Here is a 70,270-nt window from a genome sequence, read left to right as displayed (position 1 = left end):
TAAATATAAAAAATGACAAATCTTTAATGGGATAGACTTACCAATTACGATGAATGCATATTATATGAATTATAAATAATGTATGAATAGAATTAATTGTTATGAGATTATGTTTTAAAAAGATTTTTTTGGATAGCACTAAAAATAAAATGTTTTGTTATTTTTTTTTTCATAATTTCTAAAAAATATATAAAAGTTATATTTTTGGGATTTTTAGTAGATTATGACCTCAGCAAAAGAGCAAAAGTGCTGGAAAAGTTCAGGGGACAGCACAAGAGGGTGGACGCTATCCTCAAGAAAACTGAGGGTTGGATTTGAAAATGGCATCAGCAATTAAGGGACTATAAAAGAGAAGGGAGAAAATCAGGTAGAGAGAGAAACGTTACATATGCAAGAGAGAGAAGGAAAGTGAAAGCTCAAAGTTAGGAAATAGAGAGAAAGTTCAGATATAAACATATTATATATATGCACTGAGAGAGATGGAGAGAGAGTCCAGCAAGCACAAAGCAACACAAACTTTGTCCAAGTCCTAGAGAGAGAAAAGCATCCATATAAAAGATATACGGAGAGAAACAAGAAAAACAAAACAAAAGAAAACATTGCTATTTCTAGTCTTGAGAGAGAGAGAGAGAGAGAGGTGTCGCTGAGTTTGGCTGCAAAAGGCTTGAAAAAGAAGATAAAACAAGGAAAAAGCCCTAACCCTAAAGAAATGTTTCGTTTTGATGCTCTGAGCTGTGATGACCAGCAAGGCTTGATTTTTCATCCTCTTCATCATCGCCAGTGAAAAAAATGCAAGTAAAGTTAGCATTTTTGTGTTAATTTATTTTGAAATCAAGTTCTTTATAATCTGCTTCATGGTGATTAATGTTTTGCTGCATATCTTAAGCTCTTTTACTTCACTGGATTTTTGTACAAGGAGCTGAGAATTAGAGTTTAATTGTGGGCTTGCTACGGCTACGGGTTCTGGTGTTCTTTTTTATTGGGTGTTTGTGAATCTCCTGTGTTTATTTGGCTTTTTGGTAAATTGGGTTTGTGTTGTTTTGGTAAAGAAATTATCATCTTGATGTTCAAATACGTATCTGTATTTGGTGATTGATGTGCGATTGGAAGGAACTTTTATTAGCTAAATTGGTCTGAAGAGGAAGCAGTTTCTGGGTACTCTACAGTTCATCAAATTGTGGAGTATTTGGGACTCGAAAAAGCTTTCAAGGGAAGCTTGTGTTGGCCTTCGGGAATTCTGTGCTGTTGCTTTATTATTTGACTGTTGCACTGGAGCGTTTAGGGGTACCGGGGACGATGTCTTCGTTGAGTAGGGAATTGGTGTTTTTAATCTTACAGTTCTTGGATGAGGAGAAGTTCAAGGAAACAGTTCATAAGTAAGTTTGTTTCACATTTTATTGTTTCAATTCATTAAATGGTTCTGTTTGGAAGCTGAGCAACTCATACTAAACAAATCAGAAGCTGATTTTTGCAAGAAGAGTGCAAAACTCGATGAAGCTCGCCCAAATTTTCTATAAGGGCTAGTTAACGTAGGGGCTGTTTGATTTGGTTTTACTTAAATGGAAAATTCATTGATTTTGAAAGCTAAAATTGGATCATTCATGGCTATTCAAAGCTGGATAAAAGTTGTCCATAATGTTTAGTACATGGTACTTTAGTTTTGGTTTTATCTCCTGAGTTGCAGCTTCCAAATGGGGCATAAGGAAATTGAACTTATGCAGATTGCTAATACAATGCCCTGTTTTTACTTCTCTGTTTGTTATCATTTACTGTATTTTAAGGTTAGAGCAAGAGTCTGGTTTTTTCTTCAATATGAAACATTTCGAGGATCAAGTTCAGGCTGGTGAATGGGATGAGGTTGAGCGTTATTTGTGTGGGTTTACAAAGGTTGAAGACAATCGCTACTCCATGAAGATTTTCTTTGAAATTAGGAAGCAAAAATATCTAGAAGCTCTTGACAGGTGAGTTTGAAAGTTATCTCTTCAAATATCTTACAGGTGGACTCTGGATTTGATGTGAAAATAATTTTCTTCCCTGTGGTTATTTTGGGATTCATTTTGTAAATAGATGACATGATTAATGGTAGTAGTTTTTTAACAATATCAATAGAGAAATGCTGATACTTGCCATTAGTTATGACATTTTGGCACTTGGTTTGTTATGATATGTGCATCCTAAAATGTGCTTTTGTATCTTTGTTCATGTTTTAATTATATTTGTATTCTGGTTCCTGCCATCAGACAGGATCGAGCAAAAGCTGTTGAGATTCTTGTCAAGGACCTTAAGGTTTTTGCATCATTCAATGAAGAACTCTTCAAGGAGATAACTCAGTTGCTTACTCTTGATAATTTTAGGTACCTTACTGCTTTTTAATAGTAATTGTGATTCTTGGATGCTTAAATTGGTTTTGATTGAAATATTTGTATTGTGCTCTTTGATCAGGCAAAATGAGCAACTTTCCAAATATGGAGACACAAAATCAGCTCGAAACATCATGCTCGTGGAACTTAAAAAGCTTATAGAAGCAAACCCACTATTTCGAGACAAGCTTACATTCCCAGGCTTCAAAAGCTCGCGACTAAGAACTTTAATAAACCAGAGGTTATTCTTGCATATTCTTCCATAAGCATCTTGTGAAACTAAATTGGCTATCTGATGCTTATTTCATTCATAACTTTCTGATCTTTAGGCTTAAAAATTTATTGTTCAATTGATATCTTGAAGTTGGTCTTACCTAATCCCTATGGAAGTGTTCTTCAAAGGCACTTTTTTTTTTTTGCAGTCTAAATTGGCAGCATCAGCTTTGCAAGAATCCTCGTCCAAATCCTGATATCAAAACATTATTCACAGATCATTCTTGCGCTCCAACAACTGCTAATGGGGCTCGGCCTCCTCCTCCCACAAACAGTCCCATTGTTGGGCCGATTCCCAAGGCTGGTGCATTTCCTCCAATTGGTGCCCATGGTGTACGTATCTTTACATCTATTCTTCCCTTAGTCACAGTGAGCTTCTCATACAATACATGCAATATCTCCTGCCATGCAGCCATTTCATTCAATTGTTTCCCCATCTCCTGGTGCCATTGCTGGGTGGATGTCAAGCAATAATCCTCCTTTGCCTCACCCTGCTGTGGCAGCAGGGCCTCCTGGTCTTGTGCAGCCTTCTAGTGCAGGTGAAACTATTTGTGCTTATGCCATTTATAGTGCTCTCAGTTCTTTGCTAGTTTGATATGCTTGGTAAAGCCGCAATCATTTTTGGATTTGCACAGCTGCCTTCTTGAAACACCCAAGAACACCCACAGGTATGACTGGGATTGATTATCAATCAGCTGACTCAGAGCATCTGATGAAGCGTATGCGCACTGGCCAATCTGATGAGGTCTGGACATTTTTTTCTTTCAGTTCATTTATTATGCTTGGTTGTGGCTGCTGCAAGTATTGATTGGCCTTCAATGTGGGTTATAATTTTATCTCTGGTTTTTTACTTAGGTGTCCTTTTCTGGTGTAGCACATACTCCCAATATCTATTCGCAGGATGACCTTCCCAAAACTGTTGTGCGGTCCCTTAGTCAAGGATCTAATGTTATGAGCATGGACTTCCATCCGCAGCAACAAACCATATTGCTAGGTTGATACTTGAATATGTGTTGATAAATAGCACTTCAGGAAAAGCTATAAAAATGCTTTTCTTAATATTGATGATGAATTTCTCAACCTTTCTAATTATGTTCATTGCAGTTGGGACAAATGTCGGTGACATTAGCCTTTGGGAAGTTGGCTCCCGGGAGAGGTTGGTACATAAACCGTTCAAAGTGTGGGATCTCTCAGTTGCTTCAATGCCACTGCAGGTATTGTTTTTATCAATTATATCAACTGTTGACCCTTTAACTTTTGTTGAAGTTGACACCCATAGACCCCCAATCCTTATAGTATAATTCAATCTTGGGCCTTTTGGTAACATCACTTGAGGACTTCGTTACTTGGCAAGTGAGAAATCCATTGATAGTGATGGAGTTTGGTATTTGGAATGGTAGTTTATCCCTCTTTTCAAAATGATCGATTGGTATATTGCCAGCAGACAGCATTGTTGAATGATGCCGCGATATCAGTGAATCGATGTGTCTGGGGGCCAGATGGACTTATGCTTGGTATGTATATAAATCTCCTGTTCCCTGATGTGAGTTAATGTATTTATCTTGTTTTATTAACTGTTGTACTTCCAATTGAATATGGCTTCTTCTAGGGGTTGCATTTTCAAAACATATAGTGCAGATTTATACTTACAATCCAACTGGAGAACTGAGACAGCATTTAGAGGTACCTGTAGCACCCCTGGACATTATATCATGAACGGTAGTGATAAGTTATTGTGTAACTAACTGTTCGTCTCATCCTTTAGATTGATGCCCATGTTGGTGGGGTTAATGACATAGCATTTGCTCATCCCAACAAGCAACTGTGCATCGTCACATGTGGTGATGACAAGATGATTAAGGTATTGTCTTTATGTGTGGTTGGTTTACATGAGAAGGAAAAAATTGGGCATCCATGTGATAATCTCCTACTCAACAGGTTTGGGATGCTGTAGCTGGACGCAGACAATATACATTTGAAGGCCATGAAGCTCCTGTATATTCTGTTTGCCCTCATTACAAAGAAAATATCCAGGTAAATCTTTTTATGAAGCTAGTGATTGAGGCTTTATCACTATTTGTTTGACTCTTGTATGTGTTGTGCTCAAGGTGATTTATCTTTATGAATATAAGCAATAGGTGGAATCTCCTGTCCTTTTTGAGTTGCCATATAATATACTCACTTTGTCCACGTGTGCAGTTCATTTTTTCTACAGCAATTGATGGGAAGATTAAAGCTTGGCTATATGATTCTTTGGGATCTAGAGTGGACTATGATGCTCCTGGACTTTGGTGTACCATGATGGCATACAGTGCAGATGGGACTAGGTAAGACTTGTTTGTTATGGAGATGTTTTCCTTTTATTTTATTGTTTTGTTTTTATGCATGTCAGGCTTGCATAATTATTACTGACCTATCCTATGGCAATATCAGCATAGGAACTCTTAATGTTTTCAAGGATCATGATTTTATGTTGTATGGTCTATATTTTTTCCCACTATCCTGCTGTACTTTTTTAATGCATTGGTCATTTGAAATAGTCTACAGCTTTTGGGTAAGGTTTTATAGAATTTTAACTTGGGATGAGGGCTTGAGGAAATCCTCTGGAATGTTTTAAGGGTAACGGAAGAAAGCTGGAGAACTTTGTTAATTGGAAAGCTTTTTAGATTCCTTGCCTAAAAGAGAAAACTCCCAAAGAGATAAGTATGTGTCAAAACACCTCATGTAGATCAAGATAGACCCTTCTTGAGATCCAAATAATGACAGAGGCTTGACCAGTGAATCTCCTTGAGCTTTGCTAGATAAACAAAAAAAAGCCCCTTTTCTTTTCCTCATAAGCGTGCTAATTTCATGGTAGGGAAAAGGTGGAGAGGCTTGAAAGCTTACACATTGGTGTTTCTAAAACAATGCATCAATCCTTATCTTTTAACTTTCACTCTACTTATTTCATCTTACTGTAATAATGTTAAATGCAAATGAATAAGATAAAAAATTCTATTCTCTGCAGGCTTTTTTCATGTGGAACAAGTAAAGAAGGTGAATCTCATCTAGTTGAGTGGAATGAAAGTGAAGGAACTATCAAACGTACATTTTCTGGTTTTAGGAAGCGTTCTTCAGGTGTTGTACAGTTTGACACAACAAGAAGCCGCTTCTTAGCTGCTGGTGATGAATTTCTGATTAAGTTTTGGGAAATGGATAATACCAACATGCTGATAGCAGTTGATGCTGACGGGGGCTTACCTGTTAGTTTCTCTACCTTCTTTTTCATATATGGCATTGAAGCGAAAGTGTAAATGTAAAGCTTTTGTAGCTTTTCATTTGAGTATATTTTTTGCTGCAGGCAAGTCCTAGACTCAGATTCAACAAGGAAGGTTCTTTGCTGGCCGTCACAACTAGTGATAATGGTATCAAAATTTTAGCTAACAGTGATGGATTGCGCCTGATAAGGATGCTGGAGAGCAGGGCTATTGATAAAAACTGTAGCTCATCTGAACCTATCAACTCTAAGGTAATTTTCTGTTCGGGTTTTTATGCATTAACTTTTGATATTCCTGAAACAAGGCTATGTTGCTGAGAAAGAAAAATGTCATTAACAGTAATCCTGATATGTTTAATGTTATTAACAGTACCCCTGATATGTTTACAGAAAATCTAATCCCGCTTAAATATTTAAGACTGAAAATGAACTTGAGTAGCCCAAGGCTACCTTTGGCCTCATCAGGTATCATTATGGTTTATTTGTCTTTGGGTTTCTAAAAACAATAAAAGAGAATTTTTTTGGTTCTGTTTTTCAGAAACCTCTCTCTCTCTCTCTCTCTCTCTCTCTCTCTTTGATAGATGTGCGTGCACATTTTCCAAACAATTTTTGATCGAGTATGTTAACTCTCCATCATCCTTTGTTGATGAAAAGAGATTCTCATCTATCGAGAAAACCCATTATTGTTCTCATCCTGTGCTTTGTGCAATACGTATTTATATATAAATTATTAACAGTTAAATTTCTCAAGCTAATATCTCTCTATCAGTGTTTTACCATGAAATCTTAATGTTCAATGGATCAATTGTAATTCTTTATGGAAGTGTACATGTTCAATGGGTCAAGAAAAGCAATACAATCCAGTGGAAATTTTCAAATTTTATCAAGGTTATAATTCAGGCCAAAAAGAGAGAGAGAGAGAGAGAGAGAGAGAGAGAGAGAAATCAATGTCATAATTGAAGTCTTTTTGCAGACAACAAAGGCTAATCATCACTTATGGAGGAGGGAAATGGTTTAACCTGTCTTGTCAATTGCTAGGATCTTAAATTAAACTAGATTGGGGAGGAGAAAGGTTTAGAATTGGGGTTTGAATGATCTTAAGCTTAGTCTTCTGATGTGTGCCCATGTGATGTTTTCTTTTATCCTTCTATAATATTATATGCTGTAATTCTATAATATTATATGCTGTAATTTCTTTGTACATTTACTTAAATGTTTTGCTGGTGGGTTTCATATGCCAATATATTCTTTACAACCTTCATTGCAGCCGCTGATTGTTAATGCATTTGGGCCTGTGGCAAATGTTTCTTCTGGCATTCCTCCTGTACTGGAACGCTCGGATAGAATCCCACCTGCTGTGTCCATTAGCAGTGTTGTATGTGTTTGGCCTTCTCCAGTCATGTGCTGTTAGTGTCATCTGTGTTTTTAAGCTTATGGTAAGTAATATTGCAGGGTACAATGGACAGCAATAGGCTTGTTGATGTTAAACCACGTATTTCAGACGAATTAGACAAGATTAAGAGCTGGAAAATTCCTGATATTGTTGATCCATCTCAGTTGAAGGCTCTGCGTTTGCCGGACCCCATAGCTACTGGCAAGGTTGGTGGTTCCTCATTTTAACTAGTCACTAATTCCACTTTGTAGACTTGTTTCAAATTGAGGAAAAAAGTGTTTGCAACGATGACGGTATTTCTCTCTCTTCTTTGTATGACTTTTCGGTGTGTGGATTTTTATTGGCTACCCTTTTGGACTCCTTATATGCTGCATTTGGTTGTACGTCTTATTTCATTGTGGAATAAAATTTAATTCTTTTGATCTCCAAACTGTAGGTTTCAATTGTTCTTTGTGTGCATGCACATTTGTTTGAGTTTGTATGTTAGTAATTTTTTATTGACATGACTACAAAGAAAGGTGAATGCGATGGATTAATGGTATGAACTGTTTAGCAAGGGTAGAATAGACCCTAGTTGATATGTTCCCAACAACTGCATACTTCCTGAACATGACACATTTTTGCTTGTCTGGGAAGAGTTACTTTAGAGAAGATTAGAAGCAATTGGAGAATACTTCTAACTAGTTGCAATTCAGTCTTTAAAGGCAGTTATTAACTGTTTCTGCTATCATCTATGGTAAATTACTAATATTGTTGTCCACCATAAAGTACTTAACAATATTGGATATTTGGTTTACATCCAGCATACATAACTGTACACACACACACACACACACAAATGTGCACCTTTATTTGATGTATATATTATGTTTTAGCCTCCCATATATTTGGCAACAGATCTTTGTATGTGTGAGGCACTTATATATAGATATTCCGGGTGTACTGCATAAATACATGTGCATTCTATACTGCTGTCTTTTTATCCTCAGAATTGACGATATTTGGTCAATGATTGTAGGTTGTGCGATTGATTTACACCAACTCTGGCCTAGCTCTGTTGGCCCTTGCCTCCAATGCTGTTCACAAACTTTGGAAATGGCAGCGCAGTGAAAGGAATCAATCTGGAAAGGTACGGTGCTTGTCTTTCAATGTGCAAGTCTCTGCTCTCTTGGTTATTTGTTTCTGATACTCTCAAATCTCAACACTGCATCTTGTAGGCTACTGCATATGTTGCACCGCAGTTGTGGCAACCTCCCAGTGGAACTCTTATGACCAATGACATAAGTGATAATAAACCAGCTGAAGAATCTGCCGCATGCATTGCTTTATCCAAAAATGATTCTTACGTCATGTCTGCATCTGGTGGGAAGGTATCTTTGTTCAACATGATGACATTCAAGGTCAGTATTGGCAACTTCTAATCGTTTCTTGATTTGAAATATGTATTTTTGTTTATGCTAATTGTATCAAACAACATTATGTATTACTGAATCAACTGTTAACTTCTTTTTAGGTCATGACAACATTTATGTCCCCACCTCCTGCTGCCACATTTTTGGCATTCCATCCTCAGGATAATAATATCATTGCCATTGGCATGGAAGATTCTTCAGTTCAAATTTATAATGTCAGAGTTGATGAGGTGAAGCATTTTTCTATTTTTGTGTGTGTGTGTGTGCCTGCTTGTGTGCTTGTATGTTTTTATTCTACTGTAAGCACACACACAATCTCTCTTTCTCTCGAAAATTCCATTTATGCATAAAATTCTTGTTTTATTTTATGGCATTTATTTCTTGCACTTGTTGCTAACTTTAATGCTTTGTCCTGAGCTATTGGTTTCTCAAAATTCACAAATTGTAAGAAAATTTCTGACACCAACATAACTACATATGCCTTAGTTCAGAAAATAAAAATTGTTTATTCACAAGCTGCGAAAATAGCAGATATACATTCTGCATTTTTGAATCTTTATATTTACAAGTAAAGCGGTTGGAATTGTTTGTCACTTTTCTATTGACAGTGAAGAAAATTTGGATGATAAGAGAGAAAGAGAAAGTTCTATTGTTTTTGAAATTAAAAGTTTCACACATGACAATAACTGATGAAATTATTGCAGCATCTAACCCTTAATGCTCTTAAGCTTTGGTGTGATGTGTCTAGTTGTGGAAGCAAACTTGACATTGGATGATGTTTACCTTTTGCAGGTTAAAACAAAGCTTAAGGGCCACCAAAGTCGAATATCAGGACTTGCTTTTTCCCAAAGTTTAAATGTACTGGTGTCTTCTGGGGCTGATGCACAGGTTAGTGATCAAGAAAATAATCTATGGCTAGAGTTTGATGTTATCCTTAGGAGAAAGGCTATGAAAGCTTCTGCTTAAGTAAGAAAGTGATGTGAGAAAGTGGTGTGGTTATGCTTCTGCTAAATCTGGAAAGCTACATGTTATCTTTTGTTGATCCCTTAATCTGGCTGCTTCTTGCACTAATTTGGGCTTGGTGTCGCCATTATAATCTAACTTCTAAAGAGCATCAAGATTTCCTACTTAGTAAGTTAGCTCATGCTTGATAAATCGCCATGGAGTAAATGCTCAAACTCGTCATTTATCCCCGTGTCCAAAGATTGCATTTAGTTTTGCCCTTAAAATGTTCAAATTGCTTTAAGATCTGCGGTGTTCTTTCAAGTGCCATTTCTAAGAATTCCATCTCCCACAGAGAGTTGTTGTGTCTCTTAAAAACCTAATTGTTCATATTAACTTTTGAAGCAAGCTCTTCAAAATCTACTAGGGTGTTTTTAGTTTTAGATCGAGTTGAAAAATAGTTTTTATAGATTTGATATGTGAGTGTGTTGGCCGGTTTTTAAATTGATGTAAAGGTGGATTAATGATCTCAAAGTGTGCTTTGTGTCAGTTGACATGAACTAAAGAAATGTATTCTGACTTCAAAGTCGAGGCAAAATTTTAAGACGTGATGCATGTTTATCACAAAGCCTTGTTAGCTGAGTTGGTCATTTTGTGCAACACATTCAATGGCCGCTTAAAGTAATGGCTCACCTACAAGCGTTGGGGGAATGGTTAAGCAGCTAAGAAACCTTGCTATAAGGTTTTTTTTTTTTTTTTTTTTGTCTTAAAAAAAAAGACGGCGATAGGCCAACACTGCTGAGTTTCATAGTGGTTCTCCGCATTGCAACATTATAATCTAGTTTTTGTTTTTGACATTATTAGTGCTTGAATGGTATTCTATTATTGCAGGATGGTTCTTAATGCCCTCACTGATCCACTTCAATATAGGACTAAAATCTCTTAATTTTTCATTTGCCATGAGATGCCTGCTATTGATGTTGATTGATTGGTCCTGATATGGACTATCTGACTTCTTATAAATAATTATTTTAAAATTCTTCATGGTGCTCAGATAACTCATTTCTCATTGTTACTAAGCTATGTGACTGGAATTTATTGAAATACTGTTGCACTAGAAAGATATGAGATGCATATGATAGACATGTAATGCAAACCAAAACATGGCTTGTCACAGTTTGGGATATTATTGGATTTGAAGCACTGTAATTTGTGTCAAATTACTTATATCTGTTTGTAGCTTTTAGTTGTAAGATAGTGTTGGGAGCATTGATGAATTGAGTTGCAGTTATGTGTGTGGAGCATTGATGGATGGGAGAAAAGGAAATCAAGATTTATACAGGCACCACCAGGTCGCCAATCCCCATTGACAGGCGAAACTAGAGTCCAGTTTCACAATGATCAAACACATCTATTGGTTGTCCATGAAAGTCAAATTGCCATTTATGATAGCAAACTTGAATGCTTGCGATCAGTAAGTTCTCTACCCTAGACTTTGTTTTTTTATTGATAAGACGGACATTCTAAGAGAGAGGATTTACAAAGTGGAAAATAAAGTTTCCTTATATCTAAAACATCATGAAACAAAAGGAGCACCAATTATAAGACAAACAGTAGTGCCACTTGAAGACAATCCTTTGAAAACCCTAGTGCACAAGCCCACAAAGAAACCAAAAACCACTTTGTCCCATAGCTGAATTAGAAGAGAATATCTGATTTTTGAAAATGTTAGCATCCTTTCTATATAAACTTCCTAATGATTGATAATGCCATAAAAGTTTACAATTTGAGCCGGATAGAGTTGTTCCTCTTGCACCTGTCCATGCAGCAAATGCTACTTTTTTAGTGACTGCCGAAATGAAAAGTATTGTAAATCTGAATTGTTTGAGTTTTATAGTACATCTGATTTTTTTGTGGTCAATTTTTTGTTTAGATAAACCCGAATTTGACATAATTAATTTTTGTATTGGAAATCAATTTGATTTTTGACTATCCTGTTGTAGAACCAGTATAGACTCACTTGGGACTTGACTCAATACATGCTGCTCATTTATGTAAAAATTGCAACCAAAAACGTTGGCCTATGAATTGCCCTGTGTCACTGAGTATCACAACTAACATTGTGGAAAATTGGTGATAATGTGCTATTTGCCCTTTTACTGAAAAAATATAAAATTTGGAAGAATGAAATTATTTTCGTTTATTCATTTATATTGTTCAATCTATGATCTTGCAGTGGTATCCGAAGGACACGCTTGCTGCTCCCATTTCAAGTGCGATATATTCGAGTGATGGTTTGCTGGTGTATACTGGGTTTTGTGATGGTGCTGTTGGAGTTTTTGATGCAGATGGGTTGAGGGTGAGGTGCCGAATAGCACCTACTGCTTACATGCCTTCATTTGTGGCAGGGTAAGCTAAAACTTGTCACAAGGAAACTTGGAAACTTTATTTTTTGGCATAAATCTATCCAAAAGTTTTATTCCAATACTGCATTTCACAATAATATCAATATCTTGTAAATGGTAAAATTTGCCATATATTGACAATAACCTTTTTTGCAGCAACAATGCATATCCTTTGGTGATAGCAGCTCATCCATCTGAGCCCAACCAGATTGCACTTGGCATGAGTGATGGTGCAGTGCATGTGGTTGAACCAACTGATGTGGAGCTCAAGTGGGGTGGGCCATCCTCTCAAGATAATGGGCCTCTTCCTTCTAATTCATCAAATCCTTCTCTGAGTGGTCAGCAATCAGAGCTTCCTTCCAGGTGATGGTGGCAAAGATAAGCAGCTGCTACCGGCCTAAGTTGTGCACTTACACAAGTTTTACTGATTATCTTAACTTTTTGCCCTGATCAATTACTTTAAATTATACCTGTTATTCATATTCATTGTAAATCTCTCTCTCTCTCTCTCACACACATTTTGGGGTCATTTTGTTTCATTGGATGTTAGAGGAAATTGTATAATTTTGTTTCACTAAAATGCTGCAAGAGTAGAGGCTAATGTTGCATTGCATCAGCAATCCAAGAAGTTTACTGTACGTATATATACATCTTTTCCTTCGCTGGATAACTTCGATAGATATCGATTACTTCCATTAATAATTTATTTCCATCGAGTTCCTGTTGGCTTATTGTCATGACTGGGGCTTGTACCCTGTCCATCTGATAGACCACCACTACTGAAAGTTCGAATCGAGAACGGCTGTACTTTGTGAGATTGAGGATTTTTAACACTTGATGGTAATCTTAGGCCTAGCCTGTAGGAATCAGGAAGAATACATGAGAGGACTGGATCACCATGAGCGCTACTCTTGCTTTTCCGGTGGCCTACCCTTGACATCCCAGACAAGTACATGTAAAAAGTTTCCAAGAAATGTTCATAGTAGTCATTCAAAACCATTAATTTGTCTAAAATTGAAACTAATGCCTATACTTCCATTTATTTTGGGGAAAATATTTTTTTAAAAAATAATTTTTATAATTTTTACCGTTTAAGGTATTAAAAAATAATTTTTATAATTTTTTAGCATTTCAGACATTTGAAAAATATTAACGAAAAATATTTTTTTAGAAAAAAAAATTGAAGAAAATAATTTTTTAAAAAAAATAAATTTTTAAATTTTAATAATTTTATTTAAATATTCAATTAGTCTAACTACGACTAGAATACGAGATTTTACCGTTCTAAAAAGAGTAGCATTGCTTTTTTTTTTTTCCCTTATAATTCTTGATTTTTTTTTTCTTATTTTAAGGGTTTGTGTGAAAAGTGAGTTCCAACCATAATATGTTGAAGGAGAAACTTCAAGGGTTGCAACTCACTCCAGAATTCTACTTAGGGATGTAGAAATGAAAGGACTAGAACTGCCTCTTTTTTGGGAAAACAAAAGGAGAAAAATCTGTTTATTTCTTTAATGAGACACATGAGATGACTAAACTTCCTCTTTGGCAGTTTTCATTCTATGGGTTGGATCTCTTCTGTTATGGGTTGGTTTTCCAGTATAGGGTTTCTGCTTTCATTATATTTCTGTTTCTTTTCTGGCACAAGCAAATGGATTTAAGCTTTTTCAATTTCATACATATATAAGGAAAAGAAAAGAAAAGAAAAGAAAAGATGAAATTATCAAGATTTTACTAAGCAAGTCCTCTAAAAAAGTTATGTTAAAAGAAAGATAAGCAATTTAGTTTTTGTGTCACAAGCAATTATGCTTCGTCTGCATCGTGCATGTTGCATTTTTAATGTATCAGAAGAAAGAAAAATGAGCAAACAAGAAAAGGTAGCTAGAAAGCATACACGACCACCGCCTTCACCGCCAAGGATGCCTTTAGTTTCCAGCGGAGCTGAGGCAGAACCTTATTCCCGTCATCATCATCCACAACAAGGTTATCATGGAAGTTATGATTTCTCCAACTGCGATCATGATTTTGTGATACCTCAGGATCAAAAGTTACTTGCTGAACTTGTAAATAATATGTTTTCACGTGTTTGGCCATGCCTGAAGTAACGCTTGAAGAGACAGTTGCATGTTTTTTTTTTCTTGGGTCTCCACTGGTCTCTGATAATCAGAAATAAAAGTTGAAGAAGGTTATGAGAATGACCGGAAGGTCATATATACAGGATTAATTAGGAACAAATTTATCTTGCTAGAATTCCATATTATGATGGTTCTTTAATTTATTATTCTTTCATCATAATTGTATTCTTTAAGTTAGCTAGAAGATTGGCCAATAGCCTTACCTTTTTATTTTTTTGGTACAATTGGATTTGAACTTAAGCCCCCATAACTCCAGTTTTTCCATTATGTTGCCATTCTCTGTGGAATCATTTAAAATCTTTCCATGGGCTTAGGGCATAGGTTGCAGTCATTCAAAATCTACCTATTAATAAAGCACATGTTGCCAAATGGAAAACCATTGATAAGGCAATACTGATGTATTCCGTCTTTATTCAATCATAATAAGCAAAATGTTGGGTATTATTACTCATTCAGTCTTTCTCATATCACTCTGGTATGCACACATGTGCTATCTGCAATTTAATGTCAAAGCGTCTCAGTTCTTGTTTTCTGGTTCACCAGCAGCTCTACAATTCTCTGTCAGTGCCTGCAAAGCTGGTCTAGTTCCCACCTGCTGTACATAGAACATGCTTTAGCTTTATCACGATACAACACACTAATTTGACAAGTTCTTAAAAGACTAGCTAAAGAATAAGGACGTATTGGTGTCATTACCTTTGAGACATTTCTAGCCTCCTTGGCAATCTGCAGTTCTTTCAGCATCTTAGTTAGCTTCCTTAGGCTAAAGTCCTCATATTTCTCTTCATTAACAACCTTCTTCACTTTATCTTTGTTAGGCTCTATTTTTCTGCCATTGTTGTCAATGTTCTCTTTGTTGATGTCTGCATAGATGATCTTCTGAATTGTTGTCTGTTTCTTAGTAGAAGATTTCCTTGTTGATTCATTTGGCAGAGGAGACTGAACCTGAATTATGTTGGCTGCAAATGGTGAGGAGATCACCATGCCACATGTGAATTGATCTCTAGAAACAACAGGTTGATAGGGACACATTTGCTTTGAGGAAGTTGGCGACTTGTTTAATGTTTGAATGCATTTGTATGCAGCCGCAGCAAATTCTTGTTCTGGAATCACATGGTCATCAACCAAAGGAAATTCAGCAAATTCTTGTTCTGGAATCACATGGTCAGCAACTTCACTGTCTGAAGAAGCCATAATACAACAGAAAGGGCTTTTCTGGACTATCATGTCAGATTCTTTAGCTTCAATTACATTAACATCATCAATATTATACTCATTTGCCAAGTTATCTGAAGCTTCCTTGCATTTTTCATACCGGAGAATGAACCCAGGGCTTCGAGGTTCCTTTCTGCTCTCTGACTTCTCATGATCACCTTGTGGAAGAAGTGGAGCCTTCTCTTGGATTTTTTCTGTATTGTTATTTTCTTGAACTTCTTCAAGTGATCCATTGCCATCACAATCTTCCTCAGTAGCAGCATCTGGATGCGGATCATTAATGTCATGATGCTCATTCTCCATCAAATTCATTTCAGAGCTTTTGTCCACAGTTTCAGATACCTCAGGGGTCAATGAATCGATGACCTCAACTGAAACTTCATATGGAATATTAACAATTGTTTCCATGAATAAAACAGAATTGTCATCAGACACTTCTACAATCAAAGAATCTTTATTGCCATTCAATTCTTTTTCAATTTCTGGATTCAATGCAGCATTCAAAGTCTCAGAGTTTTCAGTTATCACATCTGGTCCTGAACACAGCACATTAAAATGACTTGTAAATAAAAAAGAACAAGGAATTCTAGAATGTGGTTCTACAAGAACTGGAAAGAGGAAAATAACATACCGTTCTCATCCATGGAATCACAATTCATATCTACTGCCTTTTCTGAGGTTTCCACTAGCAGAAAAAATGATTCTTCTGAACTATTACTATTGTTTTCATCGTCTTTTCCAAATCCTGAATCATTATCCAAATTAGTGCAAGACTCATAACCTACTTCCATTTTCACACTGCAATCAACCACTTCATTATCATTTATCTTTTCATCCTCTTGAAGTTTATTTTCACTTTCACTCTTTAGCAACTGATCTGTGTTCTGGCAAAGAACGACTGAACCCACTTCATGGTTAGTTCTATTTTTGTGGTCATGAAGTTCATTCTTCATTTCACTTCTATTCTCTGGAGGTAAATCCAAGTTTTGGAGGGAAACTACTGAGTTATCCATTTCATGGTCATCAGTCTTGTCCTCTTGAAATTCATGCTTCATTTCACTTTGATTCTCTAGAGAATGCTCCAAGTTCTGCCATGAAAGAACTTCTGAACCACCCCCTTCCTGGTCATTACTCTTGTTGTCCCCTTGAAGCTTCATTCCACTTTCATTCTCTAACGACTCATCTATATTTTGGCATGAAAGAAGTTGGGAATCACATCCTGCGTGCATTAATGTCAGAACTCAGAACCTAAAAACCAAAACACAATAAAATAGATACTTAAAATTATTTCCCTACTACACTTGATAAATGAATTCTAGTGTTGTCAGTTATTTATTTTTTCCACGATTTACCTGGAAACTAATCGTAATCTAGCGGAAAAACGCAAAAGAAAGTTACAATTCTTGGACAATAACACAAACACATACCAGGCACATCATTCTTCTGTTCAACTTCCTTAGTTTTCTCACACAATCCCTCAATCTTCACAGCTTCAACTCTCCTTTTCTCCAAGCTCAACTCTGCCATGCTTTTCTCCAACAATCTCACTGACTGCCTTGTAGCGTACACTGTCTGAACCGATTTCTCATCCTTCTGACCCTCAATTTTCCTCCTAGTTGAAACTGCTGGAGTCTTACTTCGGGAGGTTCGTATTGCTGGAGTCTCTGGCACATCACTTTTCTCTTGACCTACTAGTTTCTCATCCTCCCCAACTTCCATCAATTGGGCATCCATTTTTCGGGTTGCTGAAGCAGCTGGCGCCCTTCTCCTGGTGGTGGTCATTGCTGGAGTCTCCGGTAGGTTAACATTCTTGTTTTCTTGCTCAGGCTCTTCAGCAACCATTCTTCTTGTTGCATGGCGAGTACGAGTCTTGGGTTGTGAACTTTCAGGCTCAACATTAATAGGTTTTCTCCTAGTTGAAGTTCTGCATGCAGTTCGAGGCTCCGCATTTTTAGTTTTCTCCGGTGATTCCTGAGGATCGGATCTGGTGTTGAGTTCATCAAGTCCTTCCACCTGGAAGGAGGGGAATTGAATATATCAGTGTAAATCAATAATTCAAAACTACAAGGCACACCCAAGCGTTCTTTCATGTTCTTCTCAATCTTCTCAATGCTACAGATGGCAATCCAACAAATTTTGAGTAGAATTCTCACAAGAATAAAAGATTTTATGGAAAAACATCATTACACAAAGAATCAAATTTCTAGAAATCACAAATTTTGTTTTTACTTGTTTTACTTTCGTAATTTCTCAGCAACCAGCAGGCTAGATTTATTATATCAATGTATCCAATGACTTCTTCATTGATATATTATAATAATTCAAAAATAACCATTGATAGAATGATAATCAAGATCTAGTAACTCTCAGATTTCTGACATTTTCATGTGTTACCTTATGACTTCTCAGTAATCAACAGAAACATGAAATGAGTACTCAAGGATTAAAAGCAAACATTACCTTCTCAAGAGCTTTGAGAGCATCGGCCATGGCGACATTGGTCATGTTTGCTGGGATCTTGTTCTTCTTGCAGAGAGCTTGGAGCTCTTTCCTTGCAAGACTGTGAAAATCCATTTCCGATCGGAGAATGACAAATATGTAACGAGATGTTTTCTGGTAGTGAAAGACTGCTGCTTTATTTTTCTTGTCGATAGTGGGAGGGAGAAGTAGGGATACATATATGTATATATACGTATCTGGTGATAAAGTTGGAGGTGTTTAGAGACAAACGTTGGAGAAACCCTAGAACCTATGACCGTTGGCGCGTGGATTTGAAATTTGAATTTAGGATGGGGTATTCATTTTCATTGGAGAATTTATGCCCCATATTTTTCCGAGGGTTGGAAAATTTCAGATTTATTTGTTTTGATAAATATTATTTTGATAAATATTATTTTGAATAATATATATATATATATATATATATATATATGCGCGCGTTTGTGTGCCTGTGTTTATTTTTTCATTATTAAGGCTAATAGGGCAAATTTTATGAATTTACCATTTTTTGAAGTGATAATGGGCCCAATGGCCCTAGAAGAATTTCCCCAGACAAAAGAAGAAGTTTAGGCTCCCTTGAAATTCCATTTCTTAATGTTTGCCTTCGTTGTTGAATTTTGCCAATAAATTTGGTTTTTAGTTTTATAATTCATTATCTTTTTTTTTATTCTAATTATTTCTAAATTAATTTGAATAATAAATTTGATAATTTTATGATTAAAATTATAAAATTCATAATTTAGGTTATTGCAAATCGAATTCTATTATTTAAAATGTTATAATGCCACTTCAAATACTTGGGCTTGATTTGAAAGTCCTCCCTTGCCACATTTTTCCGATGTAAATTTATTATTATTATTTTTTTATTTAGCCACAATTTAAATTCTTACAATGACTCTAATACCACTAAATTTTTCACTGAATTAAAATTCATTAAAACATATAATTTTAATCGCTCACACAATAAATATTAAAAATAATTGGAAATTTTTATTTATATACCACAATGCATAACTAAAGACGCAAAAAATGAAAGAAAATGGGAAACCCACTTGCCATCTGCTAGATAAAATGCCACCGAGAAAGTTCATAAATGGTTGTTCTGAATCTGAATTCTTAAAGATGGCTAACAGAGATTGAAATGAGTAAGAAAACAGTGAAGAATAGAAGATGTAGTAATCTAGAACAGGTATTTGTTCAATAAAAAGTACTTGTTCAATCCAAAGAATTATCATCTCTTCCAACAGCTTTCAACAAAGAAAGATGAAATCCAGAATTTTGAGAACGCAGATCAGAGGATAAAATATGCTTTTCACTACATCACATCTGCTAAGCTTAAACATATATGGCAAAACAGTAAGCAAAAATATCAATGGAAAGAAGGATAAGCAAAACATTAAGCAGCCATGATAGGTTACCGGAATAAAAGCACTATAAAAAGCAAATCCCACAGGAACAATAACCTACAATTTAAATTCTTCATTTGTAACATGTAATCTTTTTTGGGAGTTTTGCATTTTGTGCATCATATAGCATATTTGTTACCCCTACACAGAGTACTTATTCTACAGAAGCACAATGGCCAAAGCAGGATGCCATAGCTCTCATCAGTCCACCTAATGATTGATTAAATGAAACTATAAATACAAAATGAAAGTCCACATCGATCCCCACTGTACCGGATTTCTCTATACTTCTCTTTTTTTTATAAAAAAAATAAATAAATAAAAAGAAAACCTAAAAACATGTAAACATGAACTCATATGGAAATAAAAATATACATAAATCTATCCGAATATCAAACTGCCTGCTTCTATCGGTAATAACCAGTGATTACCTTCTTTTCTGTCTAATGAAAGCTTTTCCTTCAGTACCTTGCACACCAATATCTGGCAACACTAAAATCATAACAATCATATGTTGAACATGTTCCCCGTATATAGATCACCCATGGTTACCTGCTTCATTTAATGTTCAATTAAAAGGTAAACGAGTCCTCACACAGGCAATGCCAACAAAGCATAAAGGTTTGGGTGCAGAATACTTTTTGTCAGGAGGAAATTAGCAGCAATTATTGCATCTGCAGTATTAGTTAACAATCCCATATAGTTTGGTACACGCTAACTATGATGGTTGTCTCTCTGCATCCCTTTTTGAGATAACCGCTTTACATGCTGCTTTCAATGGTGGTCTATTGATCTTCTCAAGTAACCTACTGAAGACTAATTTTACAGGTATACAAGCAACTGTGGTTGGCCTAGATGTCTCAGGTTTGATAAGCCCATCCATTTGACTAGTACTGGTATAATGTAAGGGCTTACTTCTGAAATTCTGTTGAACAGCAATTGAAGACAGGGTTCTTGTTTTTTGGTTAGATGATAAGCATGCTTTCTTAGCCAGCTTTCTTGGGAATTTCCTATCCATTGAAGGCCGAGAAATGTGGGGAAGGCTCTTCCGTACCAAGCTTGCCTTGTGACTGAAACTCCCTACACTAGACTTCCTAAATGGCGACCGTCCTTCTTGATCTATGAATGGAGGATCCTCAGCATCGTCAGCACCCAATACTAATGATAAATGAGGGCGTGGGACCCTAAAGTTGGTCCTTCGAGCAGTCCTCCAAGCTGGTGGAAGTGAAGTATTTCCATCATGTTCAACTGCTTCATTGCCATGATAATCACTTGTAGAAATAAGAGTTTCTGATGAACCATCTTCCAGGGCTTCAATTTGTATTGGATGACCTATAATTGCCTGCCCATTTAACTTGCTCATAAGAGAAACAATAGGAACACGTTCTTTTTGATAGCTCGCTTGGACCTTTACATCCACATCAACCAACATGGACCTTGCCCTTCCACCATATGGATGACGTCCAAAAACTATTGGATTGAAGTGTTCTGCCCTGTCCTCCCAATGTCCTATAAAAGCAGGACCATCTTCCCAAGCCATGCCCCTCCTATCAATAATATTATGACCAGTATTATTTCTACCTTTGGATGCATACCTGGATGCATATGAATAATGTCCATTATCCAGGCCAACCATCTGTGTCTGAATATATTTTCTGCCCAAATCACCATCATCAAAACCATATGACCTTTGACCCAAAGTACCCTTTATCCCTTGGTAGGTTCCATGAAAAGGACCATTTAAAAGTTTTCCCTCAGCTCCATCCACAGACTTTTTTGTAAGGTGCCGAATATTTCTTTTCCCTTTCAATTGCCATTTGGACACTGCCTCGTTAGCAAGAAATGGATCATCAGGATAAAGATGGGACATTTCACCAGAAAATGCTAATTCATCAGCGTCCTCACTGCTTGTACTTCCATGTTCTCCTGGTGCTTCAGGTTGTCTCAGGGCATTCCGTTCAGCTTCCGTAGGCATAGAAGTACCTGAACAGACAAGCACAGACGCTAATGAGACCTAAATAAATAAATTTTTGAAAAGAAAAAGATGCATAAAATTAAAATGAACAAGCTAAAACAAAATCCTGCATAACAAATCAAATTTAAAAATGAAAAAACAGCAGTAAAGACCACAAACATTTTCATGAATATAAACACAACAATCTCTGTAATTACTGCACCCCTGCGTCCACAGAATGTGAAAGGACCATATTTTACCCAAAGAAAAAAACGCAACAACTGAGAGGAGGGCCACTAGATCCATAAAATGTGCAAATTAGTAAAATTAAGGTCCTAGCAAACAACAGCAAAGCAATTACATTACTTGTGTTGCAACATCAATGGTACTAAAAAAATCATGTAGAAATCCACAACCACTAATGCTAGCTCATGCTTATCCCACGTCCCAGACCTTAAAAGGGATGGGAGAAAAGGAAGGAAAGGGAAAAGAGAGAGCCTGGAGAAGGAACCTAACCAAATACCAAGAAGAAAAATGAAAAGAAGATAATGAAACAAGTTTCCAGCTCAAAATTACAATAGAATGCCTACTTAAAATGTAAGTGCAGTTGTAGTTTCCATGTTGATCCCGTTCTTTTCCTTAATGTTTCATGTAGCTATTCCCCGCTAAATAACAAATGCGAAAAAATGCTCAAGTTCAAACATAAAAAAACATAAAAAAATTAAGTGACAGAATCTCCACTAATTTCATATTATTTCTAGAGTGAAGAACATTTTATGCATTATGAAAATACGTGCCTTCCCATTTGCATCAAAAGCAATACGCAAAGAGAAAAGTATAGGCACCTTAAATTAATGTAACTACTTAATTCATTACTGAAAAAAAAAAGGAGGGAAAAACGCAGGAGAAGAAGGGTGCTTGGCATAGTAACATTTTACATGGCTAGGAATATTGTTCACTACCAGCTCAAAAATTACATTCAGGAATCCAAAATTAGAAAAAATAACCAGCAAATATAGTGAAGTTCTGAAATAGAACAGACATTATCAGCCATGAAGCAAAACAATTGATATCTCAAACACATGCAGCACTAAAGATAAATAAAGCAATCAATTTGTCACTCAATGGAAAATGATGACAATGACACATATAGGAACAGTAAATACTTGACCTGGAAAAACAGTCATTTTTCCAGCCACATCTGGTTCAGTCTCAGAAGAATCAGACTCAGACTCAAAAGAGTCAGTTTCGGAAGAGTCAGATTCAACATTTTCCATAAAACCAGAAGAAGAGTTCTGTTCGTTCAAGGAACTATCATGAGGATGGCCACCATCATCTTCAAACTGGGAAGACAACATGTTAATCTGGTTTGGAGGAAGTTCTTTATCATCCAAAGAATCACTAGACTCAGCTGGTAAGTGAACATTTCTACTTCTCTTGGCCAGGGAAATAGCCCCTATCTCATCCACTCCTGAAATAAGTAGACACAACACCACAGTCAGATTGCAATAAATGAGTGACTTCCAATTTTGCCCTATTATGCAATATTTGAACAAGAGACTGGCTCCTGTCATGTCTCTTGACCAAAAATTTTCATAGTCAATCCTCATATGACCTCTTTTTGTATAAAGAATGTTTACCATTTGCATGATTTGTTCTTTCCATGTTAGGGGCACCAACAGGATGAGCTTGAAAGTGATTATCTGCCATAGGTATCACAGAACTATCTGAATCAACAGATGATGGAAGCTTTCGCTTTAAAGGAGCAGTTCTGAGCCCAAAATCCCGCAATCCTCTCATCCGTGGTGTTGCTTCAGAATGATCATCTTCTGAGATTAGCAGATTTCCATCCTTGGCTTTCAAGGGATTGCCAATAATCTCATCTTTGATACCCGTATTCAATTTGGCATTTCCAGGTTTTCCACTATTATTTGCCAAACTTTCTGAAGCAATACCAGACTCCTTCTTTGTAGGCCCAGATGATTTACTTCTTTGGTGATCAGCAGCTGCACTTTTTCCTTGTTTTTTCAACAGTTGTTTTTCAAGCTCAAGTGCATGAAGAATTGCATCTTCTCGACGTGCATATTTTTCTCTTTTTTTTATTGGCATGCCCTGGGCTGATTCAGCCCTTTCAATGCAATCATCAAACTCACCACATCGAAATGCCTTAACACGCTTAGATTTTTCTAAATTGTACCAGTCCCTGAAGAAGTACCAGAATTTTTTTTTTCATTACTAAAAGCATGCTTCAAATGAACCAGAATAAGGAAGTAATGTCCATAAAGATGAAAAATAAGTAACTTGAAATAAAAAGTAACATTTTGTTCCAACGTTTTTCAGGGAGAAACATGGGAGAAAATACTCGAACATCAATATATCCAATAGGTGTAGCATATCAAGAGAAGACTTATCTCTCCAACAGATTACTTTTCATTCTTCCCATTTTTTCATCTTACATATAAAAACCATAGGAAAGACCAAAAAAGTGAAGTGCAATCCTTATCACAGGGCATAAAACAGAAATATCACAAAATAAAATATCATGTTTAATACCTCAAGATACTATAAAACGTGAGAAAGAAGAAGAAAAATATAGGCTAAACCAAGAGCCATGAATATAATGTCTTCAAGTCAATATCGCTTGTATGCAGGTAAGAAAGAATTCCATTATCTCTCAATCAAATACACTTGATTAACAGCAAAGGAATTGCTCTTCAAGCCAACTTATTTTTTAGTCCAATTCTAAATCCAGATAAGTAAGCTACAAGTATAAAAAAAATCTCAATTATCTTGTATATTAGAAATGCATAATCCAGTAGGAAAGTGCTCTTGTATGTTATGTTTACCAAAAAAAATAAAAGGAGGAGGGTGTGGGGTGGCGGGGGGGGGAGGTGTGTTGGGGGGTGGGGTGAGGAAAGGGGAGGTAAGAGGGGCAACCAATTCTTACCCAATAAGACTATCGATTTCATGCATTGCACATCACATTTATCTTCTAAATTAATCTTGTATACACATGGTGGAAGACATGACCACAGTGCAAGTAGGTGATTAAGAAACAATACAGTGCAACTAGGTGATTAAGAAAACCATGTCCATTTCTGTAATCAGTGAGGTTATAAGCTTGCTGCAGTGTCTACTTATATTACACTCAATTTCTGCTTTGGGAAAAACCTCAGGTTCAAGGCTGAACACTAAGTCTAGCACCTCTATCGTGGTCAGATGGGCAATGTAACTGAGGTGTGTGCCTTATTGCCGAGACCTGCACCTTTTATAGGCACAAGGTGTGTCCCTCTACATTTTATGTGCCACCATTTATTTTTTCTATTAACTTGATGTAATTTAATTTATACTATTGATATAAGGTTGCGTATTAGTAAATGGAGTATTGTCATACAAGCAATGAAAGTAAAAGTAACAAAACAAGAACAGAGACAAGGACTGGATAACATCAGAGAAAAAGAGAAGAACAAACAATAGTTCTACCAAAAGCAAGAAAAGAATAGAGGATAACAAGATCACCCTCCCTCCAAATACCATTTCCATATTCCCAGCTAAAGAGTCTCCTCTCTCTCTCTCTCTCTCTCTCTCTCTCTCTCTCATTCTTCTATTTTCCCTCACCCTCTCCATCATCTTCTCGTCCCCCGGCGCCGCCCGCTCCCCGCCGCCCCCCCCCCCCCCCCAACTCCTCTCCTCCTCCTCTTTTCTCTCTTTCCCTCTACTCTTCCTCTCTCTTTCTCTTGTCATGTTTTTTCCCTTTCTTTCACCTGTTTCTTCCTTTCTTTCATTACTTTATCCAACTGAATTCTAAGAAGCCTAGAATATTGGTGTCCCTCACTACTAAGGAGATAAGAACTCATTTTTAATATTTTCTTCCTCTATCTTCGTTAGCCCTTTACCTTGGTATAAAATTTTGGTATAGAATATTAATTTTTGTCTTACAAATTTATGTTGTTAATTTTGAATTTTCTAACAAATTTCTCTGCTTTGCATCTCATCTCTCAAAGGTACAGCAAAATTGTCAAAGGACATAACACTCTGCTACATATACAGAGGCAAACCCAACAATAGACCTATCACTTGCCCAAAGGAAAAAAAGAAATGTCATGAACAATACTAGTAACAGCTTCGGCATCCATTTGTCCGTATACATATGTAATAGAATATGTCGTTGCAAATACAAATGCACCCTCTAAAGCCAGAATATCAAATACTTCTCAATCCAAAAGGTTTGGACAAGTAAAAGAAGTGAACCAGAGATTTGGTAAATGATAGATATCGTATTAAAATAAGATATAAAAAAAAAGGTCAACGGCAAGCATAGATAATAAGACGTACACACTAGCGTCTTCTCTTCCAAGGAGCTTGACCGGAGTCCCTGTTCGGGGAGAAGTGAGATTACACTCTGCCAGCTCGTCAGGGCCCAGTATCTTCCCCGGCCACCACGAGCCGTTCCTCCTCCTCACCCAAACGATCGGTCCTATACCACAATCAGCCGCACCGGATCCCGAACCCCCCATCGCCACTCTCTCTCTCTCTCTCTCTCTCTCTTAATATTGGCAAACAAGGGCACGCCCGCCCGCGAGCGCGCTCTCTATTTCAATTTCTTTAGAGTGAAATTCAGCCCCCAGCGAAGAAAAGAGAAAAGCGGAGGAACCGAAAACAAGCGTGAGCGGATGATCTGCACGGAGGGAAAATAACTTCCATTCAGATTTGGGGATTTTTCATTTTCATTTATATGTTTCTAGGGTTTTGTCTCTGTTTCAATTTGATGATTGTCCTCTCTCTCTCTCTCTCTCACACACACACACTCTCTAGAAGCTTCGGAGACTATGAGACAGTCGGCGTCGGCGGGTCCGCTAGGGGCCGTGGTGGTGGAGATGGCAGTAAAGGAGGTTTGAATCTTCGTTAATATGGTTGGGCGGTTGTTTGGTTACAGAGACGAACGGGGTTGGTTATAGTATTTGTTTGGGTATGGAAGGGAACGAACCAGTGGACGATGTGAAGAAGAGTGGTAGCTCACTGATTTACACGCGGATAACTCGCACGAGTCATTCAAGGTCCAATGCCTAACGCGTGCTCCTCATGCCTTTATGTTCATTGCCATTTGGGCCCCCATGGGTCTCCTTTTCACATCCACATCCACCAGAAGGTAAATTTTCAAAGCTGATATCACCGTCGAACGTGCCAGGGCCGGTTTGGATCGGAATGACTTTGAACTATTCGATTAATTTGGTTTAATGTGAATTTTTCATTAAAAAACTCATCATTAAATTTAATTAAATCAAAATTAAATTAAAATTAAAAAATTTAGTAATTTCAAATCAAAATTATTAATTCTAAATTGATTCAGCAGTCACAGGTTATTCTTCTGCAAGTTGCCTAATTTTTCTAGTCTTCATTTCTTTGTTTTTCTTTTGGTGTCCATTCAACCAAGTCAGTTATGTTTCTTTGTCAAACTCGATGAGAAAATCGTGCCAATGTACCCTTGACAACTTTTAATCAAAGTGTTAGTTGAATTTTAACGTCATTATTAAAATCTTACACATTGACTTAAAGCAGCAATGCAGGGAAGCAGACATGATTTTGGACTGAAAACCCCAAATTTCGATTTAAAGATTAATATTAATCAAGACCAAATGATTCTAATTTTAACTTCAATTCAATTCTGATTAAATTTAATGGTTAATTTAAAAAAATGAAAAAACCAATTTCAATCCAATTTAAAGATGATTTTTTTATTAATTTAAATTTAATCGATTTCATTTCTTAATTGAATCCATATGATTTCCAACCAAACTGTGATCATAACTATAGAGAAGATTCCCTGTACACCTACATATTTGACTTAATCATGCTAGTTTCAAGTTTTTCCATAACTGTGACCTCAAGTAGTGGTCCTTCCAAGTTCAGATTTTACTGCTAGTTGTCCTCTCCATTTTTATTTTGGGTTGATATTTTTCAGTGGAAATGTGGATTGAACATTATGGATGGTGACCATGCTAGACTTTTGCAGACAGAAGAAATAAGGGGATTGGGTGGGGGAGAGGCTAGTGTCAAAATATACATCATCTCGGAGCAAATTAGTTAGTGTCTTTACTCCTGGAGGAGATAGCAGAAAGAAATCATCCTTTAAAACCACCTATAGACACCGGTGAACAAACAGAAAACAATAGCCGAGACCTTAGAAGAACTTCTTGCTGAAGTTTACAACTTAAAGCCCTCAAGAGTGGCGGCAAAAAGCAAATTTATGGGATTCAGCTGATGCAGCAAATTGATATCTACTCGTCAACTGCAACGAAAGGGATTCCCCTGACAATGTAAAGTATGTTATTATTTTATGCCTGAACTAAATTAGGAGATAAAGAAAGTACATTATCAAGCAGAAAATGAAGTGAACAGAAACATCAGATAGCACTGCTGGGATGGATGGAAGCAGCTAAGCAGCCAAGACTTGGAGAAAACCAGAAATCACAAATTTGTTTTGTAGCTGTTGTGAAGACAACTGAACGTTAATATGATTTTAGGAAGTTCAGTAAACAAGCTTACCAGCCACCGTGCCTTGAAAAATAGTCATTATCTAAAGAAATGGCAAGAGCAACAGCTACAGCCCTCTCTGATAATGTCAAAGGACGGGCAACTTCCAAATCATGAGTCTAAAATAGAAAAAGCAAAACATCATAGAGAAGAACAAGTCACCAAAAGAATATAGAATATCACGGACAAAAGGTAGAAACCAAAGAAATTTCACTTTCTGATTGGAAATTTTACCGCTGCAGCGTGAGCACTCTTGGAACTGGGATCAGAACTACCAAATCGTATCACATACTGACCAGCATCAGTAAAGATCTGCACGTATTTGGGAACCCAAAAGAGAATTATAAAAATTGCCTTTCCATCTTGCAATTGATGCAATTACAATGTTCACCAGCCTTGTCCCCCTGTTTTAACACAACTCTTTGGTGATAACAATATCTGTTCTAATCCAGAAAGGCAGACCTCTAATTTCTCCTTCCCTAACCAAATATGACTCATTTATTTATTTAGTCACAATTCAGTTCTCCAGGGTCCTGCATGTTGAGGAACCACAAAAATCAATTTGACACAAGGTGGCTGAACTCTACATTGGTTACAGTATAGAAGGCAAGGTCCCACAAAGGAATAGCTAAGCAGTAGCATTATGAAAGATTAAGACCTTTGCTTGGCACAATAATAAATAAGGCAAAGTACAAAAAAGTATCATGTGATTTAACACATTTTCAAGTTTGGGCATGTGTTTTGTTTCTTGACAATCATGTGCCTTATATTTTGCCCCATCAATTAAAAAGGTATAAAACTCAAACGCTGTCAGCTCAAATTAGACGGTGTTAAGGGATTTCTCCTTTTTGCTAATGGAGCAAAATATAGGGCATGTGTTTATCAAGAAATAAAACACAGGCCCAAACTAAAATACACTAAACAACAACGTTTTTTTTTGTACTTTGCCCTAGTTAATATCCAATGATAAGTCCTATCATTACCATCTCAACTGGATATCAGTTCTGAAAATTGACTCCTTATATCTATGAATTGTACAACCCAATTAATCAAATTCCTTTTACCATCATTTTTTGTTGCTTCTGTCTTCAATTAATATCTCAGACAACTTTCACAAACAGAGCAAGCTTGAAGAATCAAAACAATGATAACAAACAAAACAGAATAACTTTTAATGTCCAGTGACGTCTAAAACCAAGTGAAATGCAGGCCAATAATTCTTAGAAGCAGGTATTTTACCACAAACATTTCTAAGTTATACAAGTCAGGAATGAACAAAAAATGCACAAGAATCAATTATTGATACTATGTCACAAAGAAAAGAGACAACCTCAAATCCAAAACCCCTCCAATCCCGATCTATTTGAGCCACAACTTCCCCATTAATATCCTTCAACGTAAATGTCCAATTCCAAAGTCCAGGATTTTCAACCACAGCAAATTGCTTATTTCTGCAAACAACACTGTTAGCTTAAATACCCCAAAATGAAAGCAAAACCAAGGCATCCTGAAATTACCCAAGGTACAAATCATATATTCTCCTCCAAAGATGCCATCGTCTATGAACCACACCAACTTCCTAAAATGAAGCATATATTGGACACTGTCAGGAACTGGACCGCAATTTACATGCTCAAAGATTCACAACATACTGCTATTAAAACCACAAGCATTTAAAACTTACATACTTTACCATTAATCTCTGCATAAATTGAGCTGGTTATCCACCAAAATGGCCTCCGAACCTAGATGAATTGAAACAGAGCCATATAATGAATCAGCAAACTATTCAAAACTTAAGCGCCAGCAAGTTGCTACATAGTTCAAAAAGGAATCAGCATGAAGTCCTCACCCTAAACAGCTCATTACCCATAGCATCAGTTATGTAAGCAACAAAAGGGCGCCTCAGACGAAGCAACTGCAAAAAGCACAAAAGGCATCTGATTATAAGTATTTATGTAATCAATAGCAACTTGAATGAGAAAGATGACAAATCCCCATGCAATAATGCTGGACCAAAAAAAAAAACGTATAACAATCAAATATTTGCTCATTATGCTTATTTCCTTCCAGTACGTAATATCGTGTTGGTACCTACATAGTAAATAATATGCCCAAACAAATTTCAAAATTCCACTGTGAATACATGTAATCATTTATAAGAGGCTTATCAACAAAATATCCTGGTTCAGTTTCATGTACTGGAAAAATCAACTCTGTTACGCCTTAATATCCAGTTGTCATTCCATCGAAAAGACATTCTTCACTGAGCCTACAATTATAACGGGTTCCTATATCTCTAACACAGCCCCTAGTGTGAAATGCCCACTTGATGTGAATGCACGGACAAGTACAAGTCAATCTCTATCATGTGTTGATTAATTAATAAGAACAAAGCATCCAGACCACTTGGACTAAGAACATCTAATGCCATAAAAAAATACCACCAACCCCAAAGGCTCTAGCTTCTGTGAGGCAGCTATTTTTATTCAATTATTTGATTCTCCAATATTCACCCTCAAACATGGACCCAAATTTTCACCTCCCTCAATGAGTTCAAACACATGGAAACCAGAAGGCCGGTTCATCAGGCCTGGGTGATTAGGGTGAACAAGGACCTCTTGCATTTTTATAGTAAAGACCCAGTCAGCTTGTTAAACTTATAGTAAGGTCCAAGAATGGGTTTTTATGTCTCGAATATGCATTACAGAGCTCAAATCAAATTACTGGTTAAGAAGGAACCTTAGTCTACAGAAAGCAATGGTTTTCAATGTTGCATTTCAAAATAATCAGGCATTAATTGGTAAAAGAAAAGCAAGTTGCATGTAGGATACCAAACATTCCATGGAATTATTGCTATAGGTTGGCAATTATAAGAAAAATATTGTATCACAACGAGGGAATAACAGATAACCTCACAATATCAAACAAGGGAAAGGACATAAATTTTGCAAATGATGCATACCTGCCTAGCAATTACATTACTCTGCTCACGAATAAAACCCACAGGCTGCAAAGGGAACATAGAGAATTCAAAGTGTACAATGATCAATCATCCTGTTGAAACCAATTTTCATTTGTGGAAGAATAGGGGTTAATACTCACAGACTGCGGGTAGCACACATCTACTACTGCATAACGGTTTTCCTGCAGTATGAAAAAAAAATCAATACGGGAAAGAAAAACCTATGAAAACACATCCTAAAAGAAAGGAATCTAGGTCAAGAATTCCACCATGAAAAACATGCAACAAATTCATTAACAATTAGGCTGCCCCACTTCAGAGTTGTTCAAGAATTGTAGCATTAAGTTTCATGGTGTTTTGCCTTAGGATCAATTAGCTCTTTACAACATAAGAAATCTTGTAACATTAGTCCAACTGAGACAATCAAAGAGAAAAATGTAAGCATGCTGAGAAAAACAACATACAAATACAGCTTCACAGTTCACAATCATCCAATTCCAACCACAACAACAACCATTTGAGCTCTTAACATTGCTTCTAATATTTATCGTGCTGACTTGTGAAAAATGAGTAAATGCAGAATGAAAGTTCCAGAAATACAAAAAACACAGACGGTACACACATGGTTTTTCCATGCAGATATTTAAAGACTCATTTTTATCTCCTAATTACAGGCATATTTTGGAAAAGTATGAAGGTAAAATTATTAAGTGCAGTTACAAGATCTAAACTTCAGAAATATGGTTCTTTCTTCTCTCAATGAGTGTTCAAAAATTGTAATAGTACCGCTTGTAGAAGCTATTTTTTCCCTTTTTATCCCTAATTATCTAATACAATTGAATATGGATTTCAATTTCCAAACCTTAAACTACTCTCATTCCAAAAATCTCTAAAAATCTTAAATTTAACTTTAAATAGCCCAAGATTTTTCTCCTTAACATTATAAATAATAGACAATGCACATTAGGATGAGATAGATACAAGATAACCAATCACGGTGCAAATTAAAGCCAGGACTTATTCCAATGCATAACTTCAACTACATGGTGTTGTCAATGCTACATTTTCAAACAAGAGTAGAGGTGACAACAAGATGTTAAATGCAACATCAGAAAAATAAAGCATCATTTGCATTCTTCATCAATACTTCAAAAGTTTGAGTATAGCAACCAATCATACAACAATTAGCTAATGACAGTTTCTTAATTTTTGAATTAGTGAAGGAGTCAAACACCCACACCTCAGACAGTTCAAGCCAAAAGTGGGGAAAAAAAAACCTAAACATTTCAAAGTTAAACACAATAAAATATATATGTTGACATTTCGCCAATGTAAAACAGAATAAAAAGGGTGACTCAATGCACAAAGCATCCCCACACTTGTGGGCTCACTTGTATGAGGAAAAAAGCTGGAGTATCGAAGGATCACCTGCTCAAAACCAAGTACTAGATTCGCCCACTCTATATCCCTAGTAATCAGCAAGTTTGACCTGGCAAGAAGAGGTGCAACCAAGGCCTGTAAAATTCAGGAAATGGAGAGGACGTCAGTTACATGAACTTATGAAACCAGCCAAAGTTTCGTTGTTAGGGCTCGTAACCCTAATTGCATTCAGGCATTCAGCAGATACTTTATATTTATTTCTTTGAGGTTGACATTGACAACTCCAACATTCTAAGAAAGAAATCCATTTTATTTTTCAGAGAGATTGGAAACAAGCAAGTTACAACTAGAACTTAAAATGGGGAAAAAAAGTAGAGATACTGGCCGTATGGCCTGATGCACATTATTCAGTTATTTCTTCAGGTGCCATCATCATCTACGTCACATTCAGAAACAATGGTTGAAGGCCAGAACCGCTTGCGACTTGTCTATGTTGTTTGAGTAATATGCAAGCATTACAAATAATTTGAGAGGAAATTTTTAGTAATTACAAAATGATTATTAAATTGAAGAAGTTCTTTAGACTTTTTTTTTATATGAAGCAGTCCAGCCATGATGTGTTATGGATAATCTTTGAGTTACAAACCTTATTTTCTCATGCCTTTCCCCTCTATTTGCATTACAGTAAAAGCCAAAAAATTATTATAAATTAAATGTTATATTTTGACAAAACAATCCAGCAGCAAAACAAAGAATTAAACTCACTTCCTCTGGAGAAGCTGGCTTCAGAAGACCAGAGACGTATTGGCTAGGAGGAGGTTGCTTCAGAACTCTTTTTCCATGGTCGTAAGATCTTTCTTCTGTCGAAGTTCCACCCGAAAACAGTCTTCCAATTGAATGTAAGAAGGATCGATACTGATTATATGCTACATTACCATAATTGTCATACTTAGCCATCTCATTACCATAATTGTCATACTTTGCCATCTTTCTTCTTCTTTTCTTTCTAGATTTTTCCATTTTCCTATCTGCAATCCAAAGCTGAACAAGGAAATCTCTAATCAAATGAGGATCATTCTCCACATCATGTGCAAATCCACGAGAGGCACTCATTCTGCCCTTTTTCAACCCAACGGAACTTCTCTCAAAAGAAGGAGAAAGCCCATATTTGGATAACACATTTCTTGCTAAAATCAGCCTTTGCTGAGGGTCAACATCTGCAGCCCACAAATCATTCTTTTCTGCCGGCAACCATCCTCTCTGAGGCTGCAAGCAATAGATACTTCGAGCCATTTCAATGCTAGGGATACCATATTGATGATGCTTACTAAACAACGACACCCCAAGATCAGAGACTGTGATTTTGTTACACTTGGCAAAGAAACGATAACGCTTTATCCAACTCATCTAAAACCAATCGTGGCAATGCCTACACAAATCAAAATTTAATAGCGTCTTAAATTTTTCTCATCGATATCACATTGAATTAAGCATTAACAACACATTTCCTATCTTCTTTTCCTCCGATTTCCCAGTAACCAAACAGAAAACAACATAAACAGATTAAAAAAAACTCTAAATTGCAATAAAATAAAATCAGAATCAATTTCGTTTTCTGAACTGAAAAGAGGAAGTATCCTTACTGCTTCTTTCTCTGAGCTCTGTGTACTGTGCTCTTCTTCCTCTCTCGGCTTCTCGGTCAATCTATTTTTATGGGTGTAATCTGGTGTGGGCGACACCATCATCCGCATTTAAAACGGCCAATAGCCCACGGGCCATGGGTATTTGTTTTTCTCCTCTAGGTAAAAAGCTGTGATGATTCTGCGACAAGTCGTTTTTTCTCCTGTCTTCAAGTCATGGAGAGGACTTCCATTGACCATCCGACGGCCTGTAGTTTAGAAAGCGAAACATGATACGTAACTCCAGCAGCATTGCCTGTGACGAAGGACCTCCTAACAACTAAAGTTTAGAAATAAATTATAATAATAATTATATATTATTATAATTTAAAAATATTTTTAAAATATTTTTATTTTTTTCCCATTTTGTTCTAGTACAACAGCATTCGTTGAACCGTATCATGGGCCCACTGGATTTGACCGGGCCACTGGTCAGCCCGCCAGCCTAACTTCCAAGGCCCAACAGTGAGAACACTGTACCCGGCTCTCCATTGGGTCAAAATATTAGATATTATATCACCCTTTCTTCTAATTTAGATTGATTCAGAAGCAGAAACTGACCTTTTTCATTCTATTTACTAAGGTATTTTCCTTTTCTACTTCAGTTGCATTTGTTTTCATTTCATTTTATATAAAGGAGATCCGTGTTCTTGTGATTCAGTGTGTATAATATCAAGTTGTTGATCATTGTTGGTTTCGAGTTGTTGTGATTTCTTTTTCTTTTTTTTTTTTCCTTTTTTTTGGGGGCTAATGCTTGATGTGAGGATGCTAATGATCTGTTATGGAAGGTGAAAGTGGTTAAGGAAAACTACTTTGATAGGCTTCCATGGCAGCCAGAGCAGTGAATACCCATAAGTCTGCAAATAGGATACTTTTGGTAAAAAAAAATGAGCAATTTAGATTGATTTTATTGTTTATATGCAAGTTTTATTGCTTAAAGTTATATTTGTATTGCATTTCTAAGTTTCTTTGACAATTAGATTGGTTATTCTTGTCTTCCTTCTGGACAAACACTAAATTTGAGGTGTATTGAGGCCACCGGAGACCGTAGGCTGTTAAGAGGTTTATCCTTACCAATGAGGGCCATGTAAAATGCCATGTAAACAAGTAAACCCTGAATTTTAGTCAAATTTGAACACTGAATGCACAATAAAATTCAAACTTAGAAAGGAGTTTTCTATTTATTGTATTTTGCTTCAAACTTTGACCTTGCTGAATTTATTTCATGTCTGATTTTCCTGGATGTACAACAGCTGAATGGCAGTTGTTATTATATTAGCATAATCTCTTGCTTTCTTACTCGATCTGAAATTAACCTTAATTCTTATTGTATTCATGACATTTGCTGTATTATCTTCTCAAGCAACTAAGTCATTGTTACTAGGCATGACCTTAGATTAGATATTAAAATACGTTGATTCTTGAGAATTTTATTTCTTTATGTTGTGCAGCGTGTACAACTCAACTCAACTCAACTAAGTGTTTGTCCCAAAAATTTGGGGTCGGCTATATGGATTCGCTTACGATTTTGGGTTAAATCCTCAGAAATGTTTAATGCTTCTAAGTCATGTTGTACTACTCTCCTCCAAGTTAATTTAGGTCTACCCCTTTTTTTCTTTCTATCCTCTAACCTAATGTGCTCTACTTGTCTAACTGGAGCCTCCGTATGTCTACGCTTCACATGACCAAACCACCTCAATCTCCCTTCTCTCAACTTATCTTCAATTGGCACCACTCCTACCTTTTCTCTAATACTCTCATTACGGACTTTATCTAGTCTAGTATGGCCACTCATCCACCTTAACATTCTCATCTCTGCAACTCTTATCTTAGATGCATACGACTCTTTCAGTGCCCAACACTCACTACCATATAACATAGCAGGTCGTATGGTCACATTTGGTAAAATTTTCCTTTTAATTTATTGGGAATCTTACGATCACATAAAACTCCGTGGCACGTCTCCACTTCAACCATCAGGCTTTAATCCTATGACTAACATCCTCCTCACATCCCCATCTACTTGAAGGATGAGCCTAGATATTTAAAGTGATTACTTTGGGACAGACCACTCCATTCAAACTAACTCCTTCCCTATCACCGCTTTGGCCTTCACCGAACTTGCAATGCATGTATTCTGTCTTCGTTCTACTTAACTTAAAACCCTTTGACTCTAGAGTACTTCTCCAAAGTTCTAGCTTCCTATTGACTCCTTCTCGTGTCTCATCTATCGAACAATATCATCCGCAAAACATCATGCACCAAGGAATACTCTCTTGTATATGTTTCGTCAGTTCATCTAAAACTAATGTAAAAAGGTAAGGGCTTATGGCTAATCCTTGGTGTAATCCAATTGAGATTGGAAAATCACTTGTGTCCCCTCCCACTGTGCGCACAATAGTAGTTGCTCCTTCATACATATCTTTCAATACTTGTATGTACCTAATAGATACCCTATTTTGTTCTAACACATTCCATAAGACCTCTCTTGGAACACTATCATAGGCCTTCTCCAAATCAATAAAAACCATGTGTAGATCTTTCTTCACATCTCTATATTTCTCCATCAAGCTTCTAATGAGAAAGATCGCTTCCATAGTTGAACGACCGGGCATGAAACCAAATTGATTGAGAGAGATAGAAGTATCATGACGTAGTCGATGCTCCACAACTCTCTCCCACAACTCTCTCCCACAACTTCATAGTATGGCTCATGAGTTTAATTCCCCTATAGTTTGAGCAACTCTGTATGTCTCCCTTATTTTTAACAATAGGTACTAAAATACTCTTCCTCCATTCATCAGGCATTTTCTTTGAGTTTAGAATCTTATTAAATAATTTAGTTAACCATGCCACTCTCATATCTCCCAAATACTTCCACACTTCAATTGGTATTTCATCGGGTCCACAGGCTTTACCCACTTTCATTCTCTTAAGTGCTTCCTTTACTTCTAAAGATCGAATCCTTCTGGTATAATTTACATTATTTTCTATTGTTCTATAATCTATATTCACGCTATTACCATTTTGACTATTATTAAAGAGATCATTAAAATAATTTCTCCATCTTTCTTTAATGTCCTCATCTTTTACCAACACTTTTCCTTCTTTATCCTTAATGCACCTAACTTGATTGAGATATTGACATTTCCTTTCTCTACTCCTTGCTAATCTATAAATATCTTTCTCCCCTTCTTTAGTTCCAAGTTTCTCATATAACTTTTCAAAGGTCTGCGCTCTTACTTGACTAATTGCCTTTTTTGCTTCTTTTTTTGCTATCTTGTACTGTTCATATGCCTTATTATTATCACTCTTAGGTAATTTCTTTTACCATTCCCTTTTTCTCTTCTTCGCCTTTTGTACTTCCTCATTCCACCACCATCTCTCTTTTGAGGGTGGTCCATGTCCTTTAGACTCTCCAAGTACTTTTCTAGCTACTTCTCTAATCTTTGATGCCATCTGTATCCACATATCATTGGCCTCCATATCTAGCTTCCATACTTCGGACTCGAGAAGCTCATTTTTGAACTTCACTTGCTTTACTCCTTTGAACTCCCACCACTTTGTTCGAGCTACACTATTTCTTCTAACCTTACTTGAATTGTTCCTAAACTTGACATCCAAGACCACCAACCTATGTTGACTTGTTAAAGCCTCTCCTGGAATGACCTTGCAATCCTTGCATAGAGCTCTATTTGTCTTCCTGGTTAAGAGAAAGTCGATTTGGCTTCTATGTTGCCCACTTTTGAAAGTCACTAAATGTGACTCTCTTTTTATAAAGTAGGTATTTGCTAGTATTAGGTCGTATGCCATAGCAAAATCCAGGATGCTTTTTCCCTCCTCATTTCGACTGCCAAAACCAAAACCTCCATGAACATTCTCATAACCTTGCCTATCACTTCCTACATGTCCATTCAAATCTCCACCAATGAAAACATTCTCTTCATTCGGTATGCTTTGCATTAAATCATCCATATCTTCCCAAAACCTTTGTTTACTCTCACTGTCTAGTCCTATTTGTGGGGCATAAGCACTAACTATATTTATTGTTTCTCCTTCTAGTACTAGCTTTACTAGTATAATTCTATCTCCTACTCTTTTCACAGCTACTACTGCGTCTTTCAATGTTCTGTCTATGATTATACCCACTCCGTTCTTATTTCTCTCCTTTCCTGTAAACCACAGTTTGTACCCTGAATTACCCACTTCCTTACTTTTCTCTCCTACCCATTTAGTCTCTTGAATGCAAGCAATATTCACCCTTCTCCTTTCCAAGGTATCCACAAGCTCCATCAATTTTCCTGTAAGTGATCCAACATTCCAAGTACCAACCCTGATCCTCCTCCTATCCTGCTCCTTCCTAATTGGTCTCCTTCTATGATATCTTCTATTGTTTTTTATATCTATCTTGTGTTCTGTTCCACTATTTGTTCTATTATCTGTCCTATGGACTAACTTCTTTACCCACACCCGTCCATGATGTGGGAACCCTTGCTCACTTAACACCACACCCGGGCGCCGGCATGGCGCGTCGCTTTCGGTGAACGCCCTACACCCTTGCATATTTATCACTACACCCGGGCTCCGATGTAGCGCGTCGTTAGTAGAGGACGCCCCAACGTTTATATCATTTGAATCCATATCATAGGGTGTGCAGCGTGGAAAATATAAAAAAAGTAAAGTATACATAAAATATTAATATTTACGTGGTTCCCCTATCTACATAGAGTTATATCCATGGACATGCCATCTTCCACTATTTTCAATAAAATATCAATCATCAATTACAAGATCAAGATTATAATACCTGTTAACCTAATTACACCCAAAACTCTCACTATATAATTGCTCATAGTAAATACATTAGTTAGTCCTCTCAGTCGATTCTAGACGTAATCTAGCATATTTACTAATTTACATCACAAAGGTGTCTTCAACTAAGCCCTCTCACCAATGGATAAAAATTCTTTACTCTTGAATTCTTTATCCTTTCTCCAGCTGAAAGGCATTATGATTTTGGGTCATAAATCCAATACTTCATTTGATTGGTGCTTGATTTCTTACTATGGTGATTTCTTGTAGCGGCATTCATAGGTAAAGACAGGATCTGTTCTCAGTGTTAGTTCTTTGGAGCTGCATATTTTATTGCTACTAAAGCTTCACAGGTTTGACTAAGCTGTGGACCAAATATGGCTCCTGCTCTCAAAGGTAAATTATTCGTTTGTCGATTTTCCTTTCTGTGTTTGAAATAAATTTCATTTTCTACTAGTTTCTTTCCCTTATTTTATATGCAATTATTTGAATTGCTCATCAACTCTCCACTTTCTAGTTCTTGGTCACTAATTTTTTTTTTTCCAATTTATAGGCAAAGTTATTGTAATTATGGGTGTCAGTGGTGCTGGCAAAACGTAAGTTCTATCCACTTTGGATTCTTTTATTTACTATCCTCATGATTGCCTGTTTTCCCCCTGAAGTCAATTCTTCAGTGCAATTTCTTTTTTCCTGTTCACTGTGTATATGACACACTTAGTAGTTTTTTTATATTTTGATCTTGGTGCCTTTAACAGCACAATAGGTGAGATGCTGGCCGAAGTATTGAATTGTAGTTTTCTCGATGCCGATGATTTTCACTCACAATCAAGCAAAGGTATTGACATCTAGCTATTGTAATATTTAGTTTTTTCCCTATTGAATGTACCCCTTTTCACTTCATATATAGTGACTTCTCTGATCCCTCTCTACTGAAAGTTTTGGAATTGGCATTTTTCAACACTACAGAAAAAATGCATCAAGGCATTCCTCTATCAGATAAAGACCGGATTCCATGGCTTGAAAGTCTACGGGATGCCTTAAGAGAGAGGTTAGCTGGTGGAAAAACTGTTATACTTGGCTGTTCTTCTCTCCAGAAGCAATATCGAGAAATTCTTAGATCTGCTGACCCTAGTTATGAACTTGCAAGCTATGTCAGTGCAGCTAAGTTTGTATTGCTTGATGCCAAGGCTGAGGTGCTTGCCGAGCGGCTAAATAAAAGAGCTGCAGAAGGGAAGCATTTCATGCCAGCTACTCTTTTGCAATCGCAGCTAGACTTGTTGCAGATTGATGATTCCGAAGGAATATTTAAAGTTGATGCTACTTTAAGTCCTCGAGCAATCGTAAATGACATAAAAGCTTTGATTTTATGATAATTTGACAACATTTCATGTACGAACAGTCTTGAATTGCCTCTGCCCCCAACAAAACTCTGCAATCTGCATTAACTGATAAAATATCTTGGAACGGTCTCCCTCCCTTGTATATGAAGCAAAATTAACTAACATTTCCTTTTTCTTTTGTTTCGTTTTCAATTGTTTCTTTTAGATTTTAATTTTCTAATTTAATAAACGGGTTGGTGCTTCTTCATTTTGACATTTTACAAAACATCAAAAGACCAAGATGACAAAAAGAAAAAAATCAAGAAGACAGAAATTTACGTGGTTCGTCGCATTATAGAGTGACTACGTCCACGTAGAAAGGATCTGAAAGCTTCTATTAAATAATACATGATAGGACGACATCCACTCTTCCCCAAAAACCAAATTTGGAGTTCCAGGGTTCTTTGATGTTACTTTACATTGCTTTACATACAGTCCCATCTACACGGAGAGATTTGGATGGTAAATGCAGTTCTATTTTGAGACCTCTGCCTTGTCTTGAAACTGAATTGTTGAAATGAAGGACACTGGCAACTGGCACCGAACTTCTATTTCAGCATGCGACATGCAAGAACAAGGGTGTACTGAGGCCTAAGACTTCAATGAATCCAGCTTTTCTATCCTCATGATCATCTTCAGCGGATGCGAGTCAAATGGGAAAATGGCTCGGGATTTGCTTTTGTAGTATTCTGGAACCCCAAAAACATTCCAGAATCTAGGTGTTTCATCACCTGAGACTTGAGACTTCAATGAATCCAGCTTCTATCCTCATGATCATCTTCAGCGGATGCGAGTCAAATGGGAAAATGGCTCGGGATTTGCTTTTGTAGTAGGTTTAGCCACTTCTGGAACCCCAAAAACATTCCAGAATCTAAGTGTTTCATCACCTGCTGCCGTTGCCACTGAGCAACCATCTGGACTCTGAAGGAAGTTCATAAAACCAGTAAGCATTTGAATTGTAAAAAAGCCAAAAAAAAACAAGTTAAGAAAATCAAAGATTTTTTTGGGGTTCATTTGATTCCCATTGTTACCTGAGTCATGAAAAGGACTCTAGATGTGTGGCCATTGAGTTCTGCCATTTTCACCATTGATGGATATTTCCAAAGAGTGAGCTGATTCTGAGTAAATCCATGAGAGCTAAGCAGTTCCCTCTCGTTCTTGCTCCATAATAGAGAACAGACTTGAGAACCAGTGTCTACTGAGTTCAAGCAAGCACCAGTGTGCGTATTCCAAAACTTTATGCACCTATCACCACCACCTCCCCCGGAGGCCAGCAAATTTCCTTGGAATGGACACCAAGCGAGAGCTTTCACTGCAGAAATATGGTCCTCAAGCCTGTGAAGCCATTGTGCAGCTGAATTTGATGATGCCAAGGATCTATCCCATATGTGAACGAGGTTATCATTGCCTCCACTTGCTAATTGTTGGCCTGAAGCTGACCATTTAAGCCCACAAACCTCTTGTTGGTGTCCTCTATAGGTCTCCACAATGTGTGATCTAATTCTCACATCATTATTAATTATTTGGCCATCCATTCCTCCAGTAGTAAGGATATGATTGTTCCATGCCAGTGACCCGACCCGTGATCTGTGGCCACCTCTCAATGTTCTAAGCTGTAGACATCAATGGAAGCAGGTTGAGATGGAAAACCCAAAAAATATGGAAAAAAGAAGGCCAACAAATATAGAAAGTCAATATCAGGTAACAAACCTGCCGATTAGCAGCAGAATCCCATAACTGCACCTCAGAATTGTTCAAGCCAATGGCAATGTGGCGTCCATCAGGAGCCCAGTTGACACTGGTAACAGGACCAATTTCATCATCAATTGTCACAAGTTCCGAGGTAGAACCATCAGAAGCATCCCATAAATATACTGTGTTTCCAAGAGCTATAGCTAGAACATTGCTGCTGCCCCAATCCAGCAAGTTCAGGTAGAAATCATCAACAAGGTCAGGAGCATCCAATGTCCTCTCAGAAGTCTATACACGATAAATAAATCAAATAATCAATACAGAAACTAGATGTATGAGCATCACCAATCCAATTTTTATGCTTAAAAAAAGCAAAGAGAGATTGGATATGATACCTGTGGAATGTGTCTGCGGGGCTTAGTGGGTTTAGCCTGGAGGTGAGATAAGGAAGTGTGCTCTTGTGGGATTAATTCAACAGGAGCAGGAGGCTTGTTCTTGAAAGCTAGAATTCGAGTCCGGTTCATGTTCAAAGTTTCAGCCAGTTGCTTCCTATAGGCCTCTCTTGAAGGTGAGCTTACTGCAGGGTTCTCTTTTCCTTTCTTACCTTCAGTTAGCATGTAGTGGGCATAGTCCCAATCTATTGCTGACCGATTCGGGATAAATCTATCCAACTGTTATATCATATTCATATGCATATGGATTAAGACCCAAATATCGGATAGGGTTTGGAACACAGCAAACTTGAAATAATTCGACGATTAAGACCCAAGTCCCAAATTTCAACATCTATATATAAAAAGACATAAAAAGATTGAATATCTTACGTTTTCTTTAGAATTCCTTCTCTGAAGATGCTGATCTTGAAGTGGGAATCTAGATTGTACTTTCATGTCGGAAGAAGAGTTTACTGATCCTGCATCCATGATGTTAATAACAACAAAACAAATACAACTAATAAAGTTAAAGATACAAACCACGAAACTAAATCCTGTAAAAGAAAAGAGGATTAGATAGAAAGATTTAAAAAAAAAAAAAATCCAAACAAAAAATAAAGGTAAGTAAAGTTGAGAGAAATAGAGAACACAGGGCTTTGCACCCTTTGGTCTTTGTTGTTGATTAATAGATAGAGAGAAAGAGAGACTATGATTGTAAATTATCAAGTGAATTTGTGGGTCTATATAATGACTAGAATCGCAATTAGGGTTTCTGATGTGCTTGGTTTGTTGAACTATTGATCGCCGTCAAGAGGAATGTATCAGGATTACTGGAGAGCGGCAACGGCTACCTTTCTTTCTCAAATAACCGTTGTAAATTGGACTTGACCAAACTGACCCTCACTCCTCTTTCTTGCTGGGTCAGATCACAATCCGTTTCTATTTTGGGTCGGGCTGAATGGATCCCGTCAGAACCCAAATAAAATTTTGATAGTAATCCTGCAAATTTATCTATTTTTCCTTTTTTTTAAAACTGATAATTACTAGTCTCATTTTTTTTTAAATCATTGGAATATTTATTTTATTTTTTATTCTTTAATTCATAAAAACTCAATAACTCATTAAATCACATAAAAAAAATTCAATTCAACAATTTTTTTTTAATTGAAATATTTTAATTTTGACTGAAAATTTTTATTACTATCCATTTATTTGAAATTTTATAAAAAATTTATATAAATATAAATAAAATTTTCTTAAAAATTATGACCCGAATTCAAAATCTCTTTACTTTTCTTGAGCAGAAAGACAAATTAATATTTTTTTTTTTCCGACTATTAGGTTTCGCAGGATGAAACTAGTTTTGATGAACTCAGTAAAACCATACCCCAAAGCTACTGAGGTTAGAGAACACAAGTTCATGTACATCTCATTAAAATTCATATTTTCAATGTGAGACCCAAAATTTTTTTTGTTTTGCGATGTATCTAACACAATCTCGAGTCAAATCAAGGGTCGTCTATTTGCGTGCAGTAATAAGTGTACAAAAATACACAAATTGTAAATTAGCCACATAAAAAATGACAAATTTTGAGTAAGGAAAGAATTCCAAAATCAAATTCAATCCAACATTAAAATCCAAATGGGTGAGAAAGGCTTATGGAGCAAAGTGAACAACTGAATACAGGGTGGAGTACTTATTGCAAAAGTATATATACTCAACACACAATACAGATTGCAGTATTTCATGACCCACAGTCCATCTTGAAGCACAATAACAAAGGGCCTAACATTTTTTTTTTTTAAAGCTGCAAAATAATCCTCCAGGGTGTATATATACATAAATACAATTTGTAGAAGTGTACTCTGATCATTTAAAAGGAATAAATAAAGGTGAATACACCAATGCCAGCAAAGGAACTAGGATGCCACACAGTTAAACCCAGCTTTCCCATACTGCCTGCCGCTAATAAGAAGCTATGCGATTGAAAAGTGCATGTCTATGACATTTAGCAGTGCAATCCAAATGGGTTCAGAAATCACCGATCAAGTGAACTGTCGTCTCATATAAGTATCTTCGTGTACAAAAACAGGATCTTGAGTGGTCTGTGGTGTGATATGTTGTCCCATGGCTATGCCACTTGGATTAGAAACAGGAGGATTGCCCCAAGGACAATTAACACTCTTTGATGAGTTGAAAGTAAGGTAATAGAGAATTCCAAGGGTGACGCTTGCAAGGGCCAAGACAGCACCACCAGCAAAGACCCCTGGTTTGACAACATAGCAGTAGTAACTCCCAAAGTACAAGCTCTCTTCGCCATGTTGATCATTGAGCGCAGCACCAGTTAGCAAGAGAAGAAAAGCTATCACAAATGTGAACCTGCATATTATTACTCGTTATGAAATAGATTCATTACTAGAGAAGTAAACACATGCCCACATTTATATACATGAAGATGCTTTGGTGAGTTCAAAAACAAAAAATGAGGATGAGAATAGAAGTTATTTTACAGGAACATGCTTAACTCCAGGACTTTTCTTGGCTTCTCTACCTTTCTCTCATGTCAGAGTCTAGAAGTAACGGTGACAAAAGCTTCAATCAGTTTACACATAAAAAAGAAATTCTACTAAAAACTACACGTTTCTGATAAAGGAAAAAACACAATTCCCAAAGAATACAGTCCTAAGTTGAGTGGTGTGCCAATTGCCAACTGCAACAATCAAGAAAATAGAATCAAAAGTTCTTAACTTAAATATACTGCAGAGATAATTTATATAAAAGAATACAGAAACCCTATGTTGAAGGGTAATTTTCTCATGCTGAATAATTTAAACAATATGATGAGGATTTTGATGTTTCAACAGATTTAAGCAAACACAGATTAAAAAATAATAATAATAATAAATGTGGTTGGAGGATAAGGATGTATGTTAAAAACAAGACTTAGATGGTTCAAATGTTCTTTGGATATAGCTTTGAGTAATTCTACTTTTGGAATTACATCAAAAGCATCGAACTAGAAGATGAGCTGCCAATTGGATCTTAGTACAGTGGCAAAGACCAAAGGAAGGAGAAAACTGTAAATTGTAATCCCTAAAAGCTGCAATATATAGACTTGAAATAAATTAAGGCTTGATAAAAATTACCAGGAAACAACAAAGCAGACTAATGCTATCGTCAATTTGAATTTGAAGGGTTAGGGCTTCTTTGCAACAAATACACCCACTTGCAACATTAATAATTACTTGTGCCAACATAAGTGCCACAGCTGAAGTTAAACCAAGAGCCAGTGCAGGACTCCGAGGATAGGCGCATTGAGTGGCAGATGTGAACTGAACCTCAGAACCCTGAAGGATTATAAAGGGAATGAGAAAAGAAAACCAATTATAAATGAAGCTATTTTATGATTGCATCATTCAAAACAAAGGCCACTGTTGATAAGATATAGAGATCAGAAGCCACAAAAAAGAACCAGTTATGAAAAGGCAGACCCTTAGCCTTAGCCTTTTTCTGTAAATCTAATCCAACAATATCTGTTGTAATTATCAACAGAATAGTTAAAGAATAATATTACATTCTCCTTATTATTGGAAATTCTCCAATTATAGATTGATCACACTAATATCACATTCTCATCTCTTATTGGTGCTTGAAGGAGGCATTGCAAGTTGCAGATATTTCTAGCAGTCAATAGAGGAAAATTATATCTGCCCCCCATAAAAAAGGGGGGCAGTCACAATCTTCTCAACTTTGCAGTAGGTAAACCAAAGCCATTCCATTCGTAAAATAGCCAAAAATATGGAAATTTGGTAGTAGAACACAAATTCAATATATTGGCATAATAGTATGCTACTAATATTAATCATTTAATACAAAGCAAAGACAGAAAGATATGGTATAAAAATGAGGAATGCCTGACTTCACAACTAGGAATAGTGATCATGTCAATGCATCACAGTCTGATTGATAAATGATTTGTGAGGTACGCACACAAGGTAGTAGAGTTCAAACAGAATGAAACAGAATTTTATTACTCCATAAACCCAAAGGACTGCCTTAACAATGGAAATAAGAGTCTAGTATAATCACTCTTGTGTTAGGGAGGTTTCTCCATAATAAACATCACATATGCAGAAAGAGAAGTGCTGTTGGAACAAACCCATTGGTAATTCATGTAGCAAAGGAAAGACATGTAACTTAAAATCATCATTGTGGCTGTCAGAATGAAAAAAGGTTGAAGCGTAACTAATTAATGGTAGAATCAACTTAAGCAGATCAAACTTCAGCAATAAGTCCACCAAAAGCTGTGACATTCCTCTCATTTAGATGACAGTTCAGCAGTTAGAGATAATGAGGTATCAGACAAAGGTAAATGTAAGTATGTAAACCTAATAATTTAATAAAAAATCCTTAAACTTCCTAATTCTATAATGAATATAATTTCTAAATATTCTAGGTTGAATCAAATTCCAATACTGCATCACTTATAGAAAGCATCAAGTTGACATAAAATGTTTAGGCAGACCAAAGTAGCGATTTAACCCATTCATCCACCATATGAAGCGACATTCCTTGCCTTTGACTGTTTTGCACCAGAGGCATTGTAGTAAAGAGCCTAATATCTGGCGGTCAGCATTAATAATTTGTTGATGGAAGACAATTTACAACATCAGTCAGTAAACTATAAGGTGCATGCAATGAGTAAGGTAACTGACAAACTGAAAGAATGGTGCATAAAATGGAGAGAACCATATTCTCAGCATTAAGGATCACCATATTCTCTCCTTTCCTCCTCCTCCTCCTTCTTCTCCTTCTTCTAAGAAACAATAACTATACTCTATCCTCTAAGAAACACACAAGTTTTCTAGATTCATTTAACTAGCTGCTTTTGGAAACAGTGTTTTAAAATCTTGGGCTCTACTCAAAGCACCCTCTCTATTTTTCAGAACAGTTAAAGTTGCTTGCTAAAATCTTAATAATTGTTCCCTGTAAAAGAGGTGCAGGGACACTTTAGTCTTAGCAATATCTTCTATTTATTAACAAGAAATATTTTTGAGACATACAATCTTGATCATAATCAGATGTTGTAATTTCATTGACCAGTTTGCCAAAGGAAAAGAAAGAGGCAAAGAATTGAATGCTACAGTAACCCATGGGCACTTGATCAACGTCAGGAGAAGGAGACTAGCACATACTTGTACAAGTCCCCAAAACATGGTCAACAAAATCATTCAAAAGTCTACAAATATAAGAATTCAAGTTCAACATTTGTAAGCTGAGGCAAGAGAAGGCAAGTCAAAGTGCAGAAATCCAAACCAGATTAATGTGAACCTTCACAGAACAGCTAAAGTCACTGTGATTGTAAAATCATTTCATGACTCTTTTAAAACGAAGAAAGCAGCATCTTCACAAAATATCATCCAATATAAAACGTCTTTATTCACTTTCTGGCCTTGATGCCCCGACACAGAAACTGTACCTTTGATTGCTCAAAATAATTATGAATCGAAATAAAACCAAAGAGTTCACTAAATATGAGTCTCTAATCAAACACAAATTTAAATTCTTTATTTCTTTTGGAACGGTTGAATAATAACCCAAAATTGAGTGGGGAAAAACATTTTTTCCCACTGTTCTGTTCAGTCACTGAGAAAATGGAGAAACATATCTCAAAAGAGCAATTTTTATCATTGGGGCCTATTCTCAAATAACAATGGAATAAAATAAATACAGCAGATTATCTGAATCAACTTCTCATTTTTCAGTGAGTTGTCAGCATCCAAACAAATAAATAGTGCATGTAATAGCAAGACAAAGATGAAACAAGCACCAAAAAAGTATTATCAGAGAAACCCATTAGAAGGTTACAGAGGAAAACAAGATCTAATAACAAAAAGTTAAGAAAGATAAAAGTACCTTAATCCTGGTGGCCTCTGCAGCAAAACCTGTAGCAGCTGATAATAACCCCAAGAAACCCACAAAACTACACAACACCAAGGCCTTTCTTTCCATATCCGTCACACTCTCTCCAAGCACTATCTTTCTTTCTGAACACAGTCTCCCCCACTCTTTCTCTCTGGAATTGAGCTTCTCTTTCCTAAAGATGTGCCTCTTTGTCTGTAAGAGGAAACGTAAAGTTTGTGGTGTATAGTTATATATGTCCTTGTAAATCATGATGTCTAAAAAACGATGAGGGCAAAACCGGAATACTACATCGAAAAGCCAATTATATCTTTACACCAAACTGCCTCTTTGCTGATTCATCAGTTACTGTAAAAATTCAATTATTAATATTTATTATAAAATTGATACACAATTAATATATTTATTATTTTAATTATAAATATTTTAAGTATTATTATATAAATTTTATAATTAATTTTACTTTTAATTATATTTGTAAAAATATATATATTTAATATTTTTTATAAAAAAACGTAATATATCTTAATTTAAATATTTATATTAAATTTATATAAAATTAATTAAAATTAATATATAAATAATTTATTAATTTAATAATTAATAATAAAATAAATTTAAAAGATATCTTAAATTTAAATTTAAAAAAATAAAAATATATCGTTTATTTTAAGATCTTATAATTTATTATTTGACTCTTATAATTTTTATATTATTATGAGAGTCCAAAGAGCAATTAATTTAATAGATCAATAATTAAAATACAACTCCTAAGAACAAAAAAAAATTAGGATCAATATATATATATATATATTTAATCTAAATATCAGTAATAATAAAATATTTAATTAAAATAATTTTAAATTTATAATAATAAATTAAAAATAAGATTTTTTACATCCATTTAAATATAATATAGTACTTTTACATATATTAAAAATATTTTATAACTTCCTAATTTTAAGTACCTGCATTGTTTCACGTTTATATAGAATTTAGTTTTACTGTCCACATTTAATGCAGATGACATTCAATATAGTTTTTTTATTTTTTTCCTTTTTTTCTAATTTTTCTTCATTTTATGTCATCTAACTTTAAATTTAAATTTTTTTATATAATATATATAGTTATTAATAATTTTAATATATAAATAATTTTAATTTATATATTTTTTAAAATTTTAATATGTAGAAATTAAATAATATCTTATTTTTTATTTTTTATTAATTAAATCTTATTTCTTATTTTTCACTTATTTTTCTATCTCTTAAGTTTTTAATGAAGATTTTATAATAAAAATAATAAAAAATAATATAATAATATAATGGTAACATTTTTATTAATTAAATATTATTTCATATTTTTTATTAATTTTTCATCTCTCAAAACTTTTAATGAAGATTTCATAATAAAAATGATCAAAATATAGTAATATTGCTTAAAAATATAGAATCATTCGAAATTGATTTAATTAATCATATAATTATTTTTATCATTTTAAATATTAAAATTTTGTTATATGATTAAAAGAAGAGTGAAAAAAAATTAAATGAAAAACATCGAATGATAATATCATAGACAATGCCATGTGATAATACAATGAATAGAAATGATAAAAATTTTCAAACCTCACTCGACTTATCCCAAACTTAATTAATTTTCTTCGACTTTATCCTGACTCCTATTTGTGCGAGGCAGGGATAGAAAGACCTTCTCTACTCCGTAATTCACTCCGCATAATAATATATTATTATTTTTTATTAAAAATAATTTATTTTTATATATTTAAATATTATAATTTTAATAAAAATATATAAATATATTATTAAAATAATATGTAAAACTTATATTTCTAATAATATATTTTTTTTAATAAATAAATTTATATTATATATTAATAAATTAAAATAAAAAAAAATATCTGCGAAAAAACTCGTCTCGCCTTACACCCAGACCCAAACTCTTATAGAACTGGGACGAGAGGAATAATCCTCGCCTCCGACCTGCCCTATTACCATTCCTAGCCATGAAGGAAAAAGCCACGTATCAATCCTATGGAAATACATTTCTATTATATATATATATATATATATATATATATATATATATATATAAAAAATAAGAATCACAAGGTGAATATAGCACAATTTTCTTATAAAAGAAAAAAATTAAAATATTAAAAATTAAAATTTTTATTTAGAGATAATTTAAGTATAGTAGAATAATTTTCAAGTAATAATTGATCTTTTTTAATTTTTATATTATCCTTTTAAAATTTTATTACCTTTATGACCCTCCTCTATTAATGTTTAAACTTTTTTTAGTTAATTGTTTTAATGACTATTTAATTATTTATTATTGTCATAAATTTTTAATTTATTGTAATTTATTGAATTTTAATTTTGTTGCATTTATGATCCTTTTACTTTATTTTAGTGATACTTTTAGACAATTTTTGCAACCCTCATCATTAAACTTTTTTTTTTAATTTTTCTTAAACATGGAAAAGAAAAAAGGACTTCATTGCTTAACAATTTCAAGGACCAGTCAGTACACCCACTTTGTTACTTAAATGACACCACCATTGGTGACATTAAACAAGCAAAATTAGTAGGTTAAGTGTATGTTATAAAGAAGAAATAAAAACATCATGAATGGCAGCAAATTTGGTCATTGGGGGGCTTAGCTAATTAGGGTTTACTTCCCATGGTTCAAGTAATTTCAACAAACCTAATCATTATTCCAGCCAAAAAGCCTCATTAAAACTAAATAATGTCTTCCCCCTTTTTTCCTATTTGCCAAAAAAAAACATGAATTATATACATTGGATGCCAAACCAAAGATAAATTTAGGGCCTTTGAGTGTGCTTTTAATATTTTAATTATATCAAACAATCCAATCATTTTAAACTAAATTTATTTTAATATTTTGATTTGATTTTAGTTATTTACTGAGAATCGATTCAAAGATATCAAAATTGAATTAAAACCATATCAGATCAAAAATCAAGTTTATATACGTGATTTTCTATAATTTTTTAATTGTATTATATACTTTCAATATAAATATATATATTTACATATTATGAACTAAATACTTTCTAATATTTTATTAAACTTCTCTACTTAGTAATTTTAGTTATAAATACATTAAACCACTTTATAGTTCTTAATTATAGGTATATTGTTATATTACATATATGCTTAATTCATAATTATATATACACCTTATAATTAAAGATTACATAATTAATAAATAGTTAAAATGTATATTATATAATATATTTATACTATATATATATGTGTGTGTTAAAGATTATATAATTTAAAAATAGCTTAAAGATATGTGATATATTATGTCTTATTAATATATTTTAAAATTTAAATACTAATTTAAGTATTTTTTTTATAAAATAATTACATAAAATTATTTCAAAAATCTAGAACCAAATAGGAATTAAAAATCGAAAACTATACCAAATCAAAATTAACACAATAAAAAATTAAATCAAAATCAAAACTATAGTGAAATTTTAATTCGGTTTCAATTTCTAGGCAGACCGCAAACCGAAACGGGAATTGCACACCCCCAGGACTTGCAGTATTTAAAAGGAAATGGGCTTGCAGCTTAAACCATTTACATACTACTATACCTTTGAGGTGCAGGCAATTTGGAGAACAAATTAACTCAACTTTGCTGTTTTTTCTTTGCAGAACTAAAAAGAAATAGAGAACATTTCTTACAAGAGCAGTGGCTGCTTTCCCTCAAAATATATTTGGTAGATCAGGGACAGAATCCCATTTCATTTTCTTGATCGTATTGTTGAAGATAATCATCTTGGTCACTAAGCATTTTTTTTTACTGGGATTAAACAAACCTGTAGATTTACACTTGAATATTAATTTCGAGAACACGAAAATATCCCAGAATACTGGGGTAGGTAATAAAAACTTTAGAGATTAATACAATAACTGCCTCATTGAAGACCATAAACAAGCAATGCACCAACTGCACCAACACCAGCCAACAGCCCAATAATGACCCCAATTGGAGGCAAACCACCTCCTATTGCTTTTCCAGTATTCACATCATATCTTGCAAACCTCTTTTTTGGTGCTCTACATTGTGGGCATACATATGTATCCGGCTGCATAAAAATTTTAAGAAAAAATGTTTTTATAAGAAAATTATTTTTGGTAAGTAGATATCGTTTGAGCTAAAGAATGGTGATTATTGTTGATCTTGCCTGCTCATCAAAAGGTTTCTGGGCAGTGTAAATGTATCCACAGTCGAGGCATATGTGAGTAGCTCTAGCCTGCCAAATACTTTACAGAATTTATACATAGACAGTGATTTCATCCAAAACTAGAACATTCAAGTATGGAAGATTATTGTAATAGAGCAAAAGAAAACAGATAAATTAAAGATTGCTTGCTTGCCTTCTGAGCATCAGTTAGCTTCCTTCCAAAGCGGGGAGGAGCTGGACGCTTTGTTAGTTTTTTAATATCTACTTCTACACCTCTGCATGCATTGCAATAAAGACACATCAACTGCAAGGAATAGATGTTCTTCTGAAAAATAAGTTAGATAAAAGAAAATGATACAGGGGGCTTCAGGCTTATTTTTAGGCACCACGGCTTCACTTGATTCATGGTAATAGGATAAGAATATTGTATGTACAACTTGAGGGGACTAGTGTAACCAAGTCTTTTGGTATCTTTGATACGCATCTTCCAAGATCATGTGGAGTCAGTTATGGAGGTGATAAGAAATATCATGATAAGAAATAAGTGAGGGATTGCATGATCTATAAGTGTTCTAATATGTTTGATTGGGTTAAATCTCTTTATCAGCATCTTGACTCTCAACTTCTTGAACTCTTCGTCATGTTTTAATTTGTGGGCTACTTGGAATTGCAAAAAATACTCTAGTTCATGGCAATCAGGTGTAGACCATTATGCTATTCAACAGCAGGGCGAGTTGCTGTTAAAAGATTTCCAGTTGAATCAATGGAGTTTTGGGTCAAATGCAACTACAGTAAAGGTTTGGAAGGCCCCTACTGCGGGTCCTTTTAAGGTAAATACTGATGCAGCAGCTGTGGGTCAAGAGGGTTGTGTTGGTTTGGAAATTGTTATTTGGGATGGGGAAGGCTGTGTTGTCTTTGCTGCTTGCAAGATGTTAAGGCTGCAGTGCGATTTGGCTGTACCAGAAGCAATGGAAATCTTTTATAGTGTTCATTGTGCTATTCAGGCGGGATTCTCTGAACTGGAATTTAATGGCAGTTCGTAATTTGGATTTACAACAATAACAACAACTAAGCCTTCATCCTAAACTACTCAATAGCTTTTGACTTTGAGGGTGAATCTTGAAACAATAGGAAAAATTTTCTTTTGTATTAAAGAAAGGCAAGGAATTCAATTCGTTAAGCATATTCTATCCAACTTAGCTTAATTTTTCTACCTATTTTCCAAAATGAGTGAAGAAATGCCCTCATTTCTTTTCTTTTTCATGTTTTTCATCTCACCACCTCAACATTTCTTCTGCAATCTTCTATTATTAACAGATATGGAACCCAAAAAAAAAAAAAAATAGAGCACCTGTTAACTACAAAGTAGACAGATTCTGGTTTTGCTTGGATGGCAGTTTTAGTGAATCCCAGCTTATCAGCAGGCCAAAGTTCATCCCCAAAGAAACTGCTAGTGTACAGCACTTGATCCCCGGCTTTCAACCCTGCTTTAGCAGCATTCCCACCTCCATCTACAGCCTAAAAGTCTCAATAGCATCACAAGTTTCCATAAAAACCTTAATTTTCAGTGGGGAAAGACAGAACAAAAATACCAAGAATGAGGACTCACCGTGATGACCACACCACCACCATCCTTTTGACCCAGAGTGAGGCCTAGTGGCTTGTCAACCTCAACCTCAATAGTCTTTGAAGCCCCAGCTGTTCTTGCAGTGATCTGCAGCCCTTTTCTTGCATTGGTGAAACTGTTCTTCTTTTCAGCTATGAACATTTCCGAGGAACCCCTTTTGGCATCTTGAAGTGATAGACCTCGAAAAGCAGTTCTCTAGACATTATACAGACAAAGAAGAAGACGAATGTTTAATTGAAATTCAGTCAATGAAATTCCACAAAAATAAATAAATAAATAAACACACGAGTTTGACAAAGAATACGAACCTGGAATGGAGAGGATATTATTGGTTTTGTGGATGTGGTTGGAGGGGTTTTGATGGAGTGGCTCCTGGTGAAGGTGGCAGAGCAAGAAGAGGAGGACCCTGCAACCACAGCTGATGGCATTGTTGAAGCTACCAAAACAGATGAGATAGTTCAGTCTTGTTTAGAAGTTTAGTTAAAGCCATGAATACTAGTCCTTGGGTGTTGGTCTAGTTGAAGTTTGTGGATAGAATTGCTCAATTGCATGAGCGGATAATTTCTAGGGGCATTGGTAAGGAAAGCCACACGCCTTCATTTCCATGCCACAAATCATATTAAAAACAAGCCCATTTTTAGCTCAAAGGTTAGTGGCAAGTGGATAGTGTGAATAATGGAGTCAAAATAAATAAATAATATATATATATATATATATATATATATATATATATATATATATATATATATATATATATATATATATATTAAATTGTTAACTTTAATTTCAATCGAGAATGTGAATTTTGGCTTGATAGAATTTAATGGTTGGATTTTTAAAAATGGTTTAATATCAAATTAATTTGAATTAAATCAATTAGGTTAATTTAAAATTAATTTTAATGAAAATAATATGAATATATTTTAATGTAATTTTAATTTAAAATTAAATCAATTTATTTTAATTCGATTTTAATTTTGAATTCACCCTTATCTAGGTTTAAATTATACCATAAAATTAAAAATAAGACATTAATATAATGTTATGTTATTAAAAAGCATACTCAAGTGATTAACTTCAATTATCAATTGAATTATTTGTACATGAAATAATTCAATTCAATTAAACTTAAAAATCACTTATTTAAAAAAATAAAAATCAATTTAATTTTATGATGATTCAATTAATTTTTTTTTTTTTTTTTGCTACTTTCGTTATATCAAATCTTAATGGTAGCTGTTAGAATAAGGATTCTTTATATTATTGTAACTCATGTATATCATGTGATTCTATTAATTATTGTGCTCTGTTAATACTATTAAATTGACTAATTTATATACTCTGTTAATATTATTTTTTATTAATAAAATATTTTTTTCATTTTTATCAAATAAATAATATACAAAAAATATTTAAATTATATATTTATTTATAATTATATTATTATAAATAATTTTAACAATTTAATTTACAAATAACGTGATAGTCTAAATCTAATTTAAGAATGCCTCCTTTTTTTTTTAAATCGTATAAATATTAAGAAGAACATGTTCTCCATGGCTGGTGATGCCATATTTCCCAAATTACTAAGTTTCATTTAAATTTAATGTTAAAAGTCTAAAACAATAAATATTTTTTTTTTAAAAAATATTATTTTAAATATTAAATATTATTTAAAATAATTTTAATTTTAAAATTATTTTTAATGTTTATAACAAAAATATACTAAATTTAACTTTAAATTAATCTTAAATTTATTTAACCAATATTCATATCTCTATTTATATCTATATCTATATTTATATATCTATTTATAAGTATATCTATTATTATATATCTATATTAAGGCTGAAACAAAGAGAAAGATTTTAATATTCTATTTCTCATTTTATGCAAATTTTTGTGGTTTTTTCTAATTTTTTTCTATTTTAATTGGGTCAATTAATGTTTTTTTCTAAATTCAAAAATTAATATTAATATTTATTTATCATTAATTGTAATTTTGAAAATCTAAATCACATCATTAACAAAAATTTATTTATCTATATCTATATTTTATTTCTATTCTTTTAAAAATTATAAAATTTTTTAAAAAATCATTATGCAAAATATTCATTATATATATATATAATTTTTTTATTCTTTATTAATTTTAAGAAAAATGTTTAATATAAAATATTAAAATTTTTTGCTTAATATATATGTGTGACTTTTTCTACATGACTAACTCTATTATTTTACACAATTTAAAAATGATTACATTTTTTATATCAAAAAGCTATACTTGTTTTTTTTTTTTTCTTATTTCCTATATTATCAATAGTTATTATTTTTATTCACTTTATAGTATTTATATTTATAATTAAATTTAAATATTATTTTTTTAATTTCTCTTTTAATTTATCACTGTATAGAAAATGCATATAATATTGGAAATAAATCACAAATTTTTATTGTTGGAAAAATTTAAGAGTATAACAAAAAGAAGAACAATATCAAGAACATTCCTTAAAAAAAATAATATCAAGAACATTTATAATAAAAAATGGTTTAAGAAGAAAATATTATTTTTTATTGTTTAGCTCAACTTCCAATAATATTATTATTAATAAAAATAATACCGACAAGATTATAGAATTAATTATTGAGATTCAAAAAAAAATAATAACAATTAAACATTTAAAATAGGTAAAAATATAAATACAAAATTGTTTTATTTATATTAAATTTAAAAAATTATTAATTTTCTATTTTTAAATATTTATATTATAAAATAGATATTTGATTCATAAATACTATACAATTATCTCTATTAGAATTATATTAAAGTCTAAGCAAAACTAAAATTGTTTTTTTGGCATTGAATTTAAAATAAAATTATTATTTTAAATAATCATTATATGCTTGTGATTCTTTTATTGAAAATTATTGCGAATATTTTTTATTAAAATTTATTTGATATAATAGTAGAGCAATATAAGTTTGCGAATGTATATCAAAATTTCAGTGCAATGAATGAATTACAATGCAGTATATAGAAGAATAAGGTGCATAATTTTTGTTTACATATAATTAGGAGTATTAATAAAAAGGGAAAATTATAAAAAAAATGTCCTATGGTCTCACCCATTTTTTATTTCAGGGTCTGTGGTTTACTTTATAACAAAATAGTACCCTGAGTTTTACACTGTTAGCAAAAAAAGTCCTTCCATCCAGGCTTCATTTAAACTCAACTAAGCCTTTATCCCAAAAATTTGGGGTCGGCTATATGGATTCGCTTTTTCCACTCTGAACGATTTTGCGTTAAATCCTCAAAAATGTGTAGTACTTCTAAGTCATATTGTACTACTCTCCTCCAAGTCAATTTAGGTCTACCTCTTTTTTTCTTTCTATCCTCTTACTTAATGTGCTCTACTTGTCTAACTGGAGCCTTCGTATGTCTACACTTCACATGATCAAACCACCTTGATCTCCCTTCTCTCAACTTATCTTCAATTGGCACCACTCCTACCTTTTCTCTAATACTTTCATTACGGACTTTATCTAGTCTAGTATGGCCACTCATCCACCTTAACATTCTCATTTCTGCAACTCTTAACTTAGATGCATACGACTCTTTCAGTGCCCAACACTCACTACCATATAACATAGCCGGTCATATGGCTGTACGGTAAAATTTTCCTTTTAATTTATTGGGAATCTTATGATCACATAAAACTCCCGTGGCACGTCTCCACTTCAACCATCCGGCTTTAATCCTATGACTAACATCCTCCTCACATCCCCCATCTACTTGAAGGACTGAGCCTAGATATTTAAAGTGATTACTTTGAAACAGTACCACTCCATTCAAACTAACTCCTTCCCTATCACCAGTTTGGCCTTCACTGAACTTGCAATGCATGTATTCTGTCTTCGTTCTACCCAACTTAAAACCCTTTGACTCTAGAGTACTTCTCCAAAGTTCTAGCTTCTTATTGACTCCTTCTCGTGTCTCATCTATCAGAACAATATCATCCGCAAACATCATGCACCAAGGAATACTCTCTTGCATATGTTTCGTCAGTTCATCTAAAACTAATGTAAAAAGGTAAGGGCTTATGGCTGATCCTTGGTGTAATCCAATTGAGATCGGAAAATCTCTTGTGTCCCCTCTCACTGTGCGCACAATAGTAGTTGCTCCTTCATACATATCTTTCAATACTTGTATGTACCTAATAGATACCCTCTTTTGTTCTAACACATTCCATAAGACTTCTCTTGGAACACTATCATAAGCCTTCTCCAAATCAATAAAAACCATGTGTAGATCTTTCTTCACATCTCTATATTTCTCCATCAAGCTTCTAATGAGAAAGATCGCTTCCATAGTTGAACGACCGGGCATGAAACCAAATTGATTGAGAGAGATAGAAGTATTATGACGTAGTCGATGCTCCACAACTCTCTCCCACAACTTCATAGTATGGCTCATGAGTTTAATTCCCCTATAGTTTGAGCAACTCTGTATGTCTCCCTTATTTTTAAAAATAGGTACTAAAATACTCTTCCTCCATTCATCAGACATTTTCTTTGAGTTTAGAATCTTATTAAATAATTTAGTTAACCATGCCACTCCCATTTCCACATTTCAATTGGTATTTCATCGGGTCCACAGGCTTTACCCACTTTCATTCTCTTAAGTGCTTCCTTTACTTCTAAAGATCTAATCCTTCTAGTATAATTTACATTCTTTTCTATTGTTCTAAAATCTATATTTACGCTATTTCTATTTTGACTATTATTAAAGAGATCATTAAAATAATTTCTCCATCTTTCTTTAATGTCCTCATCTTTCACTAACACTTTTCCTTCTTTATCCTTAATGCACCTAACTTGATTGAGATCTTGACATTTCCTTTCTCTACTCCTTGCTAATCTATAAATATCTTTCTCCCCTTCTTTAGTTCCAAGTTTCTCATATAACTTTTCAAAGGCCTGTGCTCTTGCTTGACTAACTGCCTTTTTTGCCTCTTTCTTTGCTATCTTGTACTGTTCATATGCCTCATTATTATCACATTTAGGTAATTTCTTATACCATTCCCTTTTTCTCTTCACTGCCTTTTGTACTTCCTCATTCCACCACCATCTCTCTTTTGAGGGTGGTCCATGTCCTTTAGACTCTCCAAGTACTTTTCTAGCTACTTCTCTAATCTTTGATGCCATCTGTATCCACATATCATTGGCCTCCATATCTAGCTTCCATACTTCGGACTCGAGAAGCTCATTTTTGAACTTCACTTGCTTTACTCCTTTGAACTCCCACCACTTTGTTCGAGCTACACCATTTCTTCTGACCTTACTTGAATTGTTCCTAAACTTGACATCCATGACCACCAACCTATGTTGATTTGTTAAAGCCTCTCCTGGAATGACCTTGCAATCCTTGCATAGAGCTCTATTTGTCTTCCTGGTTAAGAGGAAGTCGATTTGGCTTCTATGTTGCCCACTTTTGAAAGTCAATAAATGTGACTCTCTTTTTATAAAGTAGGTATTTGCTAGTATTAGGTCGTATGCCATAGCAAAATCCAGGATGCTTTTTTCCCTCCTCATTTCGACTGCCAAAACCAAAACCTTCATGAACATTCTCATAACCTTGCCTATCACTTCCTACATGTCCATTCAAATCTCCACCAATGAAAACATTCTCTTCATTCGGTATGCTTTGCATTAAATCATCCATATCTTCCCAAAACCTTTGTTTACTCTCACTGTCTAGTCCTATTTGTGGGGTATAAGCACTAACTATATTTATTGTTTCTCCTTCTAGTACTAGCTTTACTAGTATAATTCTATCTCCTACTCTTTTCACAGCTACTACTGCGTCTTTCAATGTTCTGTCTATAATTATACCTACTCCGTTCTTATTTCTCTCTTTTCCGATAAACCACAGTTTGTACCCTGAATTACCCACTTCCTTACTTTTCTCTCATACCCATTTAGTCTCCTGAATGCAAGCAATATTCACCCTTCTCCTTTCCAAGGTATCCATAAGCTCCATTAATTTTCCTGTAAGTGATCCAACATTCCAAGTACCAACCCTAATCCTCCTCCTATCCTGCTCCTTCCTAATTGGTCTCCTTCTATGATATCTTCTATTGTTTTCTATGTCTATCTTGTGTTCTGTTCCATTATTTGTTCTACTATCTGTCCTATGGACTAACTTCTTTACCCACACCCGTCTATGATGTGGGAACCCTTGCTCACTTAACACCACACCCGGGCGCCGGCATGGCGCGTCGCTTTCGGTGAACGCCCTACACCCTTGCATATTTATCACTACACCCGGGCTCCAATGTAGCACGTCATTAGTAGAGGACGCCCCAATGTTTATATCTTTTGAATCCATATCATAAGGTGTGACGAAATTTTTACGCTGGTTGTCACCTACCGCAACCCTCCTCCTTTATCCGGGCTTGGGACCGGCTAAGTGCAAACTACTTAGGCGGAGTTTCCATCCAGGCTTCGTTTATTTTACGAAAAATATTTTACTGAAAAATATTTTCTTTTTTTTTCTGGTGTTTGGGGATATTTAGAAAAATTCATCAACGGAAAATATTTTTCTGATCAAAGAAAAACTAAGTCATTTTTCAGAAAAATGACTTTCATTTTTCAGAAAAATGACTTTCATTTTTCAAAAGAGGGAGTTATTTTGTATTTTTTAAACTTTAAAAAATACACTTATTCATAAATAAAATAAATAAACATCATTAATTTAACATTATAACGAAAAATATTTTCATAGGAAATATTTTTCATATACAAGTCATTTTCCATAAAACAAATGAAGCCCTAATCTTTGTTAAATTTCTGTTGACATGGACCAAATGAGCTGACGTGGAAATAAGAAATGCTAAGTTGGTAAATATTAATAATTTGAGGAAAAAAAAAGAAAAGAAAAAACCCTAATTGACCAAATATAATAACCTAGCATGATTTTTCCCCTCTCCCAATTGAATCAAGCAGAAATTCTCACTAAAATCAAAATGAAGAATCTCAATTCATTGGAATAAATTGAGGGATTATACTTGAAATAGTTGATAAAACACCCTTCAATTGAAGTTTTTTGGGTATGGAAGAATAGGTTGCAGAATTTTGTTACAGAATTGTTGGCGAAATTACTGTGGAGACAGAGAAAATCAAAAGTGAAGCAAGCTCCATTGTCGTGAGGTACAAGGTAAAGAGAAATTATTATGCAAAAATACCTGCTGGAAGTCCATTTGCTACTGCAAATGCCCCTGGTGGAAGTCACCCGCCTGCTACTGCAAAAACACCTATTGATACTTAATTAGTTACTGCAAAAACCCCTATTGGAAGTAAACAGTTTGCTGCAAAACCCCCAGTTACAACTCCAGTAGTTGTTGATGAACAATAACTAAAAGCTGGTGGTGCATTTTGATGTATTTTGTGGTTATGTTTAGGAAGCTTTTTGTTGACATGATGCTATATAAAAACACCTGTTGATAGGCTATAATTATGCATGGATATTTTGTAAACATATTATCCTTCTTGAGAGTTTTTGACAATGTAAAAAAGTTTATGTTTTGAAAGAGTTGACAGACTTGTGTCCATTTCTTTCATCTATGCATTACCATATTACTATGCATACCAAATACAAAGCACCAATATTTTGTCGTAAACTATATTAAATTGGTTTGCTTGGATGTATTTATCAATGAGTAAATAGCAACATTGTGCTAAATGTTATGTAACACTGTTTATGATATTATAAGTAAACATTCACAAACACAATTTCACTTAAGCAAATTAAATACACAGCAACTTCATGTACATTTCAATCTAACCATTTCCTGCATTAGATTGTGCATTATCTTGCTACAAGTAATTATATGATGAGGAGCCACCAGAACCACTTCCATTATTCAGAGGCCCCGTTACTAGAGTAAGGGCAAGGGAACTTCAAAATCTAGTCATTGAGCATTGGAGGCACCAGGAGACAAATGCCAATCACATTGAAACATCATGTTTACTATTGGAGACCAAGTGGATAATTCTCACCCAAATAGGCAATATGCCACACGGTGCCACATCATCACCCAGGTACGCCACGTCATCACCCAGGTGGTGACATGTCATCACCCAAGTGTGCCACATCATCACCCACGAGGTGACATGTCATCCCACATTTGGCCATCCTGACATTTGGAGATTACTTGGCTGCCATCTTACCAGTACACATGGCTTTAGATGATTTGGCCAATTGAGCAAATCTGGACTGTTCTTCCCCTGACAACCATCCCAAATCTAGAATATTCTTTTCCATACTAGATGCCACATTTTAAGGAGGATATTTTTATTTCTTTTGTCTTGTAGTGCCATGTATGCAGCATTTTGTTAGTACCCCATCTATATATACTTGTCTTCTTTATTTTTTTGGATAACTTGAAGAGTCATTTTTTAGAGAAAACACTTCAGAGAATTCTGCCACCATTGTTGAATGAGTGAGCTTGTATTTTCTTTCTTGTTTCTTGTAAGAACTTGGATTCAAGCAATCTGATCACATTGCTTGTCTTATTTTGATGATCAAGGTGCTCTTAGACAAGTTCTAATTATATCTTGACACTTGATTAATACATTTTATTTTACATTTCTTCTTAGTGCCTTATCACATTGATTGATATTGTGTTGAGTGAATGCAAAGTCTGCCTTGTTGGATGGATGAACTTGGGTGCTGTTTGTGAGTGATTATCATCTTGGTATCAGAGCATAGGATGTCCAAACAAGGTATTTATCTCTGTTACTAGTGTTTATCTTCGGTTTGCTTCTTCTCCCATACTTGCCGACTGGTTCTGGTTGTTAAAATCCAATCAGTTCTATTATATTCTGCCCAGGGGTCATCTTGTGCCTGGTTTTGTTGCTGGACCTTATTTTGTTTCTTAGTGTGACTTTGTTATTCACGTTTTGTTCATATTATGCTTGACCAAAACCAACTCTTGGGGTTTAGTATGATTTTGTTTTTGTTTCTTTAATATACATTTTGTTGAGTTTGTCTTAGGGTCTTGAGTTAATCAAGTTATAGCTATCTTTCTAGCTATCTTCTTTTATTTCTTTAAGTTTGATATCAAGCATGAGGGGTTATTTGGAAATAAGTTATTGATTGGGATGAGTTTGTGCTATAGATGTACATTGTTTTCTTGATTAGTGATATCAGACCTGCTGGCATACTAGACCTGATTGGTAACTTGTTTGGGTCATTGAAGTTAGACTTACCCATTTCACCTAAAACTGTACCAACACTATTTGGGTGTGTTTAGGACATTGTATGTCAATTTTGGGGGTTGTTTGATATTGTTTGCCTACTGAACCAAAATTTTACGGAAGACCTAATCAAATCTAGTTCTCATAAGAAAGCAACTCAGAAAATTCTAAAAATTTACAGGCAGATCATACTCCATTTTAGTAGTTTTTATGTCAATTTTGGGGATTGTTTGATATTGTTTGCTTATTGAACTAAAATTTTAAAGCAGACCTGATTAAATTTAGTTCACATAACAAACCAACTCAGAAAATTCTAAAAATTTACAAGATGATTATAATCCATTTTAGTAGTTTCTGTGTCCATTTTTGGGGTTGTGTGATAGTTTTTGCCTACCGAATCAAAATTTTGTGACAGACATGACCAAATTTAGTTCACATAGTAAACCCGCCCAGAAACTCCTGAAATTTTACCAATAGTTAATCAGTATTAGGTTTCATATGTCTACCAAATTTCAGATCAAAATACATTCGTTTGCATGGTGAACCAAAATTGGTGCATATCTTTGGTGAATTGTGTGAACTGCTGGTATATGTGCTAAGTTGGTTGTGAAATTCTATATTTGAGCTTGATATCACTTCCTTAGGTTGTCTCTTTTCCTGTTTACAAAATCTTTCCATTTGGTGTCTATCTTTTATCTTTGACTCCAGTGTCACATTATCTGTTCTTGTGTCATGTCTTGCTCCTTGTCGTTCTTGATCATTTGATAAGTTTACAAGTGTTTTGATTGTTTTGTGTTTGAGTTCCCTAAAGAAATGAAGGAAGGAAAACTGAGTGGTAAAAGGCAGGAGTGTTAAGAGCAATTGAAGGGTAAAAGCCTAATTGTGTGCTAAACACTTGAGAGGGTGAACCATTTATCTACTAACCTTGTTTCTTTACAGCTTAAGTGGATCCAAATATTAGCCATAGTAGTGGAGCTGAGGGTGAGGAAAGGAACTTTGGAGATGAAAGATTATATAAGGAAGCCTTGGCACAACAATTTGAAAGGCTTTCCTTGTTGACAGCTAATCATGATGAAGAATTAAAGGGAATAAGGGCTGATTTGAGTAGGATGATGGAGTATTTAATGAGGGACAAAAGGGAGTTTGGGAATAAAAGGGAGGAAGAGGAAGTGAATATGGGAAATGAAGGAAGAGGTAGAGGAGCTGTAAGGGCAGATTTGGTGGGAGATATAACACCCCTCACCCGTCTACAGTGTAGTCGAGCAAGGTGTGCTGCATTCAGTGTCGGATCACCCTATTATATCTTGTCGTGTACATGTAGGGGGTAGGGCGTGAGGCGAAATATCATCCATTAGAATTATATAAAATGCACCAGGTAATGCCCAGGAAAGATGGTGGAGTCACAATGGTCTCACTTAAGTACCACCTCCTTAGACAGCATTTCCTAGACATGCACTTCATACAATCCTAATAGAATCAAACCACTGGTAAGTACCGTCTTCCCATAACACTACCACGGTACTAAGGATTTATGCCACAAAGGCATAGATAGACAGGAGTCGCCACCCGGGTAATAACCGGGACATATTCAGTGTTTCTTCCGAGGGTCATGGATGGCAACTTACTCCTTGCAGAGTTTCCACAACCGTCATTACCATAGCCCAATGTCTAGGTTCGGGATAGTGGGTACGTAAGGGGAAGGTGTTAGGCACCCCTTACGCCTGGTCTAACCTCGTTAATTCGAGTGCCAGTCCTCTACTAATGTTTCTAGAAGTCTTGTTTATTATTCCTTCATTAAACTCTATCCTAAAAAATGCAATTCTAATCCTACACACGCAAGTAATTCACAAAAAGAGTTGTTGTTTACACACAATTTTCATGCACAAGTAATTCCTATCTATGGGGTTGCTAATTATTTAAATGATATTTACCAGATGACTAAAATTAATTTATTATTGAGAATTTAATTTACAAACAAATTCAATTTCAAATAACCCTACGTTTCTATTTAACCTAATTAATTAATTTTCACCAAGTTACCCTAAGGATAATTGAACTAAGTTAATTATGTACATGTGTAATTTATTCTAATATCACATAAGGCCCAAACAATCACAACCTAATAAAGATTTCTAACATGCAAATTTATTTTACAATTATCAAGTATTAAATTAAATTTATTTACATGCCAATGTTAGTTTAATTTACAAACAAGATTAATTTTAATTTACAAAGTATTTATTTAAATTAATTACATGCAAAAGTCAGTTAAATTAAAAACATTGTTAATTTTAATTTACCAAATAAAAGTTCTATTATTACTACAATTTCATGCCAATGGTTATTCAAGAAATTTAGAGCTACTTACTGTTGGTAAATGCCATTAGGGCAAGCTACCCTTAAAAAAGGGTCTTCTCTTCTAGTATGGCAATGATATCCCTGGCTTACTCCCGTTTAGCTCCATATAAGCTCCATGCAAATGCCCTCTTTGGTACTTACCTTAGGGCTACTTACCAATTTTATTTGTAATAAAAAATAAAGAAACTAAAGAAAATAAAAGAAATAAAGAAAATATTAATAACAATTTACATTGGATTCTAACTCTAGTCTCCTAAAGGGTTAAGATTCCTAATTAGTTACAACTACCTAATGGTCTAAGTCTTCTAACATGATCCAAACACTTTATAACACTTCTTGAATTAAAAGAATACAGAAAATAGATCAAATATCAATTAAAACCTAAGAAAATACAAGAACATGCATAAATATACAATTTTTAAATTCTGGCAGATTAACAGTAGCAAGAAATTCGATTTTTTAAAAATAGTTAAACATGCCTAAAAATCATAAAAAAATTACAGAAGATAGCCTACATATCATACAATAACATAAAATTTATAAATCAAACAAAACCCTAGCCGAATGATCTACATAAATCGTAACTCTTCTAAGTGACAGAATCGTACTACTTTTTTGTAAAATTCATAACTCATTAACAACAAAAGATATGAATGCAAAACCAATTGGAAAAGATTCATAAGATTCTGAAGTTAATTTTAGACACTAGATTTGCACAAAAATATTAAGGAACAAGGGAGATATGGGCTCCAAAAGTCGGATATCCTGCAAATCAGATTTTACAGGAACCCTAACTTCAAACAGCCATAACTTACAAAATATTAAAGCTTTTTTAGTGATTCTTGAGTCTAAAATTAATGGAATTTCGTGTAGAATATGAATATAATTTTTACAAATTTTTTACAGATTTAGAAAATAAAGAAAAGTAATAAAAATATGAGAGACAGAAACTAAACATGTGCAGAGTTGTGTATCCCCTCAAATTAAACATGATTACATGATCTATATGAACATATAAAATAAATTGAAGACAAATAGCATAGAATTAAAATATTGTGTGGCATAGATCTTGAAAAGAAAACCATAAAAACTGACCTTCCAGAAATCTTATATGAAAATCTTCTTGAAGAAAAAAAATAATAAGGAAGAACTCAAAGAGTCTTAAATATCTCTAAATTTCTTATAACTCTGAATTTTCTCTATCTCTCTCCTCCCATCCTCCTTTTTTCCCTTCTCTAGTAGGGTATTTATAGGGTTTTGGGAGAGAGGTGTGATAGGGTTTGGAGTCTTAGGATGATAAAGTTTAGATGACTTAAACAACTACAATTACAGAATTCGAATAAGACTGGGATATGGGTGAGGTGTTTCAACCAATAGGAAGACAGAAAAAAAATGGAAGGCACCAATAGGGAATGAGGAAGAGGTGTGGTAGGATTTGGAGTCTTAGGGTGATAAAGTTTAGATGACTTAAACAACTGCGATTGCAGAATTCGAATAAGACTGGGATATGGGTGAGGTGTTTCAACCAATAGGAAGACAGGAAAAAATGGAAGGCACCAATAGGGAGTGGAAGAGAGTGGGGTTAAGGAGGAGAGAGATATTTTGTTATTTTAATTTTTAGAAAATAATTAAATGGGTCCCATTTAAAATTCCTAACTAGGCTTTCTTAGGCCCATAGAGCCCAATTAAACTTAATTAGATCCATTTAAGAACTACCCATATTAAATTTAAACAAAATAAAATTTTATTTAAATTTAATTAAATTAATTTCCCCAAAATTTTATTATTATTTTTATTTTTTTCAAGATCATGCCACGGAATTAATAATTCAGCTCCATGCCTCCAATTACATCTTACAGTCATATAATTTTTCATCATCGGGTTCCCTACGGCCTCAATGCACATGCTCATCACAAAATAAGGGTCTACAGTTTGCCCCACACTTTGGCAAAAGTTGAAATCAATGCGAAAGCATTGCTCAAGTTTCACAAAGTGAAACTCAAATTTCTAATAACTATGAAACATTGGCTATGAGGATCAAGTATATCTTGCTCTGGCCGACATACTCTATGTTATGAGACTAGCTACGGTCTCATAATAGTAATAATTGTGTCATGTGAAAACGAGTGTATCTTGCTCTGTCGATACACTCTGCGTCATGAGACTAGCTACGGTCTCATAATGCTGATAATCGTGTCATGTGAAAATTGAGTGCATCTTGCTCTGCCGATACACTCGTGTTATGAGACTAGCTACGGTCTCATAATGATGATAACTTTGTAATGTGAAAATCGAATGCATCTTACTCGCCGATACACTCGCATCATGAGACTAGCTACGGTCTCATGATAATGGAAACTCGTGTTTTGAAATGTTGTGGATTCGTATTTAGGACCGATCCTAAACTACCTACGATCTCCTCGCTATCCCGAGGAAGAATCAGACCCACTCGTAGTTCGACACTTGAAACTGTGGTGATGCATGTTATTCTACGCCTTACACACCTACAGGTGACATGTTGATGCGTGTTCTTCTACGCCTTACACAACTATGCCATGTGCCCTAAACAACGTCTAAGGACTTACAAAAAAAAAAACATCTGTCATGAAATATTGTGGGTTCGTATTTAGGACCATGATCCTAAACTACCTACGTATCCCCCTCGCTATCCTGAGGAAGAATCAGACCCCCTCGTAGTTCGACACTTGAAACTGTGGTGATGCATGTTATTCTACGCCTTACACACCTACAGGTGACATGTTGATGCATGTTCTTCTATGCCTTACACAACTATGTCGTGCACCCTAAACAACGTCTAAGGACTTACCAAAATATATCTATTTCATGATTTGAAAAAATTGAGATGACTGGGTCTCAAAATTCTTTTTGTGATTTTTGTGCTTCTTGTATGCTGCTTCCTATCATGGGCATGCTGATTTTGCTAGAGATTCTAAAAAAACTTAGTCCTCTGGGGACCTCTTTTTGCAAAAACTTTTTTATAACCTCAAAATTTTTTAGAAAGAGCTGTTCACCAAAAAAGACTTCCTCAAGGTCACAATACAATTTCTCTCTGATTTTTCTTTTTCTTCTCTCCCCCATGCTTCATTATTCTACAGCTATTTCAAAACTTTTTCTACTTTGACTCCTTTCTCTTCCATGAACTCAATTCTTTGTGCCCTAACTTTTGCCTGAAATGCTCTTTCGAGTTTTCATTTCAGTAGGCTTGCTCTAACTTTTGCCTAAGCGGCCCTTTCAGGTTTTCCACTTAGCGAGCTCTCTTTTTTTCTTTTCTTTTTCTTGTTCTTTTTCTCTTTTTTTGAAATTAGACAATCGCCAGGATATTCATATCAAGCACTTATTCTATCATGCTCACAAGACAATAAGTTAAATCAAAACAATGCAGTTCAATTACTTAATCTTTTGATATATCCCTCAAGACACAAAACATTCACAATCATAATTCAATAAAACCTATTTCTGGTTAATGCAATAAAAACTTCTTTATTTATTCAGGTACACCATTACTCCCTCTTACATTTAGTTTTGCTAAATTTCTATCCTTCCAAAGTTAGAAATAAGCTTTATAACCTGCCGAATGGCCTTTTCAGGTTTTCCATCCAGATCTTCTCTCATCTCTCCTTTTGCCTAGACTGCCTTTTGTAGGTTTTCAATCTAGCATTTTTTTCTTTTCTTTTCTTTTCTTTTCTTTTTTCTTTTTCTTTTTTTTTCTTTCGTTCTTTTTCTTTGACCCTTACTTTTGCCTAGACCGCCAGTGTTTTCACTTAGCGGCCTGTCTCACACAAAGTACCATTAAAGCTTGTCTAAATTGAAAGCTTCTAGAAATTCATTCCCATCCAGGTCTGATATTCTTACAGTAGCAAGATCTTTTTGACTATGTGTGGACCCTCCCAATTTGGCTTAAACTTTCCTCTTGGATCAAAAGGGATGGGCCGAGTTTGTTTCACAACCATATCTCCCTCTTTGATATTTCTTGGCTTCACCTTCTTATTAAAGGCTCTAGTTATCTTCCTTTGATAAGCCTGCATATGATACAAGGCTCGCATCCTCTTTTCATCAATCAAAGCTAGTTCTTCATATCTCTTATAGGCCCACTCATTTTCTAGGATCTTAGCTTCTAGCATCACTCTTAAGGGTTTGACCTCTTGCTTAATGGATAGCACTACTTTAATCCCATACACTAAAGAGAATGGGGTTGCCCTCGTGGATGTCCTTGTAATACTACGATAATCTTAAAGAACATAAGGGAGTTTTTCAGGCCAATCCTTATATGTTTCGAACATTTTTTTCCAACTAGAACATTTCCATTCATATGGGGACCACACATTTCCTGCAAGTATTTCTTTCATTATTTGCTCAGCCTGTTTTTCTATCACACATAAGAGTTTGTAGAATTGCCCCCCAGCTAAAGTAAGTTGAGTGGCTAATCCATGAATTGTTGCTCAATCTCTTTTGTAGGCTTATTGCGAGTATTCTCTCACTTCCAGAGACCTCCTTATGTCTTCATATCATTTTCCTTCTCCCTCTAGGTCCACATGTGCTACTACTAATCCTTCATAGCATAAAATTTTACTCCTCATTAGGATAACTGGCCAAGTCAACTTTTGATCACTCTTTTCCTATAGGGACACCAGCGTGGCTTAGGAATTGGCCATCTGATTTTAAGCTCGAGGCATGTGCTTCTTGGTACTTTGTTAACAAGGCTATAAATTTATCTC

The 70,270-nt window shown here is 34.8% G+C and overlaps 7 protein-coding genes and 1 pseudogene across 11 annotated transcripts; 2 read left to right on the top strand and 6 right to left on the bottom strand.

Annotated features, from left to right (window-relative positions):
* The first annotated feature begins 247 nt into the window (after positions 1-247).
* LOC110667684 (protein TOPLESS-RELATED PROTEIN 2) lies at positions 248-12,778 on the top strand. Of its 3 annotated transcripts, none has more exons than XM_021828604.2 (25): positions 248-1,376; positions 1,782-1,961; positions 2,241-2,354; positions 2,443-2,601; positions 2,783-2,966; positions 3,046-3,172; positions 3,269-3,378; positions 3,489-3,627; positions 3,738-3,847; positions 4,078-4,147; positions 4,243-4,316; positions 4,399-4,494; positions 4,572-4,667; positions 4,833-4,960; positions 5,641-5,875; positions 5,974-6,141; positions 7,157-7,264; positions 7,342-7,488; positions 8,301-8,411; positions 8,500-8,682; positions 8,796-8,924; positions 9,487-9,582; positions 10,925-11,110; positions 11,873-12,045; positions 12,198-12,778. In XM_021828604.2, the coding sequence occupies exons 1-25, from the start codon at positions 1,297-1,299 to the stop codon at positions 12,406-12,408; spliced, it is 3,414 nt and encodes a 1,137-aa protein (XP_021684296.2). In that variant the 5' UTR covers positions 248-1,296; the 3' UTR covers positions 12,409-12,778. The 3 variants fall into 3 exon arrangements, with proteins under 3 accessions (XP_021684296.2, XP_021684295.2, XP_058002517.1); XM_021828603.2 differs by having other exon boundaries at positions 4,075-4,147; XM_058146534.1 differs by lacking the exon at positions 248-1,376 and having other exon boundaries at positions 1,830-1,961; positions 2,245-2,354; positions 4,075-4,147.
* Positions 12,779-14,532: 1,754 nt separating this feature from the next.
* LOC131168866 (uncharacterized) lies at positions 14,533-18,049 on the bottom strand. The gene is made up of 5 exons (XM_058146533.1): positions 17,849-18,049; positions 16,816-17,401; positions 16,020-16,607; positions 14,870-15,924; positions 14,533-14,768 (listed from the first exon to the last, which is right to left on the bottom strand). The coding sequence occupies exons 1-5, from the start codon at positions 17,960-17,962 to the stop codon at positions 14,691-14,693; spliced, it is 2,421 nt and encodes an 806-aa protein (XP_058002516.1). The 5' UTR covers positions 17,963-18,049; the 3' UTR covers positions 14,533-14,690.
* A 1,290-nt stretch (positions 18,050-19,339) lies between these two features.
* LOC110667686 (uncharacterized protein At1g51745) lies at positions 19,340-26,317 on the bottom strand. The gene is made up of 4 exons (XM_021828606.2): positions 25,583-26,317; positions 22,888-23,450; positions 22,419-22,718; positions 19,340-21,276 (listed from the first exon to the last, which is right to left on the bottom strand). The coding sequence occupies exons 1-4, from the start codon at positions 25,762-25,764 to the stop codon at positions 20,012-20,014; spliced, it is 2,310 nt and encodes a 769-aa protein (XP_021684298.2). The 5' UTR covers positions 25,765-26,317; the 3' UTR covers positions 19,340-20,011.
* Positions 26,318-27,252: 935 nt separating this feature from the next.
* Positions 27,253-33,920, bottom strand: LOC131179844 (phospholipid scramblase family protein C343.06c-like). The gene is made up of 12 exons (XM_058146532.1): positions 33,770-33,920; positions 32,892-33,555; positions 32,175-32,261; positions 30,887-30,928; positions 30,747-30,791; positions 29,634-29,699; positions 29,470-29,526; positions 29,299-29,360; positions 29,112-29,232; positions 28,016-28,093; positions 27,794-27,900; positions 27,253-27,556 (listed from the first exon to the last, which is right to left on the bottom strand). The coding sequence occupies exons 2-12, from the start codon at positions 33,531-33,533 to the stop codon at positions 27,526-27,528; spliced, it is 1,338 nt and encodes a 445-aa protein (XP_058002515.1). The 5' UTR covers positions 33,534-33,555; positions 33,770-33,920; the 3' UTR covers positions 27,253-27,525.
* A 319-nt stretch (positions 33,921-34,239) lies between these two features.
* On the top strand, positions 34,240-40,027 carry LOC131179843 (gluconokinase-like). Of its 2 annotated transcripts, none has more exons than XM_058146530.1 (5): positions 34,240-34,388; positions 38,888-39,013; positions 39,171-39,213; positions 39,373-39,452; positions 39,584-40,027. In XM_058146530.1, the coding sequence occupies exons 2-5, from the start codon at positions 38,995-38,997 to the stop codon at positions 39,985-39,987; spliced, it is 546 nt and encodes a 181-aa protein (XP_058002513.1). In that variant the 5' UTR covers positions 34,240-34,388; positions 38,888-38,994; the 3' UTR covers positions 39,988-40,027. The 2 variants fall into 2 exon arrangements, with proteins under 2 accessions (XP_058002513.1, XP_058002514.1); XM_058146531.1 differs by lacking the exon at positions 34,240-34,388 and adding an exon at positions 34,398-34,682.
* A 696-nt stretch (positions 40,028-40,723) lies between these two features.
* LOC131179842 (cell division cycle 20.2, cofactor of APC complex-like) lies at positions 40,724-42,706 on the bottom strand (annotated as a pseudogene).
* A 1,225-nt stretch (positions 42,707-43,931) lies between these two features.
* Positions 43,932-48,312, bottom strand: LOC131179841 (uncharacterized). The gene is given in 4 exon segments (XM_058146529.1): positions 43,932-44,502; positions 45,270-45,332; positions 45,334-45,470; positions 48,040-48,312. Coding segments are annotated over 4 exon segments (792 nt in total). The 5' UTR covers positions 48,298-48,312; the 3' UTR covers positions 43,932-44,168.
* Positions 48,313-51,531: 3,219 nt separating this feature from the next.
* On the bottom strand, positions 51,532-54,516 carry LOC131169249 (uncharacterized). Of its 2 annotated transcripts, XM_058146528.1 has the most exons (7): positions 54,227-54,516; positions 53,901-54,113; positions 53,643-53,809; positions 52,485-52,566; positions 52,292-52,360; positions 52,018-52,192; positions 51,532-51,922 (listed from the first exon to the last, which is right to left on the bottom strand). In XM_058146528.1, exons 1-6 carry the CDS (start codon positions 54,344-54,346, stop codon positions 52,022-52,024), a joined length of 822 nt encoding a protein of 273 aa, XP_058002511.1. In that variant the 5' UTR covers positions 54,347-54,516; the 3' UTR covers positions 51,532-51,922; positions 52,018-52,021. The 2 variants fall into 2 exon arrangements, with proteins under 2 accessions (XP_058002511.1, XP_058002510.1); XM_058146527.1 differs by having other exon boundaries at positions 51,532-52,192; positions 54,227-54,514.
* Between the last annotated feature and the right edge of the window lie 15,754 nt (positions 54,517-70,270).

Source organism: Hevea brasiliensis, chromosome 5 (assembly GCF_030052815.1).
Source record: "Hevea brasiliensis isolate MT/VB/25A 57/8 chromosome 5, ASM3005281v1, whole genome shotgun sequence".
Classification (NCBI taxonomy): domain Eukaryota; kingdom Viridiplantae; phylum Streptophyta; class Magnoliopsida; order Malpighiales; family Euphorbiaceae; genus Hevea; species Hevea brasiliensis.
Note: the sequence above shows the minus strand (reverse complement) of the source record. Positions and strands in the feature narration are given on the sequence as shown.

Excerpts from the sequence above, each read along its gene's own strand:
- LOC110667684 (XM_021828603.2), top strand. The coding sequence starts at position 1,297 with ATGTCTTCGTTGAGTAGGGAATTGGTGTTTTTAATCTTACAGTTCTTG. Across the intron at positions 5,876-5,973 it reads ATGCTGACGGGGGCTTACCT|GCAAGTCCTAGACTCAGATT; the intron begins GTTAGTTTCTCT and ends TTTTTGCTGCAG. Across the intron at positions 7,489-8,300 it reads ACCCCATAGCTACTGGCAAG|GTTGTGCGATTGATTTACAC; the intron begins GTTGGTGGTTCC and ends CAATGATTGTAG.
- LOC131168866 (XM_058146533.1), bottom strand. The coding sequence starts at position 17,962 with ATGGATTTTCACAGTCTTGCAAGGAAAGAGCTCCAAGCTCTCTGCAAG. Across the intron at positions 17,402-17,848 it reads CTCTCAAAGCTCTTGAGAAG|GTGGAAGGACTTGATGAACT; the intron begins GTAATGTTTGCT and ends CCCTCCTTCCAG. Across the intron at positions 14,769-14,869 it reads AGGCTAGAAATGTCTCAAAG|CAGGTGGGAACTAGACCAGC; the intron begins GTAATGACACCA and ends TTCTATGTACAG.
- LOC110667686 (XM_021828606.2), bottom strand. The coding sequence starts at position 25,764 with ATGGGGGGTTCGGGATCCGGTGCGGCTGATTGTGGTATAGGACCGATC. Across the intron at positions 23,451-25,582 it reads GGAAGAGAAGACGCTAGTGT|GGACTGGTACAATTTAGAAA; the intron begins GTACGTCTTATT and ends GTACTTCTTCAG. Across the intron at positions 21,277-22,418 it reads AAAAATGACTGTTTTTCCAG|GTACTTCTATGCCTACGGAA; the intron begins GTCAAGTATTTA and ends TTGTCTGTTCAG.
- LOC131179844 (XM_058146532.1), bottom strand. The coding sequence starts at position 33,533 with ATGAGTTGGATAAAGCGTTATCGTTTCTTTGCCAAGTGTAACAAAATC. Across the intron at positions 32,262-32,891 it reads AGCCAGCTTCTCCAGAGGAA|GCCTTGGTTGCACCTCTTCT; the intron begins GTGAGTTTAATT and ends TGAATTTTACAG. Across the intron at positions 29,527-29,633 it reads TGGGTAATGAGCTGTTTAGG|GTTCGGAGGCCATTTTGGTG; the intron begins GTGAGGACTTCA and ends CAATTCATCTAG.
- LOC131179843 (XM_058146530.1), top strand. Across the intron at positions 39,214-39,372 it reads GTCAGTGGTGCTGGCAAAAC|CACAATAGGTGAGATGCTGG; the intron begins GTAAGTTCTATC and ends TGCCTTTAACAG. Across the intron at positions 39,453-39,583 it reads TCACTCACAATCAAGCAAAG|AAAAAATGCATCAAGGCATT; the intron begins GTATTGACATCT and ends TCAACACTACAG.
- LOC131169249 (XM_058146528.1), bottom strand. The coding sequence starts at position 54,346 with ATGCCATCAGCTGTGGTTGCAGGGTCCTCCTCTTCTTGCTCTGCCACC. Across the intron at positions 54,114-54,226 it reads TAATATCCTCTCCATTCCAG|AGAACTGCTTTTCGAGGTCT; the intron begins GTTCGTATTCTT and ends TATAATGTCTAG. Across the intron at positions 52,361-52,484 it reads AGCTAACTGATGCTCAGAAG|GCTAGAGCTACTCACATATG; the intron begins GCAAGCAAGCAA and ends AGTATTTGGCAG.